The sequence below is a fragment of the Coturnix japonica genome, unplaced genomic scaffold, assembly GCF_054131305.1.
Source record: "Coturnix japonica strain WE unplaced genomic scaffold, WE-NBRP24 Scf040, whole genome shotgun sequence".
Lineage (NCBI taxonomy): Eukaryota > Metazoa > Chordata > Aves > Galliformes > Phasianidae > Coturnix > Coturnix japonica.
In genome coordinates, this window is record NW_028188943.1 from 2,364,279 (window position 1) to 2,435,607 (window position 71,329).

The following is a 71,329-nucleotide window of genomic DNA, read 5'->3' on the forward strand; positions in this document are numbered from 1 at the left end:
TGCCCCAGTGGCGCAGTGGTAGGAATGCCACGTTGTAACACCGGAGGCCCGGGTTCGAATCTCCTGTGGTGCAAGTGGTAGATGTGCCGCTCTGCTACACAGGGGGCTCAGATCCCGGGGGTTGGACTCGATGATCTCTCAGGTCCCTTCCAACTCGCACGAGACTATGATACTATGATCCCAGTGGCTGCAAAATGTTTGCTTTTACCTGGAGAGGAGTTCAGTATACCTGGAACCGTTTTCCCCAAGGGTGGAAGCACAGCCCAACCATTTGCCATGGGTTGATCCAAGCTGTTTTGTAACAGGGTAATGCTCCCGAACACTTGCAGTATATTGATGATATTGTCGTGTGGGGCCATACAGCAGCAGAGGTTTTCAAGAAAGGAAAACAGATAATCCAAATTCTTTTGCAAGCTGGTTTTGCCATTAAGCGCAGCTAAGTGAAGGGGCCTGCCCAAGAAATTCAGTTCTTAGGTATAAAGTGGCAGGATAGACGTCGTCACATCCCAGCAGATGTGACTGACAAAATCACTGCTATGTCTCCGCCCACCAACAAGACAGAGACCCAATCTTTTCTGGGAGTAGTGGGCTTTTGGAGAATGCATGTCCCAAACTACAGCCACATAGTGAGCCCCCTCTATCAGGTGACACAGAAGAAGAACAATTTCTCATGGGGGCCTGAGCAGCAGCAGGCTTTTGAGCAGATAAAACAAGAAATAGCCCGTGCCGTGGCCTTGGGGCCAGTATGGACGGGACAGGATGAGAAGAACATCCTCTACACTGCTGCTGGAGAGAAAGGTCCCACTTGGATTTTGTGGCAAAGAGCCTCAGGAGAGACCCGAGGCTGACCGCTGGCATTTTGGAGTCGAGCATATAAAGGGTCTGAGGAGCACTACACTCCAACTGAGAAGGAGATCTTAGCCGTGTATGAGGGGGTTCAGGCTGCTTCTGAAGTAGTTGGGACAGAGGTTCAGCTTCTTCTAGCACCTCGCTTGCCAGAAATAAACCGGATGTTTAAAGGACAGGTTCCTTCCACCCATCATGCTACTGATGCCACTTCATTAATTACACAACGAGCTCGAATGGGAAAACTCAGCCGTCCTGGAATCCTAGAAGTGATCATGGACTGGCTTGAGGGTAAAAAAATTGAAACATCACCTACAGAAGAGGTATCACGTGCTAAAGAGGCACCACCATACAATGAGCTACCAGAAAATGAAAAGAAATTTGCCCTATTCACAGACGGATCGTGTCGTATTGTAGGGAAACATTGCAGATAGAAAGCTGCTGTATGGAGCCCCACAGGACAAGTTGCAGAGGCCACTGAAGGTAAAGGAGAATCAAGCCAATTCGCAGAGGTAAAGGCTGTTCAGCTGGCTTTAGATGTAGCTGAACGGGAGAGGTGGCCAATGCTTCATCTTTATACTGATTCATTGATGGCGGCAAATGCCTTATGGGGATGGTTGCAGCAGTGGGAAGATGACAACTGGCAATGAAGGGGTAAACCTATTTGGGCTGCTGAACTATGGAAAGACATTGCTGCTTGAATAAGGAACATTGTTGTAAAGGTGCACCATGTAGATGCTCATGTGCCTAAAAGTAAGGCTACTGAAGAACATAAAAATAACCATCAGGTTGATTGAGCTGCCAAAATTGAGGTAGCTCAAATAGACTTGGACTGGCAGAACAAGGGTGAATTATTCCTAGCTCGGTGGGCCCATGAGACTTCAGGTCAACAAGAAAGGAATGCAACATATAAGTGGGTCAGAGACCGAAGGGTAGACTTAACTATGGAAGCTATTGCTCAGGTTATTTATGACTGTGAAACATGCGTCATAATTAAACAAGCCAAGAGGATGAAACCTTTTTGGGGGGAAGGGCAATGGCAAAAGTATAAATATGGAGAGGCATGGCAGATTGATTATATCACCTTGCCACGATCTCACAATGGTAAGTGTTACGTACTCACCATGGTGGAGGCAACCACTGGGTGGCTCGAAACATACTCAGTACCCCATGCTACCGCCCAAAACACCACATTAGGGTTGGAGAAGCAAATCCTGTGGCGGCATGGCACTCCAGAAAGAATTGAATCTTATAATGGGACTCATTTCAAAAATTCTCTTGTAATCACTTGGGCCAAAAATCATGGCATTGAGTGGATTTACCATATTCCCTATCATGCACCAGCTTCTGGTAAGATTGAACGATTCAATGGGTTGTTGAAAACTATGTTGAAAGCAATGGGTGGTGGAACGTACAAAAACTGGGAGAACCATTTAGCAGAAGCCACCTGGTTGGTCAACACTCGAGGATCTAGTAATCGTAATGGTCCTAACCAATCCAGCTCCCTACGTACCATGGAGGGAGATAAGGTTCCTGTAGTACACATAAAGAGTGTGTTGGGGAAAACAGTTTGGGTCCTTCCAGCGTCTGGAAAGGGCAAACCTCTCCGGGGTACTGTCTTTGCCCAGGGACCTGGGTGCACATGGTGGGTGATGGACAAAAATGGAAATGTCCAATGTGTACCACAAGGGAATTTGATGTTGGGGGAGTGCAGCCAATGATTTCTTGTAGATATATAGGTAGAGTCTCAGAAAATATTTGACGAATGTCCAATTAGGTACAGGGCTTAAGATAGAGTGGATTAATGTTAAGGAAACACTTTTTTTTTTCTATATGCCTTAATTAGGCATTCTGTAAGCAAGTTTTCCATCTGGACTATATCGTGCACTGGCCATGCATGTGTAGAGTACACATGGAAAGAAGTATAAGTCAAAAGGAAATCTGCTGTGGTGGATGGGAAAGGATGAGTGCACCTTGATGTGGGGGACGCCCTACTAGAGCTACCTTTCTCCTCTACCGCTGACATGTCTTCCTTTTTTCTGGCAGTTTTGCCATTTTTTTCTCAAAAATTAATAAATAGTAAGTTAGGTTACAGAGTTTTGTTCCCAACTTAGGGATTAGTATGGAATAAATATAAATTGTTGAGACAATAAGGTTGCTGATTATTCACAACTGTATGTATGAGTGTGTATGTATGTATAAACATAATGTAATGATGTAGAATAAGGGGTGGAATGTCATGGTTTAATAATTTTGTAAATTTGCTATCAGTATTCCACATCATAACATCATATAAAGCATGAATAATTTTACTGAATCTGCTACTTACAGAAGAAGACTACATCTCCCAGAGAACAACACGATAGGTCACAGGACCTGGACTCTATATTAACTCGGTTGCAGACTAGACTGACTCTCTTTCGAGTTCTGGCGTTCAGGGGAGTGTGTGGGAGCCTTCACCGTCTCGCCTAAATTTCACAGTAGGCCTCTCGGTTATGGGACTCATTCTCTCTCCTATTTTGTCTGATTCGTTAGCTCTATTTTCAATTATATTATATTATATTTTATTATCCTGTATTTCGATATAGTATTTAGTAAATAAGTGTGCCTCCTTAGATCGTTGCCGCTGTTTTCTTTTCCTAATTAACTTTTTTCCTTTTGGCCTAGGGCTCCCGCGGGGCCCACGGCCCCCTGTCACGGGTGCAAGTGGATTTTTCGTTCAAACCGTGACATGATGCTTTGACCCCAGAAAGTTGATTTTTCCGTGACTTACATCCTTCAAAAGTAAAATTCTATGTGTAGACTAAATATGTATCAACTAAATATGGGATTTTTGTGTGCTTTTTGTAGCCTACACAATTTCTAAATATGGCATGTCCATGTGTGTCTTGGGAATGGCGGAAGAATTTAAAGGAGAAGTTGCTGTCAATGCTTTATGGCCTAAAACAGGTGATTATTTTGAATTTTTGTGTTTTGTCCTATACAGGTGGTCTTATTTAGGACTGATTCAGAACACCGAGCACTTCTGTGTATTTTTTTGTGATCAAAGATGTTGTGTGGGTATTGGCTTTCTTTCCTAGTTCTCACTGTTGCCTTCCTATTTTCACTTAAACTTGCCTTCAGCCTGAGCACATTCTGCTTTTTCTCCTGTCTTGTCACTGCTCCTTTCAACATGACTCAAACTTTGGTTTGCACACCATCCCTGAGTAGCATTGGACATTTATGTTAATATTTAGAATCCCCAGCTAGTTAGATTGCCAGGAAATAGATGAAGCTGACAAGATATGTACCTCTGTAGATGTAAAAAAAAAAAAAGTTTGGGCTGAGTGGGAAATCAATTGCTTTTTCACACAACCATCCAACACTTCTTGCAAGTCACAGCACACTGAAGGGCTGCATAGCAGAAAAATAACTTGGTGTGCCCATCTTATACTAGCTCCAGTTTATTGTCCATGGGTCAGTGAGGACCAGGGCTGCTGTTGAAGGTTTGGTAGCTGCTGAACAAAGAGACCAGTGTCTTGAAAGCATTAGAAGCAGTAAGTGAGCTTTCAAAATTTGTATGTATCAGTGTTTCCTTGATGAAAACTGTTCATGTTCTGAAGTATAAAAGTTTGTAATGTTCAGTCTAGGAAGAAAAATGTTGTTTTGAAAGGTTTATCTGCCAAAACAAAAGTTAACTACTTTAGAGAGTGAGAGAGGTGACTTCTGTAGTATCTACATTACAATTACAAAGTTTTTAATTTAAAGAACATCATATATATGTGATCAGCTTCAATGCTGGAGATTGACACTGTGCTAGTATGGTTCTATTGGTTCATCCAGCTCCTTGAAACAAGAAAATATGCTGATAGTGAGATGTTACGAGCTCTCGATTTAACTAAAAGTGAAAGAGGTAGCCTGCCAAAAGGATGTAAGAGTGTGAATGAGTAGTAGAGGTACTGCAGGGTCAAAGTGGAAGATATTGTATGTATGAATTAATGGAAAACCAGCAGCACTTTGTATGAAATAGATGGAAGGATGTGCAGATTGCAGGACAGTAGATGGTTTTTCATATCAGTCTTTGCCCATAGTTTTGCTATATTTAGAACAATAATAATTGGCTGTAATGTGAAAGTAGAGGAGCATAAGCCAGGAAAAGTTTGAGTTTGTGCTATTGGGTTTCTCATCTTTAACTTAGAGTCACTTTGTTATCTCACAAGTTATTGTGGGGCTAAAATTGAGATTTTCAGTATGGTAATGGCTGCAGAAAATGTTAATTGCTGATGCACGTTCACTTTGAGAAAGATAGTTGTCCTGTTAGTTTTTCATGTCCTGAATAAAGCCAGAGGAAGTCTTTGTGTGGAAAGTATTGATAGAAGCATTGAATAATATGAATATTACAAGGAGTTCTTCCCTTTATTCCTCTTTTGGTTCCTTTAATACTTTTCAAGTAAGGGAATCTTTACACTTTGAGGATTGTTTGCTGGTTGACCATTCTTCGCTGGTTGATGGTATTTCACAGTTTAGTCTTCTCATGATTTACTTTCATGTGAGAGGAGAATAAAGTTTATGCATTTGCCAAAGAGATGAGTATGTGATGTCATTAGTGTTAAACTTGTAATTTTCTGTCCTCTGAATTTTCCAGCCATACATACAGCTGCTATGGATATGCTGGGAGGATCCGGAATAGAGAAGCAGTGCAGAAAAACTGACATAATTGCAGATGCTGCATATTGCATTTTAACAAAGCCGAAAACTTTCACTGGAAACTTCATTATTGATGAAGTTCTACTGAGAGAAGAAGGCGTTAAGGATTTTGATGTCTATGCAATTGCACCAGGTAAAAGAGATCTTTAAAATGAGAAGTTTGCGAAGGAAGGAAGGCCATATGGGGAATATGGATATATTCCTTTGACTCAGTCAAAAGATGCTTTGCCTCACGTTTGAGAATGTGGATTCTGGGAAAGCACATAATAGTCCACTGAGGCTCTAATAATCAATGCCTATATAAATATATATATATATGTATATTTTAAACCCATTAGCAAAAAGAAAATAGACCTGCACCACAAGCGCATTTACCAAATAGTGAGATAGTGTTTCTTCATCTTCAGATGTTTCTGACTGAATTTGTAAGAGGCTTCTGGGTCTGATTTTAAATGTACCAGAACCTAAACATGTCACCTTGTCTTCTTTCAACCTGTAATTCATTTACTGGTAAATTGAGGTGCTGTTGCCTTCAGAATGGATTCCTGTTTGTGCTGTTCACCCTTACTTGGGCTTACTGTTATTGTTCAACTCCCCTTTAGGTCACCCCCTGATGCCTGACTTCTTCTTGGATGCTGAAACTGACATGACAGCCACATAATCAGAAGGCCGTGGAAGGGCAACCTCTGCATGTACATGTCAATTATTTGTGATGATAATGAATGCCTCCTCTATTTCAAGTTACTTTTGGACTACATTCAAGCTATGTGGCAAAATCTCTTGTATTTGGGCTGTTTGATTTATGGAAGTGACTTTAGTGTCTGCAACTTTCACAGTTCATAATCAGCACCTTGTTTTGAACAACCTTTTTGCTTTTTACCACCAGAGTTAAGTGGTATGAAGATTATGAGTAAATATTGCTGTAAAAAAATCACAAGCAATCAGCATATTTTGCAGGAGTGTTACATCTTTCTTGCAGTGTGAGAACTTGAGAAGCTTCTATTCCTACATGAAGTTCTCACAGTCGTACATGATGTGAATGTCTACAAGATGAAATAGAGAAGTTGTTTTTTTACAAAAGCATCAGGTTCACTTTTTCAGAATAGTGATGTTTCTATTGGAGGGCAAATAGGAATACTGGATATGTTTTATAGGAGTGCCAAAACAAATATAGGAAAGAAAGAGGCTAAGTTTGAAAAGAGCCCAGTTCCCTTGAAAATACTATTTGTGAGTGCGCACTTAGACTTTTCTGCCAGGAACTGATACTGCCAACTGCCCAGATCTCCAACACAGTAGCAATTCACTGAGTAGAATAATTATTTCCTGATACACTGACCTTCTGCATGGCTTTTAGGGGCTGCTAAGCATTACATGCCTTATAAATTGCAAATGCTCTTTCTTAATGTTAAATGAGCACATTCACTGCAGTGTAGAAAGTTGCTGATTAAAGTAGTGAATTGATTCACACCTTAGAAGCTTTTGCAGAAGAACTGCTGAAAACATATATATTCTTAGAAAGATAAGTGAGATAGAGCGTTCCAGCATTTTACAGAGAATCCATCTATTTCTTTTAGGTGCTTCACAGGCATCAGGTGGAGCCAAGCTTAATAAAGAATCAGCTTCAGCGGGGCCTGTTGCAGAAACATTCAGAGTTATTCAGGGAGAACTCAATAAAGAAACAGTGAAATCCACGCAGGGCGTCTTTCAGTTTGAATTGTCAGGTAAGACCATCACTTGTAAAATTCTCAAATGCTCACTTTTCTAGCAAGAGTCAGTCTGTATTTTCACATGTAAATACTTGTCTTTTATAACTGGTCTAGGAACAGGGACATCTTTGGGTGTGCTCTGTAAGATGCTGCCTTTCAGAGCCAACTTCAGCACATGTGGGATTTACCCTGCTGCTGTTGTCACAGGGAGATGCTTTCTGCATCAGCAGCATGTGCTGCTCTTTTGGGGACTGTGGTGTGTTTTCCTGGTGTTTCATTTCTGCTGTGTCACCCTGCTGGCCGTGCTGCACAGGGTCAGCATGGTAGTTCTGTTCCAAACCCCTGCTGCCTCCAGCTCCACCAGCAGCCACTGCCTTGTCCCCTGACACTGTGGCACTGTGGGGCATCTGCTGGGGCTGACCTTGTCTGCACAGAGAGCGCGGGGCAGCTTCTGGCACAGCACCTCCAGCACGTCTAGCACGAAGATGGGAGAGAAAAGCAGGCGGGGGTAGCAAAGGGCAGGGCACATCAGTCCTTGTGGTGCTGCCACAGGTTCTCCCTGTTCCACTCAGGTGATGAAGGAGGCACTTGGTACCTTGACCTGAAAACCAGCAGTGGGAGTGCTGGGTTTGGGAAGCCTCCTGCAGCAGCTGATGTTGTGATGAGCATGTCGAGTGGCGACTTTGTGAAGATGTTCACTGGTGAGTAACAAACGGGTTTGGCAGAACTGAGGCAGCTACTGGTGGCAGGAAACAGCTTGTTGATGGATGAGCTGACAGGCTCACCTCTCTTTGTGGTCTTGGAATTGGATGAGCTGTAGCTGGAAGTGCATGGCCTTTAAATTCCCTTCCAACGTAAGTCACTCTGTGAGTCCATGATTTTATAATAAAAATATCTACTGCTTTGTTCAGTAGCTATTGAACTTTTCAGAGTGTAGCTTCAGAAAGCATCCAGTCAATCTGTTGAACCTCTTTTCTGATGCTTTTACAGTAGAACTTGGTAGCAAAGTAACTACTATATGATATCACAATCTCCAGTTCCTTTCCTTTTCCTGATGATTCTGTGTCTTCTTTTTAGGTAAACTAAAGCCAACCATGGCCTTCATGTCAGGAAAATTAAGGATTAAAGGTAGCATTGAAGCTAGAGAAGATGCTGCCACAGTTTAATGCTAAACTGTGAGGGAGAAGCTGTACCAGCAGAACATCCAGCCTTTCTTTTATAATAGCAGTGCTACATTTTAAAACAATAATCTACTTTTTTCTCTTTTTTTGTGTGTATAACAACTGTGGATAAAATTCTGATCTGTTAGAGAAGATCTAATTTAGTTTTATTAAGACTTAAAGTTGTTTGTGATTAAACAATTCCTTCTTGAGAATACTTCTATTATGTAACTGGTGTTTTCCTTTCTTACACTCCTTTGGAGCAATGCAACACACCTGAAGTGGGTTTTCTTTTACATATTTGCTTGCATGCGTGCATGTCCCATAAGAAGTCTGGGAGGAGCAAATATCACCTTGCAGATCTTCACACAAACACACCCCCAGCCCAGACTGCCACAAACAAGGTAATCCCTCCCACAGCACCTGCGTGCAGCACCAGAAGGTTTAAACTACAACATGTTTACAGGCACATCACCTTCCCTCTTTAGCATGGAAAGAATGGAAACTCATGAGAAAAAGCACAAATGCTCTCTAAGGGGACAAGAGCACAGATCCTCCTCCTGGTTCAAGAGCACGTGCAAAGCCAGAGGTAGCAACCTCACAGTGTTGCCAACAGAACTGCTCAAAATGTAGGGCATTTTACTCCTAAGTATGTAGAGAATATTTCAAGACTTAGAATTTATTTTCTAACTCGTGCAATGGTCAAATAGTTTATAGTCTTCAAATCCTGTGCTCAAACAAAATTATTTGTGCTGTAAAGGTTCCATCCCTGTTGAATTCTGGTAATAATACAGAGAATGTTGAATTCACTTATGCACTCTGCAGTCCCAGTGCCATGAAAAACATGAAGGAACTTTCCTTTTGAGGTGACAGCTTGCCTGTGGCTGTGTGGTTGTTCCCACACTTGGCTACATTATGCAATACTGTATGTGTAATGCTGGTTGCAGCAGTGCAATCAGAAAGTATGCCTTAGGATTGCCAGGGCTGTTACATCTGGAAGGAGATGTAAGCAGATGTGGCTTGTTCTCATCTAGATAAGATGAAGAGTATTGAGGGGATAGTGCAAGAAAAAGAATCTTTCAAAAGCAGTCAAACAAGTGCTTTGCTGCATGACCTGAAAGGGTGATGGTACCAGATTGTCTTGGTGTGAGCACATGGTAAGATTTTTGTGTTAATAACTAAAGACCGTTAGATACGCTGCTGTTCTCTGAGCTGAATAAACATCAGCTGGCGGTACCTCATGTATGAGCAGAGGATGGGTGAGAAGGTGGTGTGTTTGGAAACTGGGGGTGGCTGGGATCTAGAAGATGCAGAGTGAGCTGACAAAAGGTAAAGGTTGAAAACAAAATGGGAAAAGAGTTTTGCCAGTTCCTCAGCCGGTGACCCTCCTGAGAACTGAGAGTGGGGAAAAATTAATCAGATGAAATTTCAGCTCCCTCCCTTGAAGACTGACAAAGATTTTAGAGGCACATGTTCATGTTGGACTACACCTCTTTTCCCCTATGAATAAAAAACCTTGCTGCTTCAAAAAACAGGGCACCTTACCCTTCTTTGATCCAGTCTTGCTCAGATCTGGAGGAGCTGGAGAGAGCTGCAGCATAAGTATTCACATATAGTAGTACTTTTAAGCACAACCTGTAGGTGACAGCAGGGCAGCAGCACCTCCAGTGCTGTGGGCTGCTCATGGGTGTGTTGCTCAATTCTATGCAGCTGGGAGCTGCTTGCAAAATGCTGAATGTGCTGTGACCAGCACAGTGCAGAGCTTTTACTCTATCTCACTTTCTGCCTTCCCTCGGAATAATGCACCTACTCTATCACAATTGCATTTGTGTAAAAATGAATATTTGAAACCCGGTTCTTTTGGTTACTCAGCTGATCTCCATTCCCTTTTTAGTAGTCCTGTGTTTTTTTATGGCTTGCACCATCATTAGTCATCTGCCTGTGCTATAAGATTCTCCTTTATCTCTCGTTTGCCTACGCCATATTCAAGCATTTCCAGGAAAAGCTCAGGGTATTGAAATATCCTTGAGTGGTCTAAGTATTCTTTCAGAATATAGGAGGAAGGAATGTGCTTTAAGCACCCGCATCTAAGTAGCTTCTGCTACACTCATAAATTAGATCTAATCCAACACCTGTGAATAACAGCTCCCCTCTGCTTTATAGTTTAGCTGTTCTTTTGGAAACCTTAATAAAACCGCTGTTTTATCCCATTCCCCTTTTCCCCCTCCTTTCCGGGCCCCGGGGGGGCGGGGGGGGCCCACATGGTGGCTTCCCCTGTCACAGGCATAGGTAAATCTAAGTAACCCGTGACACCATCCAAAGCCAATCTTCCCTCTTTCTGCCTGAAACTGTTTCCCCTCCTCCTATCCCAAGTGACCCTGCTAACAGCTTTAGAAAGCCTTCATGCAGCATGAAAACGTGCCTGTGAGCAAACAAGCAGAGAGAGCAGCAAGGATTGCTGTTGCACTGCGTCACGCCGCTCACTGCCCTCTCCTCCCTTACAGGTTTCAAATGGAATTGGTCCCCAAACTGCCGCCCCTGATACACCGCAAGTCCTCCGGGAGCTTCTCTGGGGCATGGAAGCCAAAAAAAGATGAGACTTTGCCACCTCTTTCCAAGGGCAGGAAAGGTAAAGTGGCTTCCAGCTCCTTTCCACGGCACAGGCAACCAACTGGAGGTGGGCAGTCTCTTGCTGACCATCATCCCAGGGCTCTCACTTGTTTCAAACCTTCCTGCCGGCTCAGCATGGCTTCTTCCCCTTAGATAATGGTTGGCCTGTCCAAAAGGGAAGTGCTGGGTGTGACGTACCCCCATCCCTGGCTATGGCAGGAGGATGTGGGGATCTCAGGCCCTGCCCTCCCCCAGTGGAAGGGCAGGGACCCCAAAAGACATTCTGCTGCCTTCTTGTCACCAGCCAGGTCCTCTTTCCCATAGCCAACGTCCCTCCTGCAGCCCCAAAACAGAGCTGAGCTGCAGAAAGGAGGAGTGGGGACAGAGATGGTTTCAGGGCTGGCTCTGGGAACAGGCCTGAGTGCTGCTAGTGAGCGAGCCAAAGGCTTGATGGCGAATCTCCTCTTCCTTCCCAACTGCAGTGAGATTTGACATGACTCCAACCTACACCAGAAGCCTGAGCACTGCAAGTGTTGACAGCGGGCAGTTGCGAAGGAGACGGAGCTCTCTGCAGAGGGAGAGCATTGCCTACAGGTGAGGCTGGAGGCTGTGGGCTGGGATGTGCATGGGGGTGACCCAACGAGAGCCCATTCCCTAACGCCAAAGGGTCGCTGCTTGTTTGTGGCTGCCCGAGAGAGGGATGGGGAGGCCAGGAGCCCCCCAGTTCACAGGGCTGGTCCCTCTCCACGTCTCCAGAGAGCCATGGGACAGCCCATCAGCTGTCTGTGGGGAAGGCTGCATTACTGCCCAGGCTCCTGGCTCAGGCTGGCGGGATGCGGCCCCAAAGCCATCAGCCACTCAGGCAGACCCCTCCCGCTCTGTCCTTTCAGTCTTCTGCCACCCATCGGGGCTGTGCTTGAAGCCCCACGCCCCTTCCCCTTCAACCCAATTTGGTTCCAAAGAGACCCCCCCGCCTCCCCCCGTTGAACTGGGGTCTTAGAGTGCCCCCACTGACTCCAAATACCTCCCCCAACCCACCCTATAGACCTCAAACCCACCCCACTGCACCCTAATCCCACCCCACAGCCCCCAAACACCCCCCCAAGCCCACCTTAAAACCCCCAAAGGCCACCCCATAACCCCCAGATACCCCCCAAACCCACCCTATGGACCCCAAATCCACCCCTCAGCCCCCAAATACACCCAAAACCCACCCTATGGACGCCAAATCCACCCCTTAGCCCCAAAATACACCCTTAAACCATGCTGGGGCCTTGGGGGCGGCTGTTGGCGGCCCTCAGCCCACAAACCTCTTCCGCTCCCTCTGCCGTTCTCCCCCCTCCGCCTCACGCAACCAGGTCAGGCCTCTCCGGTCTCCACTCCCCCTTCCCCCCATTATCCCCAATGGGTCCGTGCCGTAACCCGCTCCCCCGGAGGGAACGCGTGCTCTGCGGAAATGAGTCCCCTGGGAAACGCGATCCGCTTCACTGGCGTTCCGCCCTCGCTTTGGTTCCTATGGCCTACAGAGCCGGAGGAAGGCGATCCCGGGGACGGGGGGGGGTGTCCTCAGAGGGGTGGGGACGTGTCAGCTGTGTCTCCACGGAGGGCTGTGTGTCCCCCCCCTACAGGTGGAGCTGCTGCTGCTGCTGCTCGTGTACCCCCGTGGGCGCCCCCCCCCCACCACCCAAAACGAAGGGGGGCTGCGGGGATACCTGAGAGTATTGGCTCGGGCGCCCGGCCCCCCCCGGCCCAAAGCGTGCAGCCGCTACCTGCGGCGTTTGGCCGCCCGGAGCCTGGGGGGGTTACGGGAGGGCTTTGGCACGATGGGGAGCCCCGGAGGGGGGTTACGGCTTTGCCTCCGTTTGGAGCCCTACGACGCGACCCCCCCTCATCGCCTCCACATCCTGGCGCTGCTGCTGCAGATGGGGGGGGGGCTCAGGGCTGATCGGTGCGGTTGGAGTCGGGGGGAGCAGAATTAAGGCTCACCCTGCGCCCCTCCCGCTTTCCCCCCCCCCCACTCCTCCCGGTCAATGCCCTATTCAGCTCCTAAGGCCCCTGGCGATGGGGGGTGTCTCCAACTCCTCTTTGCCCCCCCTTCCTTTACCCGTAGCGGCTCAATTGCGACCCTCCCCCCCCCTTGGGACGCCTCCAGGCGACGCCGCATGTTCGACACCATGTGGGAAACGCTGGGGGTGGGACCCGAAAGCCAGTTGGTGTGAGAAGGGGCTCGGCCCCCCGCCGTCATCACCCCCTTCATGTTGGATGAAGGGGACGGAGATGGGGGGTGGGTGGCGGCCGCCTCGTTGCCCCCCCGCGGTCTCGCCATAGGAAATAATTCATCTCGATGGTTTTCTTATGGATTCATTTGCTTCCTCGAGGTTGTCCTAACATTTGGCAATTTCCTTCAGTAGTGTTTCGAGCCTTTTCACTTCTGCATCCTTCTGCTGTAGAAATATCACATTCCAAACAGGACAAACCAGATCATTTTAGAAACAATTACAAGCCAAGTTGCATTTTGGTGTTAAAAACAGCCATAGACTCATAGAATAGCTTTGGTTGAAAAGGACCACAGTGTGCAGGGTCTCCAACCAGCAGACCAGGCTGCCCAGAGCCACATCCAGCCTGGCCTGAAATGTGTCCAGGGATGGAGCATCCACAACCTCCCTGGGCAACCTGTTCCAGTGTGTCACCACCCTCTGTGTGAAAAACATCAACCTAATATCCAACCTAAACGTCCCCATATCACTTTAAAACCATTCCCCTTGTCCTATCACTATCCACCCTTGTAAACAGCCATTCCCCTGCCTGTTTATATGCTCCTTTCAAATACTAGAAGGCCAAAGTGAGGTTTCCCTGGAGCCTTCTCTTTTCCAAGCACAACAAGCCCAGTTCCCTCAACCTGTCCTCACAGGAAAGGTGCTCCAGCCCTCTGATCATCTTACTGGCCCCCCTTAGCATTATTTGCAATTCTCTTTTGCCTTCCTGCAAGCACACCTGCTTCAGGGCACATTTCATCCCACTGTTAGGCCTTGTAAGAAGCACTATGGCAAGTCCATATGCAGAAAACACTAGCATTCCATTCACTAACAGAGAAACTATTCTGCCCTTGCTCCTGACTCTTGTCCCTGCCTCCTCCTGCACTGGGCAGTGTTTGTGGGCAATGAAAGAAATACCCACATTCTGGAAAATACAGACAAAAAAGAAACAGGCAGAAAAGCGGCACTAATACTTTGTCACTGGTGGGAATCTCCACAGAAAGTGCTGTGCTAAAGGTGTGAGGTTAAGGGATCATCACTGTCACGATAAAAGTGATAGCATGGAAGATTTAGCGATGGCGTGCTGACTAGAAGGAAAAAACAACACCTTGGAGCTTGTTCATTTTCTCTCCTATCATCGGATATCTTATCATCATCTACGTAGCTCTGAGGTTGGCCAAAGCCTGTTGCCATGAGCTTTGCTAAACGCAACAGTGCTGTGGCTCAGAGGTATTACACCGGCACATAGCATAGGAGAACTCCATAACCCAAGTGTCGAGGGAAGAAGGAAGGGGAACTGTTACAATTAATTACGTTCACTAAATTGATAATTGTAGGCTTCTTGTCACACACTACTGCCTACAGCAAAACAGCACAGATGTTGACAACTGTGATTTCTGCATACAAGCAACCACTCGAGGCTGAGCACACTCTCCTGTCTCTTTGCCATGCCTAGGAAGACCCAGAAGAGCTCAGTGTTCTCTTGCTGTTAGTTTACATCCTCCAAGCACTTCCAAAGGCACGCTGCTCTGTAGAAAAAGCTGAGCTGCCCAGAACGTTTGTGCAGGAAGAAGGCAGCAGTATCAGTGCACATCATCCTGGGGGATCTGAAAGCATTTGTGAAGAGAACAGGGAAAGAAGAGGGAAGAGAGCAAAACCAACAGGCACTAGCACTGCTGCCCACAGGGGGCGGGGCTTGAGGCAGGGCCTGTGCCAGAGGGGGGCCTGGCACAGTTAGGGCCAGCTCAGGGCCCAGAGCAGAGGGGGAGCAGGCAGAGGCAGGGCCTTGGGGCCCAGGATGGAGGAGGACCAGGCACAGCTGGGGCCAGCTCAGGGCCCAGAGCAGAGGGGGACCAGGCACAGCTGAGGCCACTGCAGGGCCCAGGTGAGAGGGGAACCCAGCACAGTCGGGGCTGCTTTGGGGCCTGGGCCGGAAGGGGGCCGGGCACAGCCAGGGCCTATCCCCCTTTTTTGCACATATGAAATGCTCCCAGCTGTGCTGCACAGCAGAACATCTTTCAATGGAGATGAAAGCCTGTGAAATGAGAGAATCCTTTCTTATTTCTTTCACATTTGTGTTTGTTGACTGCAGTTCCAACCAGGTGGAATCGCAGTGTCTTGCAAGTGACACCTGGAAGCAGGTACAGACTGGAGACACAGCACCCTCAATGTCCAGGTGAGTAACAGCAGCCAAGGAGGCCTTTGGGCTCTGCAGGGTCCAAGTGTGGAGCATTACACACAGGAACAGCTGAGTATAAAGACAGTGGCAGAGCTGCAGAGCTTGCCATAGTAGGGAGGCACAGTGGCTCAGCTCATTTCCCACAGTAACACAGGAAATAAGAGCCATGAGGGAAATGCAGATGCCTTCTGCCCCCATCAGAGGGGAGGAATGAGCTGCACTTCCACAGAGACATTCCTCTCACAGCCACTCACACCTCAGGTGTGGAGGGATGAGCTGGGGCTGCTGGTGGCAGCTGTGGAACACTGCCATCTGTGGTGCTCCATCCTACCTTGGAGGTGGGCATGTAGAGCTGAGGACCTTTGTCACTGCACAAATGACTGCAAGCAGAGATGTAGCAGAGGGAACATAAAGCATTTAATAACTTATACAAAGCAATGAGTAATAGAAATGACAATATTTCCAACCAAATATCCCCCATCCTAGCAGTCATATCTGATCTCTACAATCCCACCCAAACAATTTCCCAGCCCCCTCCAATTCCTCCTCACTATCCCACCCCTGAATTTCCTTCCCCCAATTCCCACACAGTAATTGCCCACACTAATTACCAGCATGCAGGGCATAGAGAACACCTGTTCCTTGTGTGCAGACACCTGAAAAAAAGAAGTGGCAGGGAACTGGAGGTCTGTAGCAGGTTCTGGAGGCTCTGCATAGAATGTAACCCCAGACCACAACCCCATCAGCTGCTGGGGCAGCATCATCCCTGTCATTGGGGGATGTTGCCAGTGGTGGACAGGGACACAGGGAGAAGCCACACCTTGGTGTAGCTCTGATCTGCTCATGTCCAGTCCAATCCTCTATAGCACTTTCCATCTTCTGTCCTTTGTTCTTAACCGTATCCTTCCTTCTCTTCTGCTCTTTTCCTTTCTTTTAGGTGTCTTACCTGTATCTGCTTTTCCCCTCTTCTGTTCTTTTACTGCTCTGGTCAGCATCCAGTGTCTGCACCACAACTCTAGGTTTTGGGATGGAGAAAGGTACACGGGGCATAGATTTGTACAAGAAAAGCTCTCTTGCTATGCCCAACAGGTGACAAAAAGGGGCCCTCAGGACCACAAAGGCAGCTTGTTTCTCCAAAAATAAATAAACTTAATTCTTTTCTTTATAAGAAGCATTAGAATCTTACAGAGGAGATGAAAATCATCTTCACTATGCTTTTAGACTGTACATAGACTAGACCAAGATGTGTGGTGTTGCTTTGATACCTTATGAGGAGCACCGGTATCAGTGGATGAAGCTAACATTGTCTCAGAAGCACAATAATGGAGTACTTTTGTTCATAGTTGGCCTGAATGCAGTACAGGAGTGTGTTGCAGTAGTACTTGTTCTGAAATTCTAGGCTCTGACTAAGAAGTTTAGCAGGGTCCAAAGCACTTGTGAAAACAGTAAAATATTATTACTTCCTGTGTTAACAAATGAGTCTGTTACAATAGGATGATGAAAATAATACTGCTTTAATGTGCTAATCATCAAACAGAGGATCTAGTCAGATTTCTAACTTCCAGCTCTTTAATTTTAGAGGTCTAGTTTGGAGCCTAGGGGACGCATACAAGTTTGCCTGCGTATTAAACCCTTTACGGCACGGGAGAGAGCAAATGGATCGCAGGTAAGGCATTTATTTAATCATAAACAAAAAAACAACCCTTAAAGTATATATGTTTTCTTTCCTGTAAGATGACCTTTTAAAACTTTTTTCATGCCTGCATTACTTGTGCTTCCTTGTAATAGGGATGTGTTTCACTTGAGGACTCAACAAGCATCATACTGAAGTCCCCTAAGAGCTCATTGGGAAGAATGAGCAATAAAACTTTAGGACAGACAACACAGAAGTTCACCTTTTCACGGGTAAATTAATTGTCTTTAAATGATATTAAGTTATTTGTGGAAAAAGTTGCTTGTCTTCTGTTACTTCATATAAAGCAAACAAGTTTTTCTTAACTGTCTTTAGAATTATCAACGTGTATCTGACTCCTTACAAGTACCTAAATATTGCTTAAACAAAATAAAGAGATTAACCAGCTTCTTGGTAACATTCAGGTGTTTGGACCTGAAGCAACTCAAGAAGAATTCTTTGAAGGTACTGTGAAGCAACCAGTGAAAGAGTTCTTAGAAGGATGTAATTGCCTTGTTTTTAAGTATGGCGTTACAAATGCTGGGAAAACTTACACATTCCAAGGTATGAGCAGAAATGCTTTTTCCTTGAATTAATTTCTTAAAGTGAGAACTACTTCTAGAAGAGAGAGATGTTATGACTTCTTACCTAGTTACTCAACAGGCCTTGTACGTTGCCTTCTTTTGAATACTAGTAGCCTTGAAAAGTCGTCTTCTTCCATAACAAATATTACTAAATTTACAAGTGTGTAAGACAGCATACACTACAATAACTTTGGTTTTTGTTCCTACTATAAATGCGTGCATCTTAAATGCTGTTCTTTATTTGAAGGCAAAGTATGTCTGAGTTTGTTTGATTTATTGTAGGCAGAAATTAAACATTCTGAAACATTTGATCAAGGTATTTCAATCTTTTTTCAAATTTCTGATTTTAGTAATAACAGCAGCATAGAAGATTGTGTTCCCTGAGCTTTAGTAGTACAGAAATAATACATCAATCTCCTTTCTGGCTGGGAGCAGTTGTTTTTTATGTTTAATATTGTCATAACAAATGAAACGATTGGGTTCACAGGAAACAAATTCCCCTTATTTCTGTTATTTAGTGTTCTGTTACTATGTATTTCCAATAGTTTTATATGCGTGGAGCTGAAGACTTTCCCATAGTAATACCTTTTTAGGACTTAAATATTAAGAATCAACAGGGTAGTATGTTCAAAAATTATCTTTCTATGCACCTTCCATACAGCACTATAGAAATTCTTCTGCGTATTGTCCTCTCTTGTGTTCATGACTGACTTTAAAACACTGAAGCTTGCTTGGTATTTAGTGACAGTGGAAAAACTAAGGCGTGAAGTAGGCAAGATGTGGAGGTAGTTGTGTGCTCCAAGAAAAGGCAATGGGAAAGGAGCTGAGTTACTTTAACAGTTTTTATGAGACTTGTAGATATTTCTAAATAGGGTTTGTGGGACGAACGGGATGTTGTAGCAGAGACATCACTCTGGTTGTTATTTCAGGGTTGTTTCAGAGCGGGAAGGGAGCCTGGTAAACAGTTGAAAATCTGCACGTCTGTTAAATGTGGGAGTTTGCTGTGGGTTATTTTTTCTTCTTAAGGCTAAGCTTATGCAGAATATTCTGGCTGTTTTAAAGTGATGCCCTGTAATGTCTAAGGAATGGGATGTAAGCTGTTGCTTAAAGCCAGTATTTTTCAGGGAACAGTCTAGTAACACTGCAAACATTGCTTCAGACTGTAACTGGCCTCTAAATTCTTTGTGTATACTTTGAGATTAGAATCAGTTATCTTTGTCTTCATTTATGTTTATATGTTGCTTACAATAGTAACCTGGCCCTTCTTTTGTGTATTGCTTACAGGGACAGAAGATGATGTTGGTATTTTGCCAAGGACGATGGATATGTTGTTTAAAACTGTTGGAGGAAGGCTATACACAAAAATGGATCTGAAACCTATTCGGTGGAGAGATTACGTAAAACTGACTAATGACAAAGTGAGAGAAGAAATTGCTCTTAAAAATTTGTTGCTTCATCTGACAAAAGAGGTAGGAAACTACTTTATAAAGAAATGATGAGTACATGCATCTTGTGATAGTTCAGTGTTATCCTTTCCATTCTGTAATGAAAGAGGGTTCTGTATTTACACACAGTTTTCTATTTGTCTTTCTGTTCTTGCTGAAAAAGAATGAAGCATCTTATTAGTGGTGTGCTACACCACACTGGGGTATTTTAGTTGTGGAGTATGTTAACTTGATCTTACTGATGAGGTGGTTAAGTGTGGACTTCACAGTGTGAAAGGCAGGTGGCAGTAAAATTCCTTCTGAATTATTTCAAGAGCACAGCTGAGTATGAAGTCTGGCTCCAATGATCTTTAAGTATTTCGGGGAAAAACAACACCTGTCTTCTACATGAACCAAAGATGTGTAAAACTGTTCTAGGTTTAGTGAGTATGTGGAAAGAAAATGCAGTGGACAGCTATATGCTGATCTCATCCTACTCCATTAGAGAGTTAAGATGTGGTCGTGCGATATAGGTGCCTCCTCTAGTTTCAAGACCCGTGTTCCTAGGTAAAATACTTGACCTTATAAGCTAAGTAGGTACAAGCTTTGCTGACTATACAAAGCCAGATCTGGGTGAGTGTCATGTAGATGAAAACTTCTATGTTAAAAGTTTTACTTCTAAGCATACTGTATCTGGTAGGTGAGATTCCTCCTCTTCAGTAGATGAGAATTTCTTTCTACTTTTGTGCTCTATAAAAAAGCAACACAACCTGAAGCCTGGGAACTGAGTATACATCTATGAACATCATGAGATCTACATGTTGGGAGCTATTCTGTATTTTCTATGACCAAACTACTTAAAAATATTATATTTACAAAATTTAGTCATAACTTCATTTGTGTAACACTTTGATAGCCTGAGTTAAGAAATAATAAGCTGCTTATCTACATTAAGTGATCAAGTATTCTACCTTAACTTCCTTTTCTGAGAGTTGACCTAATAAGCCATAGGATATGGAAGTCCTGAATTAAGAAAATCCCAATAAGAAAAATATTTCAGGAGTCCAAGATTCATGAAGGGTAAAATGCAGATTATAAATGGGCTATTGAAAATCATCTTATTAAATAACTCCTTTTCCTGTTGGGGATTCTCTCCCTATTTGTTCTTTTTCTTTCTGAATCAGGAAGCTGAAATGCATCAGATCTTATAGTAAAGGAATTGTCAGAAATGAGTAGTAAGGTGAAACCAGTCAAAATGTGTAGCCAGGATTTTTGTGTTGGCACCTTGGAACTATACTGTATTGTTTTCTGGTAGAGCAATACAGCTGCTTTTAAAATAAATAAATAAATAAATAAATAAAAGCAACCAGTGGTGTATTGGTGCTGTACATCAATAATAAATCCTAAAGTCTCTGTTTTCTTTCGTAGGTAGACCATCACAACAGCACTAATGACAAATCCCCATCTGATTCTAAGGGTATGTTTTATATTAAACAGTAGCAATTAGAAAAGCTTCTGTAAGGTCAACGACTGGCTTTTTTGGCTAATGCTGATAATTAAAGGATTATTTAGCTTTTATTTGTAACAGAACGGAATAATGGGCAGGACATCTGGGCAGAAAACAGAAGGAATAAAATGGCTAGGAGACTACTGGGACATCTATCATAACCTGGTTTTATGAGGTGAAAGTAAAACAAAGAAAAAGAGTATGATTTGTGATAAGATCCCTAGTGGTTTTCCGACAGGCCTTTAGGGCACTTAAGAACTCACTAAATACTTTTTTTTCCCTAAAAAGTCAGAACGAAGTGTCCTTACTAGTTCAGTTCTCTATATTGTAAAGACTGAAGAGTTCTGAATATTTCTAACCCAACTATAGATGTTAGATTGGGTTTTGGAAGTGAAAAAGCAAGCTTTATAGCAGGCGTGTCTTTGCAAATGTGTAGGGCACGCGTCTTGACTTCCAGATACTTGGTGTTTGTATGAGAGGTGGGGATTCTCTGTGTTTATGTTCTGGGAAAAGTTTTAAGCTGTAAGCTTAACTATTACTTATTTTTAAATGCAGCTAGTTTTACTGTCTCTACATTGACTTGTAATATTTTCTACTTTGCAGGTGCAGAAAATCTCTCAGAAGGATCAGACCAACTTAGCAGATTATCTATAGATGATTTTGTGAAGTTCTCTGGGTTTCATTTTTTAAGATTTACAATGAATGTTTTTATGATTTACTGGCTCCTTTATCAAATGACAGAAAAAAAAGGACACTTCGCCTTGTTCAAGACATCAAGGGATATTCTTACGTAAAAGGTAACTAGAATACTTTGCAAACTGCCAAGCTTGTCATGGAATAGTGTAACATGTTTCTTCTGAGATAGAAAACTCTTAAATGTGTTCAGTGTAGCTCTAGAAGTGTCTGCTTGAATGTGAAGGCAACAAGCTACATGTACGTATCTGCATCTTCAACAGTATTCTCCTTATTCCTGTACTTTGCCCATAAAGCCTGTGTGAACTCCACTGCCTTCATCATCCTTGAAAATGAGAGCCATACAGTCGTTATAATGCAGACAGAATCCAGATAACCCATCCCCAATAAAAACTACAAGCTAAAACAAAAAACTTCTCAGATTGACTTCTGCACCAATGAATACAAACTTTCGGCTTCTGTAGTTTAAGAACTTAGCTTTTGTACTTTCAGTACTAAGGCTGCTTGCTTAATTTGGATGGAACATACTTTAGTATACTGGTAGGATAAACTGTTGTGCTATACTATACCTTGCCCTTTTCTGTGGGAGGAAGAATCTTAGTCTTATCTGCCATCAGCTTGTCGTATGTTTGAGGCAGAGTTAATGAAGTATTTTATTGTCTTAACTAAATGTTCTTAGTTTGTATACCTTATTTCTTGTTCACTTTCTCTTTTGCTAGCAAAGCTTGCAAAAATCACTTTTCCTTCTTTTGAAAGGTTTGCAGTGGGTTCAGATTTCTGATTCTAAAGAAGCTTTCAGACTTTTTAAACTGGGACAGAAACACCAGAGTTTTGCAAGCACAAAGCTAAATACTTGCTCCAGCTGAAGGTGGGAAACTTTCACTAACATTGGGTGTAACATAGTGTGGGGAAGAGGGATGAATGAAAATATTGTTTATGGCTTTTTTTCGGGGAAGAGGCTTTAAAAAGGCTTGATATCTAGTGTTCCATGTGATATTTTGTGACAGTTTGTGATTCTAGTGCTTTGAACTAGAAGGATTAGTCCTTCAAGCAGATAAGTGCATACAAAAGCTAAGTGTTTTATCAAAAACTCTCAACAAAACAACTAAGCCTTCTTCCATGTAAGTAATGGTGGTTCATGAGGGGGAAGAAAAGCAAAATAAACCAAGACGGAATGTCTCTTTAAAAGGTTTAATGCATCTAGTAGAATTATTGTTAATTGAATCTGGAATAAATCCAGCAGTGTTTTGAACAGATGTTACAGATTTTAGAAAATGTGTGTATTTCTGGCTATTGACCTTGCTTCATTTCTCCTTTTAGCCACAGTATATTTACAATTAAGGTACTAAGAATTGAAGACCTTGAAATGCCACGAGTGACACGAGTCAATGAGTAAGTTCAGAGCAGAGTTCCCTTCTTCTTTTAGGATGAAATTGTCAGTTACTTTCAGTATTGATGTATTGATATTGGGCTACGGACACTAGGTTCCCTGATACAGCCTCCTGTATGAGTGGTGGTTCCCCATTTCCTGTCATTATGCAGTACTAAACCATCAAGTTGTAATGCTGTTCTATATCTTGTGCCCACTGTTCCACACAGTGTTCCTTTATCCTTCTCACTCAACTTCTGAACTAAATCCTCAAAAGGAAGAATATGGCAGAAAAATGGAAGCTGTGTTGGAAAAGAGTTTGGCAGGAAGTAGTGTGCAACTTCACTAGGAAAGCAACATTAAAAAGCATGAAAGGGTTCAAGAAATTGTTCCTCTAGGAGGAGTGGTTGTGTTGGAAATGATAAATAATCAATGTACATTCAAAGGCAAGAAAACTTAATTTTCCTATCTGCCTTCAGATTATCACTGTGTGATCTTGCTGGTTCAGAAAGGAATACCAAGACGTGCAATGAAGGTGACAGACTGAAAGAGAGTGGAAATATCAATGCATCTCTCCTAACTCTAAGCAAGTGTATTAGTGCACTCAAGATCAGTCAGCAGTCAAAGTAAGTCCTTGTACAAACTGTAAACTAGTTGTAGATTTCAGATATCATGTACAATGTTTAAACTATTGTTTAAAATGCAGAGTACGAAACTATGTTATGAGTGAAAACTATCTGTAGGCTTCTGCAGATGTGTGAAGACTTAATGATCTAAGAAAGTGATCTATAAACTTGCCTTCTTTTTGTTGTTGTTTTTTGTTTGTTTGTTTGTTTTTTCAAATAAAACCATTCTAGTTCTAAATTTCTGAATGTGTTATCATAGACTTAAGCAAATTAGCGTTGTGGTTTTTTTTTTTTTTTTTTTTCTGGCCTTGCCTTCTCAAACAAGTCCTGGGGGAGATTATAAAATTTGTTTTCACTATTTTCACTTTAAATGTGTGAAGTGTTAGACCTTTTCCTCCTTTGTTAGTTAGTTGCATTTATCATTTAGTTCTGCTGTAACAGTTTTCCTCAGGGATATTGCTGTGCTTTGTCCTAGCCAAGAGACATGGTCAGAATATATATATATTATATATATAATTTGGAAAAGAAAAATTATATATAGATATATATAATTACATATATACATATAGATATATATAATTACATATATACATATATATATATTTTTTTCCAGACCTTGATGCAACTTCATCATTCTTTCTGATCTAGCTAACCAAATTCAGAGAGAAGAAAGCCTGCTTGCTACTTCTGTCTGAGGTTGTGCTCTAAATGAGTGCAGACAGAGCTTTCTGTATTTTAAACAATGTAGTATTTATTTACAGTCACAGCTGGATATAATTGCAGAATTCTCTGCTGATTCTCATTTGAAGGTGTCTTTCTGTCCCAAAGATTAGGTGAGCTCTGTGTTCATGAAATGCCACACTGTGCCTGGTAGCCTATTCAAATTCTGTTATGCTTAAAAGTAGATGAAAATAGGCCTTGCTACTGGATTAGTCTCTTGTCTGTCTGTCCTTTCTAGGGAAGAAGGATTCCTTAAAATTAGCTGCTGCTTAAAGTGCTTTGATTTATTCAGAACTGTTTTATTTGTTGGTCCTGATCACTTGAAATTTTAACAATATGGGGGAAATGTAGTGATGACTTTGATAGTAATTTTCTTTAAAATAAGAACTCATTTACCACTCCTGCACTAAAGCTACTTATGGGTCACGTGTGTTGTGACAGGAGCGTAGCTATGTGAAGCTTTTAGCTCTGTTTGCAGAATTCAGTAGCTGTAAAGAGTCCAGCAGGTAACCTCACTAGAGAACAGTGTGTTTAGTCATGCTTTAGGAGTTCTCTCCTAATTTTCTGTACATCACCAGCTGTTTGATTCAGTGGCTTAACCTTGGTTTAGGAAACACCAGAGATGTTGTGATAAGTATATGCTTCTTTATTTCCAAAGTATTTACTATTGTCCTTTCCTAGAGACAATATACTGAGAGAGTGGTTATCTCTGATTTTGTTGGGTACTGTTTTCTTAGAAGTAGATAGGTCAGTTTGCCAGATGTGGTAAGGGAAAGAGAAAGGTGAGAGAGAATTTAAGCTAACGTGAGGCTGTATGACCTATCTTAGGCTGGATGTTGAATGTACTTTTTGTTTTAAATGTTCTCGTGGGTTGTCTAAGAAGATAATGGCTGCATAGTAGCTGGAACAATCATACAACCTGACTGCAAACTAGCAAAAAGATTAAATTCAAAACAACCCACAACTCAAAATGATTTAAAGACTAGTGCAGTTATTAATGTGTTGTCTTCCACTTGGATAGCTCTCACATTGAAATGAAGCTGTTAACTTCTGCTAATGGGATTTGTTGTGGTTTTTGTCTTCAAAGGGTGCAGCAGTACATACCGTTTAGTGAAAGTAAGTTAACACACTTTCTTCAGGGATTCTTCAGTGGAAAAGGGAAGATACACATGTTAGCAAACATCAGCCAGTGTGCTTCAACCTATGAAGAAACACTCAATGTGCTAAGATTCTCAGCTATTGCACAAAAAGTGAGTATGTTGTAGTCTATTTTGTTGATCAGTGCTTATGATTTGCATTTAAAGAAAAAATTCTGTTCTTCTAAGAATATGAATCTATTTGTGTAGTATCTGTAGTGAATCTGGGTGTTTGTCTCCATACAGCAGTCAGGTTTTTTAATTTAGTGTTTTAGTTGAGCTTAATTTTCCTACAGAGTTTTCTAAAAATCTCTACTGGGGTCTTTGTGTTTCTTTGGGGTGTGAGGGCATAAGCATCTTCTGAAAATCTCATTCCTAAAAAGTATTCAACCTAACAAGAAGCAACTTGTTACATCTGGAGGAGATTTTATGCTATTTACTTAATTTTTCTCTCTTCTCAAAATATGATCCCATGTAGGAAAGCAAATCCAGCTACCCCATATGTTGCTGCTGTTGTAATTTTGAATATTGTCCAGTTCAAGTGTTGACAAAAGAAGTGGAGCAGTAAAGAGTTTGAAAAGCTGTGTTATGGCCATCAGATGCTTCAGTGGGAAAGTGGGGGTTAAGCGGAATGGGTAGGAGTGAGTGCTATGATATAACACTGAAGAAGTTAAGCTGTCAGATCAGTGCTACAGTCTTGATGGAAAACTTTGAAGTGCTGAGAGTTTGTGTTTGAAGCACAATTGATGGATGTGTGCCCTTGGATTGTGGCCTTATCTGAAAGAGGTTAAGTGTGAAAGTAGAGGGAGCAGCCTATGAGGGTGATGTGGCGCTGCAAGACAAAGAACTGAAAAGATGATGATCAGTTGCACTGAATGCAACTGGAAAGTCAAAACATAAAAAAAGCAGAAATCTATGGCTGCATGAAGTGGCAGTTCTTGTACATTGTTGGCCTAGTGAAACTCTTGAGGTTAAAAGCAGGATTGGAGTCTGCAATAACTCTTTTGTACTTTCTTGAAAACTGGTTTAAGTAGTGACCAAACATCAAATACTATAAAATATATTAGCTGTTACTAGAATGCCACTTATCTTCCCCCCATATGAATCACTGTCATGTTGTATGTGAATTTGTGAGGTGGGTTTTGAAGCTGAAATTAAAAACTTCTTGTATGGCTGTCTTCATAGTGGCTATCCAGACTATCTGTAGAAATAACAGCTATTATGTAGTCAGCTATTCACCAGTTTTAACTGATTATAAATTACGTTTCAGGGTGGAGAACATAGCATAGTGCCTGACACCTGTGTTGATCCTGAGGGCATTCTTGATTCTGTGCATTATGATGTCATGGATATTAAAGAGCAAGCTGAGGCAGCACATAGTTCCATTGTATCCCTGGGGGACCCAAAGGAAGATATTGGCTGGTTTGAAAAGCAGCTGGAGAAAACTAACTTTGAACTGATGGAGACCAAAGAAGAGCTAACAGAGAAAAACACCAAACTACTTAAAACTGAAGAAGAGCTGATGCAGAAGAGCAAAGGTGAGTTATGCGATGTGAAAGGTAGAAGACAGAAATAGTTCATTAATCTAAAATAGAAATAACCAGTTTGAGTAGGAATTAGAGGAGATGTTCTACCTTTGGAACCATAGCCTGTAGATAAATGATAGTTTATTCCTTGTGTATATTCAGGTTCAGCAATTCCACGGTTTTTGGTTATTTCTTTTCTTTTTTCCCCCTCTCCTTTAAACTGCAACTAGCAGCTTTACGCTTTCGTAAGTATGGGGTTAAATGTCTAAATCTTGATTTTTACTTTTATATTGTAATCTCTACTCTTCTTTATGTCTTGTTGATGCAATGTTTTCATTCCAAGAAATATAGAAAACTTTTGAATCACTCCCAATAAGTGAAGACCACATGCAAATTAATTAATCTGTTCAAAAGCTACCTAAACATTAGAATATCTGGAAAAATTGATTACTTAATAAACTATCTATTGGCTACTTATGTAATACAACCTTTTCTGTGTGTTACAGACTTTGAAATGCAGATGATTAAATTAGATGAGTCTGTTGAGCAACTTAAAGAAGCAACTGAGGTAACTTTATCAAGATGTTGTGTAAAATTGTTTTAATTAATTAATTAATTAATAGCAACTTGTGGTAGCTTAAAATGCTATTCCAGTAGGCTCAATTAATAGATTTCTTACCGAGCTTAGCTTAACTGAATTTGCCTTTAATGCATTGTGTAATTCAGCTACTTAACACTACATTAGAAACTGATGACTGAATTTTTTTTATTTTTTATTTCCAATCTCAATCAAGGTGCAGAAAGATGACATTATTACAGAGCTACAAGACTTAAAATCTCATTTAGAAGAAAAAGTAAAAGATTATGTGAGTTTTACACATCTCCGTATCCTTATACAAAAAAAGAAAAACACTAATTCTATGCTTGTAATCAACACATTTTTGGAAAACTGATTTTCTGTATGTAGCTGGTACTCGCTTGAAATTGTAAACAATTCAAATTTATCTGAAGGTAGTTGTTGTTAACACAAACAACAAAAATATCAGTGTGTTCCACTAACTCCTGCCTCACACTCCTACATCAGAGGAAGAGCAACAGTAAAAGTATGTTGAGTAGAGTTGGAAGTACAAGTATGAATGGTCAGGATATCTCCACGTTCTATGCAGTCCATAAAACTTTATCCTGACTAATGTACTGCGAGCTACTGAATATGTGAAGACTAGCTTGATTAAGTATGTGTGCATACCACTTCTGGTGGTTTTTGTTCATTTTTTGATGTTTGGTAGCCTGAAGTAGCTCTGAAAACATTTATAGTTAATTCTGTCACTCAGATCTCTAACCTTGTAAGCTTAGCAACTTGACCCTTCTAAATCTTTGACTGTCTGCATCACTGCAACTTAGTATTTCCATGGTATTAAAGCTGACTGTGATGAGTAGTCATGTCCTCACCTATTACTTCTTCCAAGAACAAGGCTCCAACTCTATCTGTGAGATTGTGTGGCCTGAACACTTCTGAGGCTTTTCTTTTCATAAGCTACTAAAGATGAATAATCAGTCCTTGGCAGTGCCAGCATGGCTTAACAATCGTCATCTTGTAAGTAAGGAAGCTTCACTTGTGGTCAAGGACACAATCTAAAATATGCGTGACAGAGCTGACTAAGCTTTAAGGTTGGATTATATCTGTCACGATGAAAGTGATTTTAGCAGCTTAGCAGAAGTGTGATGTGATGAACTTGTATGAGAGCTGACCATTTGCTCTTTGACCATGTTTGTAATTTTGTTGACTTCTTGGAAACAGGAAATTCTTTGATAAACTGGTAAACTCTTGATTGTGTGCAAGTCTTTTACTTTGTAACCTGCTAGGCTCTTGCTTTCCCTTGTATACTCTACCGAGTATTGCACTTGTCATTATCTGAAGGTGTACTTGTTCTGTCTGCTATTGAGATTTGTAACTGATGTCTATAGAGTCACCGGGTAAATATTTTAGCTGTATGGTTTTGTGTAAATATTTGCCTACAGAAGATTACTGAGACTTAAGTGCTCCTTTTGTTAAGCTTCAATGTAACTGATCTTATATCAATACAGGAAAAGACTACCTACCATTTAACTACCATTAAAGCAGAACCGGCAGAAGAGAACACTAATAAAGGAACTGAAAGCAGCCAATTTTCAGTGCTTTCAGTTAAAGCACTGAAACAAGAGAAAACTGAGTTGGAAGTGGGAAGAAAGCACAGTACTGACGAGGATAAGCCTACTGTGGAAGAGCCACCTCCAAAGAAAGGTACAGTTTCTTCCATCGTTGAACAGGGTGTCTTCCAAAACAATAAATTGCTTCCTATTCCGGATAGGAAGCAAAAGGCTGTGAAGCGCGTACCTTATGGTATAAGGAGAAAAGCCACTGTGTTAAACTGTAAATAGAAGTAACTGTTATGTAAATATCCCTTTTTCAGAAGGTCCTATGCTGTTCATTTTTGAATGCTTAGGAATAAAAGTTTTTTGCACTATTTTTTTCCTTTTTGCTGCTTTTTCCTCATCTGTTGATGCACTTGCAGATTTCATAGTTTCATAGTTTCGTGCGGGTTGGAAGGGACCTTAGAGATCATCGAGTCCAGCCCCCGGGATTCGAGCCTCTGTGTAGCAGAGCGGCACTTCTACCACTTGCGCCACAGGGGGGATTCGAACCCAGGGCCTCCAGTGTTGCAATGCGGCATTCCTACCACTTGCGCCACCGGGGAACACATTTGTCCCTGCTGCCTTTATTTGGCATAAATATTGAATCCTAATGTGACCACTGAATGGCATCACATATAAGCATCTTACCAGAGACTGAGGGAGGGATGTGGACTCCTCCATACTCCAAATAGTAGTGGGTTTGTTCTAATCATATGACCAAAGCTCTCATTTAAAAATTAATGACAGCAATGCTCCACATAGGAATTAAAATGGGTAGCTGATAGTCACAATGTCAGCATGAAGTTTTCTGTTAAGATGTACTGAGTATTCAATCATGTTAAAATTTTCTTCTATTTGTGAGTATTAATAGCGTCCAATTTCAAAAACCGCTTAATATATATTCTTTAGCTATGTTAAATATACACAGTAGAACAATGAGCACAGGTATGTTGTGCTGGTTCTTTTGTAGAATTAGTTATATAAGTAGCACGAGCAAAAGTGTTTTAGGAGATGCTAGGTTATCTCAGCTTCAAGTTCAGGGTATTTACACCATTCTCTGAGCTTTTATGTCTTGTTTCCTATGCTCTGTAATAATGCTTTTTCCCTACTTCCTGTGTAAGGAGCTTCTAGACTGAACATTACACATCTTCTCCCTAGTCTTATTTATCTTGCTTTAGTGCTTGCTTGTTGTTTTCAGCATAAAGTGTTTAGATTACTTATAAATCATTTTCCCCTCACTAGTGTTGCTGGGAGCAGCAGTCAAAACCAAAACCTGGTTTGGGGTGGAATACGCCACTGCTGTTTCTTCAGTATGACTTTTAAATCAGTTGAGGGCTGTATATAAAACTCCTTAGATGAGTTAAGAGGCTGTTTCCATGCAGTACATGTGAATCTGTATGTAATGCAGGCTGAACGTGGGCACTATAAAATTCTGCATTTCTGTAGTTGTAGTAATAAAAGCACTGTACAAGAATCACCATGGAATATATTGTTGTGGTGACCCAATCCCTAGTAAGTCTTGACTTATATTTATTTTAATACTTAAAGTATGCATATTATGGAATGGACGTAACTGGATTCTAAAGCAATGATGAAATACAGCAGAAGTCGCTTTTGATAGAAAGAAAATGCGTGTGATTTTAGCTAATTGCTCACCAGTTAAAGAAAAAAACAGCCCCAAGCTAATGGAATATTTATGGAAACTTGAATCTGCAAATTTGTACAACTTTATGAGTGAACTTTATATGCAAAAGAGTAAGTGTGGACAGAAGTAGGAATCCTCATATTTTGTTTAGGGATCAACTGATTAAGAGAGACAGATATCAACACTTAAGTGATCAACTTGTCCAGGGTTTTATCTTTCTTTTGAAAGTAAGAGGACTGTGAGTTGGAATGAAATTTCTTAGAGAACTGTTTATCTACCATTTAGATGTAGATGGAGTGATTCCTGGCTGCCTTATAGGGATTGCTGAAGCACGGAAGATAGAAAGAATATAGCTGTGAATTATCTATCTCGTTCCCATGTTTCTTAAATCTAATTAGATTTTCTACTGGTGTGGAGTGGAAGGTTTGAGTAGTGCCATGGTAAAAGTGTTCTTCCAGACTGAAAACCTTTTGCTGTTAATTCTGTATAGAAATCTGAGGCACCTGATTACGTGTTCAGAGGACTTGAATTCCTTCACTAGTATCAAATACTATGTGATGTGAGGGCATGGCTTGCATATTACGACAGTTTTTCACTTAGAAGTTGCTACTTGGTGTTGTGAACTGCTGTGTAATAATGATTTTAATCAATCTGAGCTACATTCCTTTTCCCTTTTTTGTTTGTTTGTTTGTTTGTTTTACAGTAGTTGTAAATGAGAGAAAGAAAAAGAACACTGTAGAGCAAAAGAAAATTGAACACATGAAACAAAAGTGCTCCACGTACCGAAAGGAAGTACTAGCACTGAGGGAAAGAACTGAAATCTTGGAACGTCATTTAGCTGTGCTTGAAGAACAATGCAGAAGAGAAAAAAATAAAAAAGAAGATTTCAGTAAGCAGGTAACAAGCCTGCGTATTGAGCTTTCTTTTTCTGAAGAAACAGCTGATGCCCTCCGTGAACAAATTCTGCAGGGTCAAGCTGACTATCGGGGAATTGCTTCTAAACTGGATGAACAGAAATCTATAAATATGACACTTGAAAACAAAAATGCCCAACTAACTAACAACATAGAAGTTGCCAAAGAATATATAATTGATAAAGTGTCACAAGTAAAAAAAATGCGGACCAAATTAGATGAATTATACAAATGTCACTTAGAGTTTCACGCCATCGGTACTGACTTTGTCAGTGTAAAGGATTCCTCAGACTCAGAAAAAGATGAGCCAGGGACATCTCAAATTAGTTCTGCATGCATTCAGTCACAGACTTCTTCCATCTCAGATCTTGTGCAGGACCTCTCCTTTAACTATAGTCTTGAAAGGATTTGGGAAGTATGCAGAAATATTGTTGATGTTTCCTCACAAAAAAGTCAGCACATCAAAGCACTGCTTCAAGACAATGAAAACCTAAAGGCGGGACTGAATAATGCTGAAAATCATAATCGTCAACTTGTAATGAAGCTATGTGAGATTACAACTCACACTAGTCAGGAAGATGATCTTGTGAATCAGTTACATGAGCAAATAGAAAAGAAAACTCAGGACTTTGAAGAAAAGACTGCAGAAGATCAGAGAGTGATTGCACAATTTCAGGAGGAAGTTGCCAACTGTGAGGTAAAAATAAGAGAGCTTGAATATCGCCTGGAGGCTTCCAAGACAATGGAAGACAATGTGTCAAAACTCAATGAATTACTTAAAGAAAAAGAATCTATTATTGTTAATCTAGAGACAGTTACAGCAACTCTGCAGGAGATGTCTGCTAATGCAGACAAAAAGGTTGAAGAGTTAAGTATCAATGAAGCAAATCTGATTCAAGAAGTTATGCAGCTGAAAAACAGCTTGGAGCAGATGAAACATTCTCTTCGGGAAAAGGAAAAGAGTGAAATGGAGAAAGTGCAACGTATAGAATCGTAAGTAACCACTGAGTTAACTTAGAGCCCTTTGAGAATGAACTAGAGTTAAAAATAGTTAATGGGAACATCCCTTCGACTTAATGCATTTGCATGCTTATCAATGGCCAAACTACTACTTTAGGATGCTTTGGTATGCTACTTGAGTTCCAAGGGAAAACAGGAGTGTGCAAGGAAATAAAGAATAATATGGGGATTTCTGGTGGTTTTGTTGTATATCCCTCAGAATAGCATCTGAATAATTTATTGCTTCAGCATCTGATTATGAGAAGCAAGCTGAAATTCAAAAGTAATTGTTTAAATCTTGTCACTGGTCTAGATAGATTTAAGAGTCTATTTACAAATAGAAACCAACAGGCAGGGCATGGATTAAGCTGTAATTGCTGTTTCCATGAGATGTGTAACAGTAATGTTCTTTGTCTCTTTATTTTTATCATAAGGCTAGAAAATATTCTTTCTGAGAGTTCTGCCCTTGTACTGAATTTGAAAAAAGATTTGCAGAGGAAAGAAGAAGAGTATGCAGATCTAAAAGACAAACATTCTGATGCCGAGAAACAAATTCAGCAAGTACAAAGCGAGGTTTGTAGTCAACTGAGATATTTTTTTCTGTAAGATTATGCTTGGTTTTCTGCTGTTAAAACTTCTCAAACTTTAACTATGAAGCTGGAAATTTCACACTAGTGTGACTAGCAGCAAATCTTAGGTAAAGTTGCCATTGAAGCTCTAGAGGGGACCACAAGTTAAAACATGGTTTCGCATAGATAATGAACAGAGGAAAGTAAAGTTGGTTGGTAGTCTGGAATAAGGTTTGTGAAGAGAATAGCTAATCTGCCTCTGGAGGGGACTTGTTATTATCTCTACGTTACTGGTGACTTGCCATTGGTATCCGTGGTAACTCCAAAGCCTAAAACCTAAGTCTTGTGAAAAAACGCTGATAACTGGGAAGAAGAATGCTATTTACTTGAAGAGAAATAGACTAATTTCCAGAGGCTCTTTAATATAAGCATGTATATTTTTTTCTTCAATTTCAGCTTCAGTGATGCTAATAGTTAAAATTTAATTATTAAACAAGAAGATATATTAAAACCCATTTTGCAGGATCTTAGTCTGAAAGTTTATTGGGTGTGCTTGGGGTGGAAAATTGAAGCTTAAAAATGAATTCATGTCTTCCTTGGTAACCTTGCACTTGCTGTCGTTTTCCTACTCAGCACTTGTTTGTGAATTCCTCTTTATTTAACAAAGAAATATTTGGCCAGGTTGGATTACAGAAGTCTTTTAATGAACCGTGAGCTGTGCTTACATTACAGGTGTCCACGATGCGTTCTGTGGAGGAATCCCTCAGGAACAGGATGGATGAACTTGAAAGGATTAATAACCAGTTTAAGGATGAGCTGGATTATAAAGACTATACTATCCAACAACTTAAAAAGGTATTTTTCTTGCTCTTATTTTTTATTAAATGAATGATGCAGGTTTTCCAAGCAACAGGAAAAAGGTGAAAAAAAAAATTGGAGCAAAATGAAAGTGGCCAACTGAAATTAGTGGTAGACCATGAAAGATATTCAAATAATTAGTCACTACAGAGCACTGGCATATTGCTTTAAATACAATAATCTGCATAGTAAATACATATGTAATACATGCATGTAACCTGATCTTGTTGAGTGACATCACGATATGTTAATTGAAATGTCTTACCATAAACTCTTTTTATCAGCTTGAGTCCTTATTTATGCTATATGAAAAACTTATTAATTCTAGGCTGTCTTAAAAATTCTGCTTGTTTCTACTGTGTATGCTTTTCTTTCAACATGAAATATAGGAGCTGGAGGAAAAGGACCATAATCTTCAAAAGTGGCGTGAGGAGAGAGATCAGTTTGTTGAAGCTTTGGAAGAACAGCTCAAAACTTTGGCTTCTAATGCCATACAAAAAGAGACAGAAATAGCAGAACTGAGACAATCTGCTTTAAAGGATTCAAGCAAGGTCAGCTCTCCTTTCCTCCTACCTGATTAGCTACCCATAAATTCTGTAAAACTCCTGTACCTGCTCTTTGTATTCTGGGTGTGCTTCTGTTCTTGAACACTGTCGTATTGACATCATGTGCAACTAACCAAAAAAAGCACCAGCTTTTATTTTTGTTCTTCAGAAACAGAATTTCTGTTAATTACTAAAATTTCAATTTTTTCAGTAGTTCAGATAAGCAGATGTCAGTTTGATGCTTATGATCCTACAGTCAGACTGGACATCTGTAGCTTTTTCCGATAATTCACAGCATTTCCGGATCCCAAGCTAGGCTCAATACTCAGACAGTAGTTCTGTCTCAGGTTTCTTACTTTCTTTGCTTTCTCTGAGGTAGTATCTACAATGGCATGAAAAGACAGAAGGGGACGTGGAGAGAGATTAAGGGAAGAATCAAAAAGCAGAGGGGGGATGATCTCTGGAAGTTGCATTTCTTATTTCAACATCCAGCTTTTAATCAGGATAGCCAATCTAAGCCGTAGCATAGAATTTCAGAAGCTAAACAGAAGACTAAATGAGTTGTGCTCTTTTGAGAATGTTTGGATTCACTTTCTCTGAGAAGAAAGATGTTCTCATAGCAAAACTTCCCCTACAACTGCCGACTTTCTCACAGTACCGAGGATTTGGGAACAAATAAAAGCTCGGGTTATTATATCTTAAGAGAGATGAAGGCTGAAGCACATAAGTAAAATAGAAGAATCAAAATATATTGTATTACAACTTCCCAGGCAATTCTGTGACTACTGCACTTGTAACAGTGACCGTACAAATCCGTGAAATGTTACTGTTCTTGAATAGTTAAGTGTTCTAGCCTGCAATTCTAAAACTGATGCTACTAAGTAATTGCAATACTGCTTGTGTGTGTTAATTCCTTTTGCCAATCCCACAACTCAGCAGTTTTTACTGTTTATTAGGATAATGCAACTGTGATAGAAGAGTTAAGAAAAGAACTGGCTGACAAAGATGACTTTATAAAGGAATTAAAACAACGCATTAACCACAGTAGCCCTCAGTGTTTGCCAGAAATACCTTTACTTGAAGAAAGACAAAGTAGAAGGAATGACTCTGTAAATGAAAAAGTATGATTATATTTATAGAAAGTAAGTACTTAACATCTTGTTAACCCCTTTTTGTTCTTCTGTTTTCCTAGGAGATACTGGAGCTGGAATCATTTTTCTTAGCATATAGTCCTTTAACTACATATTCAGTGATGAGTACTTGTTGGTTCTTTTTGTCTTCCACTCAAACATGAGCTCTCATCTTCTCAAAAATATTTTATTTACTAGAACACCATCTCTCTGTGTACATTATGGAACTTTTCCATGCAGTTTTCCATGTATTCATATGTGGATGCTGAAGATTAGGCAGAGGTTTAGCCTTTGGTGTTCTAACATAGCAGCTGTGAGCGTGCAGAGTATGGGGGGTATGGATGACAAAACGACCAGCGTTACAGATTTTGTCCCTAAATAATGTCTCGCTTTCTCTCTTTTGGAGGCAGAATACTGCCTGAGACTGTTAGTGAGACCCAGTAGGGTGTATCTGAAGATCACACAATGAATAGATGTTACTACCTTCCCACACTTGTGCTGTGTTTCAGCTTACGTGTTCATGTGGCGTCTGAGCTTGAGGTTTTACACTGTAACTTTAGAAAACTCGAGATATTTTGGAGGTCTAATGCATAGCCTAATCTTTACTCCTTTTAAATATTTACAGCCTAGGAAACAACAAAGCAAAACTAAAACTGGAGAAACTATTCCATTAAGATGCAAAGCTGAAGACAATTATTTGTCACGTCGATGTACTAGGAGCCTCACTTCATTAAATGAATCTGAGGTTAGTATGAAACTTCAGATCTGAAAATGTTGTGATTGTATTGCTTTTGATAAGGAATGAGTAGGAAAAGATCTCATGTTCTCTAAACAATTCCCAAGTTTTCATTGATTTATCCCTTTCAAGGTGATCAGATCACCTGTTTTTATAGCCTTTGATAGGAATAAAAGCTGTTGAAACAATTGTGTGATGAATTTTTGTCAGGTGCTGTTGAAAACTCTCCTCATGTTAATGCTTATGAAGTGGCTCATGATTAGATAAGTTACTTGGAAAAAATTCATGGAGCCACTGAAACGGGCACAGCAAATTGAACTTATTTTCTTCCTCTGCAGGATTTCTGGATATTGTTTTGTTAGCAGTTGATGTTAATCATTCCTATATAAGTTTTTAATTGCTAACTTTGATAAAATAGCAGTTACATATATTTTAAAAACAAAGTATTTATTAACCAACTTAATTCTTGGAAATACAGTGGGTGGTGATACTCCATTCAGATTCTTAGCAGAGCCTGATAAAGTGGCTCTGACTACTTTTTGTCTTTCTACAATCTTTGGTAACTTTTTGAGAGGAAGAAGACTCCCCTCAGGGGGTCGGAACAGTGTAAGTAGTAAAAGCTGCTAGTCTGTGTTTGGGACACTGGAGTTTGCTAGTTACTAGCAGCAGTAGAAGCAGCCATCTACCATTTTCTGATGCCCCCAGCAGCCTGTCTTCTATGTGTTCAACCAGCATCTGAACTCATTTTTGATATGCTAGCTGAATTCCTGCCATAGAGAAGGAGGAGTCCAGGTGATCTCAGTTCTGACTTTGTTGTTCCTGTTGAGAAAAACAGGATTGGGTGGATTGTGGACAGTAAGTGCTGCTGGGGAAATGCATACTGACATTTCCCTGTCACTTGGCTGTGCATTTGCTGCCATTTGACCATGAGCAGGTACATGATAGCCTTCAGCTTAAGTACGGTGTCATTGCTTGAATGCCTGTATTCTCTCCAGGGAAAAGATAGCAATGGAGTTCTTTAATGACTTGTACTGGGCTTGCACCTTGCCAGCTGGACCTTACTTATGTAAATAACATCTCTAGTGTAGAAGAGGAAGGGCAAATTCCCTAAGATTAAGCTGGAAGTTAATTGAACACTTGAATCAAATGCTCCTTTTCCTGCCCAGTTCTGACGCAGCAGAGTTGAGATGAAGAAAATCGTGTCAGTTCTACCACCATTCTCTATTAAAAAAAAAGTGTAGTTGTCTGTGCCCTTGAGAAAAAATGACTTGTAAAGTATCAGGCTTAGTTTAACATGGAGAACTTTTTTTGTGATCATAGATTGGAAATAATTTTAAATGTAACAAGTTCTAGGAAAGAGGGGTAAAACTCTGCTGTAACTGAAATAGACTCCTTCTGTTACAAGTGTTCTTACAGCAGGAAAATCGAATGCTTACATATCCTTTTCCAGATGCTTTATAACTTTTTAATCTCATGGCTACCTTAACACTTGCACTTAAAATTCTTCTGTGCTATCAGGAGCATTTGGAAACTGTCCTCGACTCTTCTGGAGTGTCCGCAGAAAATGGCAAAACTAGTCGGTTCCCAAAACCGGAGCTGGAAATCCCACTGACACCTCTGCAACCTGATAAGATGGAGATAAAGCAGCACGGCAGCATGATACCTTTAGGAGTGAAAATGCCTAAGGCAAAAAAGAAAAGAAGTGATGACATGGATGAGGTATGACCTAGACCCAACAGAAAACAAAATATCTGATGCCTTTTTACCATTCTCATTTAAGCATTAAAAAAATGCTATTTCTACCTCAGTAAAGTAGTTGAAGAATTTAATCAATGAACTGCTTTAATGAACAAAACTAATAGCCAAGCTCAGTGATAATGGTTTAAGAGAAGGGAATTTCTCTTAACTCCATTGTGTATTTTCTTTGAAACCTGTAGACATAAATCAGCTTTTTAGACATTGTGAGATGTCTAATACTGATATCTTAATGTCCTGTTTTTATAATTGAATGCTTATTTATTATTTGATTTACAGTGGAATAGTTACCACTAGCAGATACTTCCCTACTATTAGCAAAAGTGTTTAAAGTGTTCACTTTTGTGACATCAGTTGTTCTTTCCAAAAGAATCATGGCTGAAACTTGTCTTATTTTCCCAGGATTTTGTGAAAAATGAGAACACGAAAAATACAAAATCTGTCATGGCTTTTAATTCACCCTCTGCAAGTGACGAGAAAATGGTTGTTTTTTGTTCTAGTTTTGAAGCTAGCTTGGGACTTCCTGTAATTGTGTGGTCACACGAAAGAAGCAGTGTCTTATCCTTATGTGTATACCTGAATGGGAATCTTACATGCTTATGAGCTCTTCCTATTAAATTCCATAAGCTAACCAAAGGGCAAGTCAGTCTGTCCCCAGAGCGTGTAATGGCTGTACTGTGTAATGATTTGGAGGGAAGGATATTGCACACTGGATAGTTGGGAAGAGAAGCTTGAGTGTATTATCGTGTGCTTTTGTAAGTGAAGCCCTTGTATTAAACTAAGGTTCATATCATTAATATGCATGGCAGTTATTAAAAACAGGTGTTCACATGTGATAGCAGTATCCTTGGCATGGTCAGAGTATGAGTAGTAGATTTTTCCCATCTGTTGTCTTCTGTTTTGTATGTTTGTTTATTTTATGTAATTAGAACAGCTTATGTAAGAAACAACTCCACAGCTTGGGAGCTACTTTTAAAGAAACTACTGCCTTATTAAGAAACTGTAAGAAACGTATGCCTTGAAATAGCTGAGATTTTGACAACTCCCTAAAGGGTATAAAATTGTCTACATTACTTGCCGTTGTGGTATCATCAGCATAATGAACAGAGGTGTCAGTAGTAAAGCTCAAAATGTCAACTTAAAATAACGTTGAACTAAAATGAAGTTTAAACAATGCTCTTGTTTCACATGTTCACATCTCTGTTGAACAGAAATCCGGAAAAGACTACTTCCTGAGAAAGCGAGTACATGCTTCAAGACTGACTAAAAAGAAGGATGAAACACTGCAAAAAGTTGGAGATTTTATTCAAAGCTCTCCTTCTATTATACACTCTAAAGGTTGGTGTAGAATAAGTTTTATTCCATGTTTTCTAGACATTGTAGAATGGCTTGTTTCTGCTGTAGGCTATTAATGTATGTGTTCTTAGACTTGTCTGCCATGTTAAGTTGTCCTTTGATTTATGAAGTAAATGCATTTATTCGTCTCTTCAGAGATTCATTATTACATTTGTGAAAACCTACAAGTATACAGAGAAAGTTGGTTCTGTCTTGTGCTTCTGTCAGCACGAAAGTTAGGCCTGTTGTTTAACTCCTGCTGAAGTTTCTGACTTCCAGCGACTTCTGAGCCATGATTGTCTTTCATACTCCATTTTAATGCGTGCTTTAAGCTGCCGTACCTGAAGCTATAAACTGTTTCAGCTATAGAAGCAATAAAGAACCTCGATGAACAAATACAATTTCTGAGTATTTTCACTTAAATTTTACGTGTCATTTATAAACCAAGTTTGTTACGAAGCTTTTTTTGCATTCAGTGATTTAAAGACTCACAAAACCAGTAAGTTGATTGGTTTATGTATCAAAACAAATTTCTTCTAGCCAAGAAGCTGATGTCAGCAGTAAGTTCTCCTAAATCAAACGAACCTGAAAGTCTCGAAGAAGGAGAGACCAAGCCAAAACGATGCAAAAGGAAGCTGTATTCCACTGTCGTTTCTGGCCCTCTAGATATACCTGCTTCTTCGGTAAGCGATTATACTGTAGTCTTGGCTTAAAATAAACTACTAAGGAGTCCAAACAGACTGGAGGTTTCATCTATTTGCAGGAGGAGGTTGAAAGTACTGAGGTATTTCTTTATTCTACCAAGTCATTCTTGTTGGTCTTCCTGCTGTTCTGTTTTATTTTGTCCTCAAAGATCTCTGTGTTTGGCTGGCTTACAGTTTACTAAGTAGGTGATGTAGCAATCACGGAGATGTCTTCTAATTTGGAATCATAGATAATTTCAGTGTGTCGGAGTGGGATTATTCTACTACACGCTTTTCTAGAGCACAACTTAGACAGCTTTTTAGGTATGCTTAAACTATGATCTCCTGTCTAAGCCAACTTGCAAAGGATCTGATGTGCCAGTTTCATGACTCTGTCGGCAGCTATTGTGCTAAGAACATTCTTGCTCTGTTGGAACTGCATCTTTTAATTATATTAGAGTCTTTTTTCTGTTCAGCATAGTGATCATTTGCCCATACTGTAATATCCCTCTGAATTTTTTGATGATTTGACGAATGATAGGGGCAGAAACCAAAATGTTATATTTTTTTTGTTAGAGGATGAAGAAGATGAGACAATTTCTTCTCTCACTGTAGTTCTGAGAACATGAAACTGAACCGAGAACTGAAATTCTGGGCAAGTCATAGCTACAGGGAATGAGGCTAAAAATGTTTTCTGAACGCTTCATGTTTCACAAAACAAGTATTATAATACTCTTTTGAAAACAAGTATTTCAAAATGAAAGCTGCCTTCAGGCTTTCCTCAGATGTGTGTGCTTTTTTAAGATAAACAGGATTTTGTACATTCTCCATATTTGTTCCTTGTGATTAAGCTGCATTAAAATGATCTCGGTATCCCATAGTTTTCTGAATAAAATATAATAAGCAAATGCCATTCTGAAATCCATTTAGGGGAAGAAATATGTTTGCGTGGGTCAAGAAGGGCTTGTCAGTCTTGTGTGAAAAGATGAGTAACTTTTGAAATGTTTTCTTCAGGAATCTGAGGAACAAAAGAAGGAAAGTGATCATCTGATCATCAAGCGACGGCTGAGATCCAGAACAGCTAAAAAACCTTGAAGAAGCGTGTTTGTTCCCCTTTCTCAGGACATACTTTTATCGTATTATTAAAACTGGTTGTTAATAAACAGTAACAGTTACTCCGTTGTGTTCTTAAATTTGTATATAGGTGTACAGTGTCTCTCTGACAGTTTCAAACTGACTCCATTGAGGCTGAAATAAATACAAGCTTTCTTAAACTGTGTTTGGATTTTATTGTGGTTAAGGGTTTATTTATTTTTGTCTTGCCTCCCCTGTATAGGAACAGTATCTCTAGGACTGATTGCTATTTACCCATTGTGCAGTAATAACTGTACTTGTTCAGGATGGCCTGGCTTGCTTTTTTCACGTGACTGGTGTACTTAGCAGAACTCTGGCAGAGAGAAGAGCATGAATACACATTAATATTTATGTATACTTAATTTTTGGGCCTTTTTAAAGAATTTTCTTTGGAGAGAAGATAGTGCCAATTCCTCAGTGTGGAAGAAAGGTGCTTTCCCTCACTTGTGCAAATTCAGCTTTAACTTAATAAACTTAGAAAAATAAACCCAATACATTTGGGGGGAATTCTAATATCCCAAATACTGTTCTCCCCCTCAGTGAGCTTCGAACCTTTAGATGCTGTTGGATGAATTAGCTGAAAGGTTCTCAGCTGGCAGTATGTCCTTGTGCTGTCTCCAAGTCCAATAGTTCCTATAGATTCAGTTGCTCAGGAGGTAAAAACATGGATGAAAGCTGACTTGGGTGAATATTTGAGAGTTTGATGGGAGTGAATTGCCTTAAAAGCAGCTGGTGATAGAACAATATACTGATTGTATTTAAAAAAACCCACAATCGTACCATTTGTTGCTGTGCCGATAAGCTTTCTCCTTGCTTGTAGGCTTGTGAGATCCAGGTTTGCAGAAAACAATCTGTGAAAAATCATGGGAATCATGTGGTTTTATGCTCAGCAATCTCATTAAAAACTTGAACTGACTTTTAGAAGCTTTTCTCCATGGTGTTAGCTGGACAGATCTGCATGTGGATGTCAACATGGAGGCTTTTATTGACCTGGAGTAGAAAACAGCATTCGTACCTACCAGGTGAGATGGGCAGCTACTGCACAGGTACACAGAAGAAACTGATGGAAGCATAAGTACTTGAAATCACCCTCCCTCCTATTGATTGACCTATGTATGTGAATGCCGTGCATGAATGCCTCATAGCCAGATGTCAAAATGGAACAATGCTGCCTGAAGTGGTTGGTGACAATATGGAAGACGGTTCTGATTAGCTGCAGTTTGCAAATTACTTGCAAATATTTCATATCCAGAAGACTGCAATTTATCAGCCATGCGATATTGGAGGCAAAGTCATTGCAGGGGATGGGAGTGATCTACTTGTTCCAGAAGCTGTTAACAGAGCTCTCGTTGCTACTGGGTACATCATGATATACACTTAATTACACTACTTTTCAAATGGTATTTTTATTATGAGAACAGCCTCATTGCTGCCTGCTGCTGCATGGGAAAAGTAGTTGCACACTTGGTATAATTATATGTGGTTCTCTGCTGCAAAACTGACCTTTTACAAAACGTCACATGTGGTGTTTGGTGAGTCTCAGGCTTGCCTAATTTCTGTGCATTTTCGTAAGGCACAGCAAGTGCAGAAAACAGGTTGCTTTGTTTAGGGAAAAGAAAAACCAACCACAAACGTTTAGCTGACTTGCGGAATCAAACTCTATAATCCAGAGATGGGTTGTAAAGCAGGTATGTTTATTCCAGCGTTGCGCAGCGCCGGGTGCAAGGGGGATAGCTCCTCCAAACCTGCACACCGACTTGTAAAGCCGTGATACAGAAAGCAGGCAGAAGAAACATCCTTCAAATCCAGAAGGTAAACTCCACCTATTCATTCCTTAACTGGGTTAATAAAGTGCATGGATTTGCCACCACTGAGTGTATGCATTCAACAATTCTATTACTTGCCTTCAAGTGTTGTACCAAACTACAGCACTTGCTATCAAAAATTTTTGCAAAATTGGAGTCCAAACTCCAGAAAGTCTTCTATCCTTCTACAGTTATGTATCCTTATAGGGTACCACTTTACCTTGACTGGGCAATCTCTTGCTTTTAACTTCTATTCAGGGCTTCATGTTTGGCCCTGATGCCCACAGCCCTAAGTGCATCATGTTTGATATTGCTGTGACTCCTGGGGTACAACATTGTTTTTCCCCATTTGTGCTAATGTCAGACTTACAGTTTTTAAACAGTCAATATTGTTGGACCCTTAGCTCCAGTTTTATTAAATTTCTTGCCAGAGCAACCTGGCAGGTACAAGAATTTCTGTATTCCTACTTAGTTTATATTTAATTAATCCAAAAAAAACCGTAAACCTTTTCTTGTTGGGCAGTAGCTTCTATTACTGTTACAAAACCATCTATGAGTAGTAAGAAGCACCCATATCCACCAGAAAATAAATCTCTTTATCCTGCTTCCCTAGATGCAATTTCCCGTTGCAGTTTGCACATTGCTTTCCTTTCAGTGGGGCGGAGCCCTCCCTGGGCACTTCAAGCCCCCACTCCCCCCACCTCTCCCTGAGGGGATCTCTGGGTCCTACGGCCCTATTCTGGCACCACAACAGTAACAGCTGTTATTATCACCAATTCCCTTACTATCTGTGTGTCAATCAGTTTTGTTTTGTTTTCATATCGTTCACCTCTTTTCAGTCCTGACATCCCTGTTATACCTTGCCAGTCCTTACTCCTCCAGCCTGTGTCTGTCCCAAACTTTCTCACTTTCCAAACTCTCATCATTACAAAAACTACTAACATCCTATTTCAGTTTCACCTCCTTCTCTCCAGGTGTCCAGTGCTAACACTGGGATTTCAGGTTTCCTACATCTCTGCACATGAAGGCTATTCTCACTTCCATTGCCCCCTCCTCCCCACCTCCCCCCTTTGCTGCTTACAGCAACAGTCTCTGTACCCGGCTCTCTCTCACTCCAAGAGTTCTTGCAAGGGGGGGGGGGGGGAAACAATACAGGGGTTGCTCTCATACCAGCACACATAAACTCACTTTCTCTTTAACCCTTTTTCCTTTGTACACAATTTCACTATTTGTACCTTCAGTTACACTTTGACACACCCTCAATTATACTTTCTGTATACCAATAGCAATTACACTTTCTTATACCATCAAAGCAGTTTGTCCCATTCCCTTCAAAACCCACAGATCAAACAGTACAATTTTTCAGTTTCCACAAACACCCTTAATACCATATAACTTTCCCTTAGCAATCCATATCATTCAGTTCCTTGGGCTGTTCCACCCTTATCTTTATGGCCTTATTTCATGTTTTTCTTGATTCCCAATTTCATCTTTATCCCCTACTTTTAATACAGTATTCTCAAAAAGTGGTACTTTCATCCCAGTTCTCTCTACCCCTGTTATCTTTAAGGCCTCATTTGTTAATTTGAGTCCTGACACCTTACGGGCCAGTGATGAACGAGCTGTCCCAGTATCAACTAAAACCACAACTTCTTCCCCCTCAGGTCCCACTTTTATATTTACCAGGGGGTCCTGATGGGACCAAAGTTTTGAAAGCCCCAGAAATTGATCTAATTGTTCTGCTACTCTTATAGAATCTTCAATTAAAGATTTCATTTCCTTCTTAAAATTTCTAATTTCTCCACTAGTGAGTGGGGAGTTTACATAGCATATTTGTCCTTGTCCCAATGGGACCTCCCATAAGGGGTACACTGAGGTGCTGGTACAGCTAGTGTCTGGGAAAGGAGAAATTTTTATGTCCCTTTTACATTGTTTTAATTCTCTCCTGAGCCCAGCATGCCCCTCTTTTCTGTGAAATGTCCCTGTGTGCTTTACCATTTCCTCTTACTGGGGCAGCACCTGTCTCCCTTTGTGCTACATTGGGGTTATATGGGGGGGAGATTCTCAGGAGGGTCCCATTGATTAGTTCCTTTTTCTAATTCCTCTCCTTCCTGGTCCGGGCCTTTTTCTTTTTACTAATAACAGGCTGATTTCTTGTATCCAACAGGCAGCATATTCTGATTCCTCCTTTGAAAAGGGGTTTTGTTCTTTACATATAAATTCGAGATCTGACAAACCCAACCCTCATCAGATCCATATTTTGGCCAAATATTTATTTTCCCTGTGGTGGATCTCTAGGCCATATCTAACACAATATTTAAACATCTTTTCCCTATCCTTTTTCCTGGTTTTGGGATCATTTTAACCCGTCCTCCAACTTATATACTAACCACCAATGATTACATTATTTGATGAGGGTGTTCTTGCTTAGAGTCCCTCCCGGTTCCCCAGCAATATCCTTCTGATATGCCAATATACATCCTAAGAGATTTTCTTAGGTATCTCTTTCCCTTATGTTCCTACACACATGAGGAGGGGGAGCAATGGTTCAAAAACAAATTTCGTAAAGTTATCATGTTAAAGCGGAGGTAACACAACCCTATTGTTTCTCTAATCTGGATCATTATCACATTTAAACCGCTGTATTTTCTACAACAAAAGCAACAGGGTCTCGGTACTAATTGTGGTTTGCCTTTTGTGGACTTTTACCCCGCAGGGTCATCTGCTTCTGTCTTCAGTGAAAGGACTCTCCCTCAGCAATCCCAGACCCTGGAGGTTGATGAGAGAGTCCGGGGAATGGGAGATTTCCCTTTAGTCGGGGAAGAGGTGGTCTGTGAGTGCCTAGGAAACATTAAGGTCCATAAATCCATGGGACCTGATGGGGTGCATCCGCGGGTGCTGAGAGAGCTGGCGGAGGTCGTTGCTGAGCCGCTCTCTGTAATCTATCAGAGGTCTTGGAGAACTGGGGAGGTGCCTGAAGACTGGAGGACGGCCAGTGTCAGTCCAGTCTTCAAAAAGGGCAAGAAGGAAGACCCGGGTAATTATAGGCCAGTCAGTCTCACCTCTGTCCCAGGGAAGGTGATTGAACAGCTTGTTCTGGATGCCATCTCCAGACAACTGGGTGATAAGGAGGTTATCAGCAGTCCTCAGCATGGGTTCACCAAGGGGAGGTCATGCTCGACCAACCTGGTGGCCTTTTATGAAGATGTCACTAGCTGGGTGGACAGGGGGCGGGGCGGTAGATGTAGTCTACCTTGATTTCAGTAAGGCTTTTGATACTGTCCCCCATGACATCCTTATAACAAAGCTGAGGAAGTATGGGATAGATGAGTGGACGGTGAAGTGGGTCGAGAATTGGCTGACTGGCAGAGTGCAGAGGGTTGTCGTTGGCGGTGCGGTGTCTGGCTTGAGGCCTGTAACTAGCGGCATCCCCCAGGGGTCTGTACTGGGTCCAGTCTTGTTCAACATCTTCATCAACGACCTTGATGAGGGGATAGTGACCACCCTCAGCAAGTTTGCTGATGACACGAAGTTGGGAGGATTGGCTGATACACCTGAAGGCTGTGATGCCATTCAGCGAGACCTGGACAGGCTGGAGAGCTGGGCAGTAAGAAACCGGATGAGGTTTAACAAAAGCAAGTGTAGAGTCTTGCACCTGGGTAGAAATAATTGCATATACCAGTACAGGCTGGGGGAAGAGCTGCTGGAGAGGAGCTCTGCAGAGAGGGACCTGGGCGTCCTGGTGGACGACAGATTGACCATGAGCCAGCAGTGTGCCCTTGTAGCCAAAAAAGCCAATGGCATCCTGGGGTGCATTAAAAAGAGCGTGTCCAGCAGGTCAAAGGAGGTGATCCTCCCCCTCTACTCTGCCCTGGTGAGGCCACATCTGGAATATTGTGTCCAGTTCTGGGCTCCCCAGTACAAAAAAGACAGGGATCTCTTGGAAAGAGTCCGGCGGAGGGCCACTAAGATGGTGAAGGGCCTGGAGCATCTCCCCTATGAGGAGAGACTTAGGGTACTGGGTCTGTTTAGCCTTGAGAAAAGAAGGCTGAGAGGGGACTTGATCCAGGTCTATAAATATTTGAGGTGTGGGAGCCATAGTGGTGAGGCTGGTCTCTTTTCAGTAGTGCATGGGGATAGGACTAGGGGTAATGGGATGAAAGTACAGCATAGGAAGTTCCACACGAATGTGTACAAGAACTTCTTTACAGTGAGGGTGACGGAGCACAGGAACAGGCTGCCCAGGGAGGTGGTGGAGTCTCCTTCTCTGGAGATATTTAAGACCCGCCTGGATGCCGAGCTGTGCAACGTGGTGTAGGGAGCCTGCTTTGGCAGGGGGGTTGGACTCGATGATCTCTAGAGGTCCCTTCCAACCCCTACAATTCTGTGATTCTGTGATTCTGTGATTCTGTGAAGTCACCTCACCACCCAGGCAGGACCGCTGAAATCAGTGGGGTGCACCTCTCCTGTCCAGGAACCCGAAAGAGGCGATAATAATCCCAGGCTAGCAATTGTAGTATTGATATGATGATTTTTTTCAAAGTCTTTGTTAAACAAAGAGGGAAGAAAGGGAGGGGTGCGCTGGGGGGGGGAATGGGAGGGGTGGAGGAGGGTTGATGTCAGACTGTGAAATCAATTTTTTTAATCTTAATTCTGCTTCAGAAACAACATCTGATTCCCATGCTCTCTGCTTGGTATTTTGTCTTTTGATGCAAACACATAAGCCCCATTGGTGCCTGGTTCAGCAGTTCAGCTTCCTTTGTGCCCTTTGCCTGGTTGTAGGGAAGGTGGCAGGCTCTGATTCAATGAGGGTGTTGTATAGACACAGTATTTATCGCCATGTATCCAAAGGTGCAACAGTTTCTGGAAACCCAGGTGGGATCCTATAGGTGATGGTTCTCTCGCCACCAAGCATCCAGTTGCCAGCAGTGGGTGAGTTCACTGGGACTTTGGGGATGGGAGGTGCCAACTAGCAAGCCTTCAATATCTGCTACTAAAATCAGACTTGGAAGCACGTTACACGTGGGAAATACACTTGGTGCAGGAAAGGGGATTTCCTTAGCCATCAAAAAAAGATGAAACTGCAGATCTATCAACAAAAATGTAAGCACGTGACACTTGACTTGACGGGTCTGTGGGAAGGTCAGCTTCTCCGTGTTTGTATTTCAGCCATCATCCTCCACACTGGAGAGGATTTATCCGCTTGGCTTGCTTAATTGCAGCACGTTTCACACGCGTGGATAACCTGTGCATATTGCGTCACTACCCCTGTGGCCTGAGGTGGTGCACCAGGCTGGAAATAATGCCTTCTTGGGGTTGTTGAAGCTCTGCAAAAGTTTGCCAAGCAAAGTTGTGGATGCTCCATCCCTGGAGGTGTTCAAGGCCAGGCTGGATGGAGCTCTGGGCAGCAAGACTCTGTGGGTGGCATCTCTGCCCGAGGCAGTGGGGCTGGGGTTCTGAGTTCTTCACTGTCCCTTGCAAGCCAAGCCATTCTATGATTCTGCATTTCTATGATGTAAGCACCAGCCCCACACAGCCCTGGTGCAGTGCATCACAAGAGCAGCAGCCTGCGGGGAGCCACCACCCGGAATCACAGAGATGTGAGGTCACAATGCCCCATCCTATGACTGTGCTGAGCTGCGTCATGAGCTCACAAGGCCTGGCCGCAGTCTTGGCTCAGTGCGACACTCACTGTGGCTGCAGCGGTGGTGTTGGAAGCGTGGTGCAAGTGTGGGGGCGGCCATGGACCCTGCCCGCCTTGTCCTCTTCCTCCTATTGGTGGCCATGACTTTTCAGGAGAGCTGTGCTGCTCCGTGGCGAGCACGGGGAGCAGGTGAGTGGGTAGAGATGGGACCCAAACTGAGCAGCGCTGGGAGCAAGAAGTCAGGCTGTGTCCCCATGGCCCTGTAGTACACTTGCCTGGAGCTTGCCTTCCATGGGGGTGTTGCTGGGTAGGGGGTGATGGGCAGCACTGCAGGAGACGGGCAAGAGCCCGTGGCTGCGTTGCTCCCCAGGGCTGGCTCCAGCCATGCCAGGCTGTGGCTCTGCTAATTGCTGGCTGCAGCACAGCCTTTGTCCTGGGAGATGCCCGGGGAGAGTTCAGAAGAGGCGTGCTGGGCATGCATGAGCATTTCTGCTTCAGGCTCATGGCACTCCCCAGTTTCCAAGCCAGAGCCCCAGTCCACAGCCCAGGGGAAGAGACAGGTGTGCTTTCCTCCAGTGCCTCAGTGTGACCTTGCTGTCCATCAGAGGCCTCCCAGTAAGAAAGCCCTGGGGGGCTGCATCTTCTTCCACGTAATCTGTGAGAGATGTGGCACGTGGCCTGGAGAGAGCACTGCATACGCTGCCAGGTGCAAGCCTACGGGTCATCCCGTCCACCCTGCAACTTTGGAAATCATGACCTGAGTTATTCTCCCATGCCCCACATCCAGTTACTGAGGGAGAAGGAGATCACACCATATAGTGCATATAAGTGGGAACTTATCTCATCTGTTCTTGATTCTAGATGATGAGCTTCGTGCTCCCTTTCCGGATGCTCCTTTGGATCCGGACTTCATGCCTGTGCCTGGGGGACAACCCAGGGGTAAGTTGTGAGTGTCTGTTTCCTTGGAGGCTGAAACGTTCATGCTCTCATGGTTTACCGGGGTGCAATTTTACTGGAGATCCTCTCCAGGTCTTCCAAGCCTGTTTGTGCCCGGAAGGGTTTGCACAGATGAGCCATGAGTATTTTTTCTCTCGGAGAGCTGCAACATTTCAGTGGGAAGGTTACCGCTGCCCCTCTGCAGCTGAGGGAGCCCAGACCTTTGTATTTGGGCTGTGGCATTCCCCAACCACCGCCAGACCCTACAGGTCACTCAGGGAAAAGGAGGCCCCCACATGTGCCGGAAGCTCTCCTCACCTGTGTCTGATCACACTTGTGTCTGCAGGCCCTGTCCCCTGTACGCTCTGCTACTCAGTTGATGCTGTAGTGTGTGACTAAAACTTTTCATGGGTCTTTGGTTGCAGAAGTGCCCCCAGTGTGGGCCTTGCCTGGTCATCGGTTTCCTCCTGTGCTGGAGCCCAGCTGGAATCCCAGCAGTGAGTACTCTGTCTTCACTGACTTGGCTGACTCGCCGCTGATCTTCAGATCTTCATGCACATGATATTTAACTTCATACATTCTGTTAAGGTCCGGAAAGAGAAGAGGATGAATCCAAACAAGGAAAATACTCTCAGGGCTCATCCCGTCTCCTGAAGCGACTGCTGAAGGAAATGGAGAAGGCAGAGCGTGGTGGGTATACTTCAGTCTGTTCACTGTGGGACCTGGGAAGCTGAGGTGTGATATACAGGTGTGGGCAGGCTGTAGCCTGCACAGCAGGAAGGGATGGGTCAGAGCCGTGCTGCAGCCGTGTTCCGTGTATCACCTTGCAGGTGCTGTCAAGCACCAGAGCTGGTCTGCTGCCAGATGGTCTGCATCCAGCCAAGACCCAGAGGCAGCTGCTCCCCCAGCACAACCATTACTTGTCAGAGCTGCTTTGTGCAGTCGTTGGCACCCAGATGGCAGCAAGTGGCAAAGTGGCAAGTGCTGTGCTTCTGTTCATCCAAAGCCCTCCGTGCAGCTGAGCAAGTTCAAGGCAGGAGGAGCATCCCGAGCAGGGTTGGCTGCCTTTGCTAATGCAGGAAATGAGGTGGAGATGCTAATTCTGAAGGTTTGGACTGTGTGTTAGAGCTTGGATTTTAGCTTGCAGCTACCTGGCTGTGACGGGCTGGTGACAGCACAGAATGTGAGGGCCTTGCACAGGAGCTGATTCCTCAAGAGGTGTGAGGGAGTCAGCATTGTCCAATAGCTGGGAGGGCCCAAATGCCCTTGGGTAACAGAGGGGCTCACAGTGTACTTGGGGGGGGGCCTGGACTTTACCTGAGCTTGGGATTGGAGAAGCTCAGTTTTTGATGAGGGCACGTGACATCCCGATCCTACTGCCCTGCTTTCTTTCTAAAGGAACGGACCAACAAAGTGAGCGGGATGCACTCCAGGAAGGTGGATATCCCACACTGCCAGTCCCGGATGCGCTGCAGGAAGGCGGATATCCCATACTGCCCGTCCCGGACAGAGGAATGCAGGCAGCACCAACCGGCATGCCAGGTAATTTCTGTCCCATGATCATACGGTGTCACGAACCAGAGTCACTGCGTGCCTGCAGGCTCTTGCTGCCAGCTCTTGCACACCAGGTCAGCAGCCAGACCTGAGCGTGTGAGCGTGTGAGCACATGTAAAAGAAGCAGGAGTGTTTCTCCCCTGGGCTGGCTCTGGCTGTGCCCTGTGCTGGCTGAAGCCTGACCTTCAGCCTGGGGGGCGTCTCACAGGGGGAGCTCAGGGCACGCATGCCGGGAAAAGCGTGAGGGATTCTGCTCTGTAGCTCTCCCCACGGACCAAGCCCAGACCCCAGAGTACAGCCACAGCTCTCGGCCCAGAGGAGGACACGGGTAGTGCCTGTGCAGCCTCTCCATACCCAACGAGAGGTGGAAGCAATCCTTCTTGTCCTCCGGTGCTTCGGCACCAGAGACGGAGGCACCCACTGACAAAATGACCTCTTGGGTCCATGAAGCACACTGAGAGATTATCTGTAGCGCAGCTGAAGGTAGCGTGGGATATTGTCTCATTTCTTCCAGGGATGAACACAGGCAAAAGCACAGAGGCTGCTGCTCACACATCTGTGCGGAAGCGCCACATTCCGGTGGCAGTCTCAGCGATGCTGCTGCCTGCGCTGGTGCTGGCCGTTGGTGTTGTGATATGGGTGCTCAAAGACTACCTGTGAGTTGGCCTTTCCCCAGAACACCTTATTGCTGCATTTGGCAATGAAGCATTTGTGGTGCCAGGATCCTGGACGGCCAAATCAGCCGCTGGCAGTACACTGCCAGGACTTAGGTTGCAAAGGCTTTCAAGTTTCCCCTTATTTCCTGTCAGTGAGTAGTGCTTTCTGAAACTCATTCTCACAGAGCGCGCAAGAGGGAAAAGAGAGCAGCAGAAGCAGCAGATGGAGCTGGGGAAGGCAACGAGACAGACTCTGACCCAGTCAAACAAGAGTCTCCGTAATAGCTCCAGTCCGTTCCATTCTGCCATTGAAGAGGCCCGAAGTCTTCAAGGTCATCTGGAAGACCAGGAGCTTGAACTGAAAGCCATGAAAGAGATCCTTGGGAACAGTCCTGAGTGCTGCCTTCTGTCAGAGGATGGCCCTGAATGTGAGAGCAGAGCTTTTGTCCTTCATCCTGCATACTCCAGGACAGGTATCACCAGCAGTTTGAAGGTTCTTAGCTCGACACAGCTACATTCCTGTTGAGGGTCCTAATGAGGACCCAGAAAATGAGCTTCCTCTGACTGCCGGACAATGCGTAATGTCTTTGGAGATGTGGGTGAGAATGGCTGGTTTCAGGGAGAGCTGACAGATGGCACAAGAGAACTGGTCCCTTCCAATTTGGTTGCGGAGCTTTCAGTTGATGAACTGGATACACCTGGAGATCCTTTCAGAATTCCTGCACTGCTCCATCTGCAAGACTACCATTGCTCCACTCAATGGAACAACTCGATGTTGAGCAGAATGTGGTTGAGCTCCTTCGGGAACTCTCTGAGGCGACTGACAGCGGAACTGCAGAGCTTTATTGCATATTAAAAATAACCAAACAACTGTCCCCTCCCTCTCCCTTCCCCTTGCACCCTCCACCCCTCCCCCCCTCCCCCCGCCAAAAAAAAAAAAAAGACAAAAAAACCAAAAATAAACCCTAAAAAACCAACAAAAAACAACCCACCCCCAATAAAACAAAAAACCAAAACCAATTAAAATCTCAACGCTGTTCTTTTTCTGGGATACACTGAGGTGACGCTTCTTCTAGCTTAGACTTTGCAATGAGTTTGTGTCACGGAGTTCTCTCTAGAGCTCACTCGGTGACAGTGGGAACAAACCCAGGGAGAAAAGGAACAAAGAACCTCCCCTCTCTAACAGCGCGGTGCGGCGCGACCGAGAGGGGAAGGGAAGTAAGATTGCGAGTGGGTCTAGGAGGGAAAAAATGAAAAAAACCCAACGATCTGAGAATGAACAGCAGTTTAACGAACCCAGTGACACTAAACAACAAAGATGTTGCAGAACGGCGGGAGAAAAGCAGACGACCACACCTGTCATTGACATGATCAGCGAATCTCGTTTATTCCTTGGCTGCGTGTACATTTATAATACGGATAATTAGCTCATACATATTGCAAAAGTGGAGCTCATCATTGGTTCCCAATTACATACTATCCCCGAGTATCTTAACACCTTGTTGTTATCATCCTGAAAGCTACTCCCTTGCTGAGTTCCCAGAACCATGGCTAGTTTCTAACCATCACAGGGCATCCTGATGTTCTCACTATCCTTGCAGGTGTTATGGCTGCTTGATTAACCGCACCGTGTTTACGACCCTTCTCAGCTAACTAGCTGTAAAAAACACTCTCTACAGGACCCCACAGATTACCTTCAGAATTCAACAGTTAGTTCTGTTTCCTTTCTGAGTGCATAACAACCTGAGCAAATGAATTGAATGACGTGGCTTGTTAGTCTGGTACAAACTCTGCTGTACACTGGAACTTGGTCCATTTGTAAGCAGGACTTTGTCCATCTCTGCAGGACAGCAGAAAACCCTTTGTGCTAATCATGATGCCAAGAAGCAGAATGTGGCAAATGGCAGATGATCCAACTGCTTCAGGTGTTCATTTCCTTAAAACTGCGAATAATTTTGGACTGAGAGTTTGTAAGCAGAACGGAGCTCTTAAAGCTGTCAGAGATTATTTCTGCACTGTTCAATTCTATCTGCATAACATACATAGGATCTCAGAACTGCATTGCTTGAACTGGTGGAACTTGTTGAAGTGAACTGGGATGAGCAAGTTTTAGAACTTAGTCAGAGTGCTGTAAAAAATGGATAATCTCATGAGTATTAAGGTACAGGCTTGCTATTTCTGCACTGAATTTGTTTTTATTTTACATGGCTGTGATCTGAAAGTTGCTTGAAACGCAGGCACCTAGGCACTGTTGTGTAACTGAATTTCACACATGATAGGTCCTGAAAGATCCTGGAATCTAAAACTCTGACTTGTTTTAAGTCTGCTGCTTGAGTATAATCAGGGTCATAGTGTCTGTGTGCAGTGTTTCTTTCCCTGTAATGCTCCACATCATTTCATTTTGGGAATATTGAAGGAAATGGACTATGTGCCATAACTGTTGTTAGAACAAACTATGCCTGGTGTGATCTTATGCATAGGTTCTGTAACTGCTCTTCACAGCTCAGGTGTTTGACCTTCCTTTTGGTGAAGTGATGAAATACTGCTGGTTTCTATTTGTGCTTCTAGGCACCTTGAAGCTCTTAGGAATAGAACAATTGTCTCCAGTTCTTTTCAGTGATATTAGTAACAGCTCGAGTGCTGCTGCCCACTAGGTAGACCCAAAGAAGCGGATTACAGTGAAACAACACACGAGCTGGACCTGCATGAGGATCACTTGCAAGACAGTGGCTCTGTTGCTTGAAGCCTATTTGCTTCTTCCTGACGCCACTCTATTACCAAATATCAACAACCTTTCATGATTCAACTTGCAAATGTTTGACACTAACCCTTGTGTTTCTATGCCTTCCCAGGTGATTCGAGCCCTTGTCAACCCCAAAGATCCAAACCAAGTAGTGATGTGCAGTGTGTTTCCATCAATGGAGAGTTCTTATTAAGCACGAATTGCTGCAATTCGGATGACAGCCTTCCACATGGTAACAGTGATGGACACAAGGGGCTCATCCACGTTCATGCTCTCATATCTCCTGGCTCTGCTGAAGATGCTGACCTGAGCCTGCCAGACACAGCAGTCACCTGCCTGGATTGTGACCCAGCGCCTTTGCAGTGCTGCCCATCCCAAGCACAGCCCGAGTGCCCCAGCAGCAGCACCACCATGCAGGAGCAGGTCAGCATCAGTGAGGTGAAGCTGAGCATCTTAGATGGGGACTTAGAGTCAGGCTGCCAGACCCAGGCACCAGGCAGCAGCACAAGCTCTGAGCCACTCTCATCTTGACAAGAGGAGTCCCATCTTCACCCTTGACCTCTCAAGCCCTCCTGTCTTTTATTGAATAAAGTCACTCTCATGCTCAGTCATCGCCTTCATTTCTGAAAATGAAATGAAGGTGAGTTAGTGGAAAGCACAAGGCCATATTATATTAGGCTCTAGCAAATTTACAAGCAGTCACTGCACGAAGAAGTAGATCTGAGTTGCACATTATATGATTCCCACAAAGATTAAGGAAATCTGAAGCTTTCAATATATTTTTTTTTATTCTTTTTTCATTTCATTTTTAAACAACTGACCCAGACCCCAACCCTCACAGGAGCTGTAAAGATAACAGCATTAACCAGCAATGTAACTCTAATCCTAACCCTTACCCTGATTCTAAAATCGTCTCTAACTCCAAATGTAACAACAAAAATGATGCTAGAAGTTTGTAGCAAAAGGAACCTTAACCCTGATCATAATCCAAAAAACAATCATTAAGGTAACAATAATCTTTACCTTAAAAGTAATATTAATCAGAGCCAAGATGATGCCTGCATCCAATCAGAAGCATGCTTTGTATTATTTAAGAGTTGTATTTTTTCCAATGAACTCTCTCTATTATCACTTTTATAAAGTAACAGAGTCTGTTCTTTTTCTCCTGACACTGTGCCTTACTCCTGACATCCCCTGGAAATGACCCAGATAGGGCACCATCAAAGTAATGCTAATAGTAATGTCAATCCTAAGGGTATCTCTAGCCTCAGTGTTAATGGGACGCTAACAGCAATCCCAACAGCCTTAAACATTCTGGTGGTGTGACAGAGGTGCTGCCTTGCACATGCTGGGCAGTCCCATTGCCTGTTAAATGCAGGCGGCAGCGTAGAAACATGATGCCCGTGGTCAGAATGCCCTGTGGCAGATCCTGGCACCGGAGAACTGACCGGAGAACCATGAGAGAACTGACAACAAATCACTGGACATCAGAACCGACCCAGTGGTTATTTACAAGCCTTGGGTGACCCAGACAGGATCTCAGAGTGGTGAATGTAGGTACAGAAGTTGTTACTACTCTGTTTTCTTCTAAAAGCTGCTCAGCTGCTTTGCGTTTCAGACCATCCCTGGCTTCACTGTGTGCATCTGTCCAATTGATACCAGGTGTTTCTTCATCTCGGAAGTTGAGGGGGGCGGGGGAGAGTGGAAACAGAAATCAATTCAATTACTCATTTATTTATTGACAGACATTCACGTTTGCTACGTTTGGAGAAGTTTTTATTTGTTTGCTGTGGTTTGTTTTTTTCTTTTTTTCTTTTTATTTTTCCCCCCTTCCCTCCTCTTCCATCTTTGTGTTCTTCCCCTATAATCAAAATAGAACGGATCCCCAGGGTCTGTCCCGCAGACGTTCTTTCCGTGGTCTCTGCTGCCACCTGCTGGCCAATACACGGAACTGCCACTGTTGGGCGTTTGGTGCCGCAGGAAGCACAACGCAGATCTGAGTTCTGACCGGTCTACGCAGCAAATCCGCCAATCTTTATTGTGATAAGCCCTCCACATGGCATTGCGCATGCACTCGAACACGCAGCAGGCATAGATTTCTCCTAACTCCTTGAGGAGCAGGCAAGCAGAACAACTGAGCGCACCACTGCTTGTGATTGGGCCACCCCCATCATAGAGATGTGTGTTAGATCTTTTACCCACCCCTGGACTGGCCTTGTTGTTTAACGATAACCTCTGAAATCTGAGTTACTGGTTCTACCACCTGCAGTGTAGAATAGGTAGCCAATAAATGCTTTTCAACTGTGATGTATCTTTATTCTGCTCCATGCCAAACCTGTGACCAAAACCTCATAGGGGTTCACAAAGAACTCTGGCTCTGCCAGAGCCCCCAACCAGACCCTTCTTGAGTTACATTCATATCTAGTTTGGCTGAAAAGGTTGGACTATAAATACTCAGTGCTTGGGCCTGTTTAACAGATATTTTTTCCTGATTATGCTGTCCATTGTTCTTTTTAAACTGAACTCCTGCTCTAATCTGGTCTTTAAACATTTGTTGTCTCAAGACCCTAATGGGTCCAGACTGGATTACCTTAGGGGCTGGACGCCTAAGTCATGGCAGCAGATGGTTCTCTGACCTTTCCACCACCATTCAGAGCCTGCATCTGGCCGTAGGCACTCTTGTCTCCCCATCAATTGGGCAGCCTGTTGTATTACAGCACCTGAGGGCCACTGGGGGGTTCAGTATGGATAACATAGACCCATCCTGATGTAAAGGTGATGGCTGTAGGATGAGATCCCTCGTTCCTGATGAAAAATTTATTGACTGGGCTCTCAAAATCATCTTCATAGATTGCCTCTTTCATGCCTAATTCTCTAATATAATTTTGTTAGTCCTCCATAGAGGACCACAGGCTCATATTTAATGGTATGTCATTCTTATTTGGCCATGTTATATGACACACAGCCATAAATCATTCACTGATCAAATGGCTATCCTCATTATGTTGGACAGAGCATACAGTCTTTGCCTGAGGGCAGGGTGAGTAGTAATGGATGTCAGTTTTGAAATTTCCAGTCCGTTCACCACAGCGCTTTCTGCCTCCATGTCCCATAACCAGAGCAGCTATGCTGGCATGCTCTCTTGGTTTCTGTCTAAACCACTGTACTATATCCATCAGTTCAGCTGCTGTATTATGGGCAGCAGGGTTTGGGGGGTTGGACACTGGTCAGGGCACTCCCACCAGCCTATCCTGCATTTTTTTTTCATTTTTGGGTTACAATCAGTCAGATCTCAAATAGATCTAGTCCAAATGGAACCTCAAAATCTGACCTTTTAGTGCCTTCATTTACAGAGTCCATTTTATACAGATTCCCTTGTACAGGGTCCCCATGGTCTTCCAGAGAGATGTTACTGATCTTCCATAGGAGAACGATTGAATTAGGTTTTTTCCCCATCAAAACTGCCACCTGTCTTTCCAGTTTTTCAACACTATCATTCAATAGCTGATTTGCATCAGCCTGAGCCTCTTCAGTTATGTTCAGACAGTTCAAGGCCATCAGCAGTGGCCATGCCACCATGAACGCAGCTAACTGTCATTCTCAAGTTGTACGTATGTCTTTGCTAAGACCATGGAAATACTCAGTCAGGTGGGCCAGGGACTCATGGACCCTCCTTCCGTCCCACACAGGGCCCCATTTTTCAGTGACAGAAGCAATGCTGCATTTTGAGGATCCTAGGAATCCCAGGACATGCCCTGACAAAAGGTCATTCAAAGGGGTAGTCTTTCCCCATCCAAACCACCCCATGATATTCACAGAATCACAGAATTGTAGGGGTTGGAAGGGACCTCCAGAGACCATTGAGTCCAGTCCCCCTGCCAAAGTAGGTTCCCTACACCACGTCGCACAGCTCGGCATCCAGGCAGGTCTTGAATATCTCCAGAGAAGGAGATTCCACAACCACCCTGGGCAGCCTGTTCCAGTGCTCCGTCACTCTCACCATAAAGAAGTTATTGCACACATTAGTGCAGAACTTCCTATGGTCCAGTTTCTGTCTGTTTCCCCTTGTCCCGTCTCCACACACTGCTGAAAAGAGTCTGGTCTCACCACTTTACCCCCCACACCTCAAATATTTATAGACCTGGATCCAGTCCCCTCTCAGCCTTCTTTTCTCAAGGCTAAACAGACCCAGTTCCCTAAGTCTCTCCTCATAGGGGAGATGCTCCAGGCCCTTCACCATCTTTGTGGCCCTCCGCTGGACTCTTTTCAAGAGATCCCTGTCTTTTTTGTACTGGGGAGCCCAGAACTGGACACAATATTCCAGATGAGGCCTCACCAGGGCAGAGTAGAGGGGGAGGATCAACTCCTTCAGCCTGCTGGACACGCTCTTTTTAATGCACCCCAGGATGCCATTGGCTTTTTTGGCTACAAGGGCACACTGCTGGCTCATGGTCAATCTGTCGTCCACCAGGACGCCCAGGTCCCTCTCAGCAGAGCTCCTCTCCAGCAGCTCTTCCCCCAGCCTATACCAGTGCATGCAATTATTCCTCCCTAGGTGCAAGACTCTACACTTGCTTTTGTTAAACCTCATCCGGTTTCTTACTGCCCAGCTCTCCAGTCTGTCCAGGTCTCGCTGAATGGCAGCACAGCCTTCAGGTGTGTCAGCCAATCCTCCCAACTTCGTGTCATCAGCAAACTTGCTGAGGGTGGTCATTGATGAAGATGTTGAACAAGACCGGACCCAGCACAGACCCCTGGGGGATGCCGCTAGTTACAGGCCTCCAGCCAGACACTGCACCGCCAACGACAACCCTCTGCACTCTGCCAGTCAGCCAATTCTCGACCCACTTCACCGTCCACTCACCTATCCCATACTTCCTCAACTTTGGTATAAGTATGTCATGGGAGACTGTATCAGTTATAGAGGTTATAGAGTTCAATTCCTGTAGTCAATTTGGCGGCCCAGGTGGGACCAGCTCTGTTCGCTGCAGGACCAGCTGAGAGGGAGACACTTTTGGCGCACCCTGAGATTTCTCTGAAGGACTCCCTTCCTCACCTGATCACTGCAGGGACAGACAAGGACCACCCATAGGTGGACCAGGTATGTGTATGGTAAGTGGAGCCCATATGTCTTGAGGAGACATCCTACACAGTTTACAGCCATACGTGCTGCTCCCAGGGAGGTGAGCTCATGGCTTTGGTTGCCAGCTGGGGTAGGAAGACTCCTTGGGTGAGTTCCTATGAAAGGGAACTGTATGTCATATGAATGGAAACAAGAACAAATACTCTCTCCCAGGTGGCAATAGGAGGGACCTAGGTTGGTGTCTCCTACAGGTATGGGATATAGTGGATAGCCTGTCAAATGGTAGCCTGGGTTCTCCAAGTTGTAATCATGGGGCTTATAGGTTGTATGTTCAATATTATCATCTGCTTTAAGTGTTTGGTACCGTGTGTCAAGCTGACTCTGCGAAAAACATTAACGTTTGCAACTGGTCGACCAGAGTATGAGTGTTATTAAGATTCCAGCTAGAAAACGTTGTCAGCATTGTGTAGTATGAATAAACCATGGTTTTTGATCTAAATGTCAGAGTGAGTGTGGTGTGAGTGAGACACAGAACAGCTGCAGGGTGAGTGCCGAGTCCCGATCCATGTTTCCTTCCTCCTGTGAGGGAAATGGCCGGACACGGACAAAGTGAAAGACTGTGTTGTCTGTCCACTCATAAGTACTTTCTGCTTGTATGTAAGAAGATGGGAGTTTGTACTCTGTAGATTAGTAAGATTGTCCTGAGGAGAGGTGTACATTCCACCACCAATGAGTGTCAACCCATTTATGTAATACTATGTACTGCTTGCGAGGAAGTGTGTGAGGGAGGTGGTTCAATCAGTGCTGGTTCTGTGGCACAGTGTTTATAACTGAAGAATACAGACTGTATTAAGGGAGTTTATGTGAACTGAAGAACTGTACTGTTTGACAAACTGTTTTGATGGTATAAGAAAGTGTAATTGTTAATGATATATGGAAGTGTACTTGAGGGAATGTGGAAGTGTATCTGAGCATACAAATAGAGGAAGCATTTACAGAGGAAAAAGGGTTAAAGCGAGTTTACCTGCACTGACATGAGAGCAACACCTTGCACCGCTGCCCTGTGAGCTGAGCAGAGCAGAGCAGAGACACAGTCCCCATGTATCAGGTAGTGTTATTCTGCTTACCAAATGAATGAGTTCACTACAGAAGAGGCAAATCTTCCCCTCTGCTCCATCTGTGGCATACTCTGGAGTTCAAGGCATTGCAAAGCTATGGCACATCTACTTTCTTTCAATGATGACACCTTAGTGTGCTCTGGGCTCTCATTTCAATTGCATCTATAGAAGTCTAGGGTCATGCCAGCTGACAGGAAGCTGGAAAATGTTGTCTCATTGTAAGGAAGAGCAAGAAAGATGACATGGGCAATTATGGACCTGTCAGTCCAGAGCCTGGTAAAATTATGGAGAAAATGATGGTGGGAATTATGGAAAAACAGCTGAAGGACAATTCTGTCATTGGTCGCAGCCAACACAAGTTTGTGAGGCGAAGGTCCTGTTTAATTTAAGCTCATTCTGTGACACAGTTATCCGTTTAGTTGACCAAGGGAAGCCAGTTGATGTAATCCTTGAGGATTTCAGTGGAGATTTTGACACTGTTTCTCACAACCTTCTGGACAGTGACTTGCGGAATCAAACTCTATAATCCAGAGATGGGTTATAAAGCAGGTATGTTTATTCCAGCGTTGCGCAGCGCCGGGTGCAAGGGGGATAGCTCCTCCAAACTTGCACACCGTAAAGAGAAAAGTGTGTTACAGATATAGGTTAAGCTAATACATAATCAATAATCTCCTCCTCAGTTTGATTACATATTCATTACATTCCCTATGGCCCTGTTCCCCGCAACCCCATTCCCTCATTCCCCCTGACCCCATTCCCCGCGACCCTTGCCGTTGTTTTGGGGTGAAATTCTTCTTCTGTTTTCTTCTTGGTGTTATCTGCTGGTACCATTCTCCCACGTAAGCATCGTCTTGCCCGGGGGTATCTAATCCTTCTTCTTGTCAGAGGTCTCTGGACAGTTTCTTCTTATCTTTATTGCCCTCTTCTCTGGTTTTCTTTTGACTAAGTGTCTGTAATTCCCCCTTTCCCTGCACTTTTAAATGTACAGTTACCCTTTGTCTTGGTTTCTGTGAAGTTCCCCTTTCCCTTTCTATAGCAAAGTGTAACCTTACCACCATTTTGAGGCTTTGCTCACTCTTCAATTCCCCCCTTTTCATTAATCTAGCAGGCTTTTACCTGCTAGATTCGTAATGGGTCTCAAAATAGGCTCCACTCTCTACCTATTGTCTCAGCTCATGTCTCTTCCAAACCCCATATTCCCTTCTGGTATCCTGGCACAGACACAAAAAGCACCTTATAACAACACAAGTAAAACACACCAAGAGTAGCAAGGTGATGCAGACTAAGAAAAACTGTTTTAGTCATCCTAAATTTGGCAACTAGTAAGTTTATCCCATGATCCAGAGAAAACTATTCCCCAATCGGTGTTATCCCTGCCTACTCCATGTTGCAATGCATCTTTGGATAAACAGGATACCTCCTTTTGGATTGTCCATCAAGCATCTGCAGCAGCATCCTCAATTGTTTCTAAGGTTACAGAAATTTTCATACAGTGGTACCCCCCTTTTCTTGGGAGTTCTGTGAACTCAGTTTGACACTGTTGCCCTGGAAGGCCCTCTCCTGTGAGGCCCACTTGTGCCCTGTTCCTGGTACTGGGACTGTACTTTGTAGTGTTGGTTTGCTCAATATATTCTCTTACCTTCCCTTATAACCAATTTCCATAAAATACTAAAGGGCATAACAATGTGTCCATTTGGGCATGCACCCATCTGTCAGCTTGCTCTCTTCCTTTCTAAATCATTAATTGGACTCCTGTTCTCTTTAGAATATTTTACAGGTTTTGACTTGGCTTCAGAGATTTTAAGTTTACCGTCTGGAATTGAAGCCCTCTTCAACTGCCTGTTCTGCCACCTGATCTATCAGCTTATTTTCTGTTTCCTGTACAGTGTTACATTTCTGATGTCTTTTACAACATATAATAGCCATTGATAGATTTACATCAGGCTGTTTTCCTTGTGTGTGAGCAATCCTTGCTCTTTTCAGATGGTACTATGAGCGTGTGGCACCCAAACGCATATTTAGCATCTGTCCATATGATTAAAGCTCTTGTCAAGGCAGTTATTTCAGCCTTCTGAGGGGAAGTCCCCACAGCTGGTGGTTGTGCTTCGGTCACCTGGTCAGTAGCAGTTACTGCATGTCCTGCCTTACAGTCTCCTTGTCTCATAAAACTGCAGCTGCTGGTAAACCAGGTGTCTTCTGCATCTTCTAAGGGTTCGTCCTTCAGGTTCGACTGACCGGCTGGAATGTGCAGCTTCAGTTGTTTCAAAGCAGTCATGTAATACTGGTTCTCCGGGAGTTCCGCTAAGGAAAGATACTGGGTTGACAATATTAGTCACAATTATTTCTACATCACCCTACTCTACCAGGATGGCCTGGTATTTTAGGAATCTTTGGGGTGAGAGCCAATGAACTAATGTCCCCCTTTTGCCTCCAATACAGTAAACACTGTATGAGATATTAAAACTGGTGTCCTTTGGCCCAGTGTAGATTTATAGGCTTCTTGAATATTGAGCACTAGTGCAGCCACCGCCCTCAGGCACCATCCCTTACTCACTTCAAGCTGTTTGAGGTTTACCATCAGTCCGTAGCTGTGTATCCATGGTCGGCATCTTCCCGTCATTCCTGGGAATGTATGGAGTTCCTTGGCAGTTTGCAGCTCAGGGGCTTAGCAGATGGCTTCTTTCTTGGCAGTCCTTAAGGTTCAAAGTCCAGCTGTAATTTCTGAGTTATTTGTGCTTTCTGTAAACCAAGAAACTCAGCAAACTCTCAGTCTATTGTACACAGTCCTTTTGTTGCTGTGGCATCCACATGCTCCAGTAAAGTTCCACCCTAGGATGGAGGATCCCAGGTCTCAGGCTCACAAGTTGACCGGTTCTCAAAAGTCATTAAGCTGTTCTCACAACCCTGGGTAACACTGTCCAGGTTAACTGAGTCTCTTCTCCCTTTATTAGGGTTTTCCTATTCAAAGGCAAATAACCTTAGGCTTCCTTTAGCCAAACCAAGCAGAAGAGACATCCCTCAAATCCAGAAGGTAAACTCCACCTATTCATTCCTTAACTTGGTTGATAAAGTGCATGGATTTTCCATCACTGAGTGTATCAATTCAACAATTCCATTACTTGTCTTCATGTCTTCTACCAAACTACCGAAAATTTAGCAAATTGGCAAAACTGGAGTTTTGTACTTGGATTCCCATTCAATTAGTAATTCAAACTCAAAAAAATTATCTATTATTTCTTTTATCCTTGTACAGTCACATATCCTCAAAGGGCATCACTTTACCCTGAGTGGGTGAGCTCTTGCTTTTAACTTAATTTTTGGCCCTGATGCCCACACCCTGAAGTGTGTCTTATTTGAGATTGCTGTGGCTCCTGGGGGTATAACATTGTTTTTCCCAGTTTGTGTTAATAGTCAGACTTACAATTCTTAATCAGCCAATATTGTTTGACCTTTAGCTCCAGTTTTATTAAATTTCTTGCCAGGGTAACCTGACAGGTACAAGAATTCCTGTATTCCTACTTGTTTTCTTAGCTTATATTTAATTAATTCCAAAAGTAAGCCTTTTCTTGTTGGGCAGTAGCACCTACTAATGTTACAAAACCATCTATGGGTAGTAAGAAGCTCCCATATCCATCAGAAAATGAACTACTTTATCCTGCTTCCTTAACTGCAGTTTCATCGGTGTATCTGCTAGGGTTAAATTCCCAAGTTCTCATTGTTCAGTTCTGCAATCAGAGACAATTCCTTCTCACTCAGCTTGGTCGGATTTCTCTACCAGTGTCCCACTGCATTTGCACACTGCTTTCATTCCAGTGGGGCAGAGCCCTCCCTGGGCTCTTCAAGCCTCCCTCCCCCCCCTTCCTCGTGGGGGATCCCTGGGTCCTATGGCCCTACTCTAGCACCACAACAGAAACAGCTGTTATTATTCTCAATTCCCTGAACATCTCTGATTCTCAATCAGGTGTTTGTTTTGTTATTTGTTGTTGTTGTTGTTGTTTTTTTGATTGTTTTCTTCTTATTGTACGCCTCTCTTCAGACCTGACATCCCTGTTTTTATCTTTGCCTTCCTCAACCTTTGTCCTTCCCAAACTTTCTCACTTTCCAAACTCTAATCATTACATTTCACCTCCTCTCCAGAGCCATCCAGTGCTGCCCAGATTTCAGATTTCTCAGATCTCTGCACCTGAAGGCTATTCTCACTTCCAGTGCCCTGTCCTCTCCACCTTCCCCTTTGCTGTTTACAGCAGCAGTCTCTGACCCTGGCTCCCTCTCCCACTCTGAGAGTTCTGATTGCAGGGGAATGGTGCGGGGGGGTTGTTCTCATGCCAGCACAGATAAACTCACTTTCTCTTTAACCCTTTTTCCTCTGTACACTATTCCACTATTTGTACCCTCAGTTACACTTCCACGTACTCTCAACTATACTTCTGTATGCCATTAACAAATACACTTTCTTATACCAGCAAAACAGTTTGTCCCATTCCCTTCAAGACCCACAAATCAAACAACACAGTTCTTCAGTTTCCATAAACACCCTTACTACCTTATAACTTTCCCTTAGCAATCCATATCGTTCAGTTATAAACCTCTCACCACAGAGCCAGCACTGACTGACCCACCTCCCTTACACCTCTTCGCAGGCAGAACACAATATCACATAAATGGGTTGATACTCTTTTCACACGGCCATCCTGCTATATGTTCATTGTCCCTATCCTCTAGCTTATACATCAACCACCACTGATTACAATATTTAATCAGGATTTTTCCGGCTCAGGGTTCCTCCTGGTTTCCCAGCAATATCTCACCAATGTGTCAGTATACACCCCAGGGGTGAGCGCGCAAGGACCTCTTTGCTCTGTGATTTCACCATCATAGCTTATTATACACCACCGTATTCTTTTAGAAGTAAAACCACTTCTGACACAACAGCATTGTTATGACTTATGACCACATACTTTACGACAACTGGTAATTAATAATACAAAATAAACACGTATTAAAACAAAGATAAACAAGTATTGGAGACAACTTTCGCTTCGTCCGTCCCCGGCAGTTTCCCTCGTGGGAGGATGGAACCGTGGGTCGGGACTTTGCACTCGCCCCGCAGCTGTGCTGCGTCTCATTCACACCACACTCACATGACAATTCAAACAGAATTACAATATATCATTTGTTAAGCTTAACCAAAGATGTTAAGAACACCGGTGCTAGTGGTTGACTTAGGTCACCTATATAGACAGTGTTGTACGATACCAATTATCCCAAGATTACCCAAATCACCCTGTGCAAGAGAGCAGACAAGCTCTGCCCTATTAGCAATCACCTGAGGGTGAGCAATAGCTCTTTAACCATGCGTACGACTTACTGGTCCCTTTGTAGGCACTCCCTAGGGAGGCCTCCTAACCCAGCCGGCAACCTAACCTAACCCGTGAGCTCACGTCCCTTGGGGGGGAGCACACTGACTCCTCTCTGCCCTGCGTAGGACGTCTCCTCACGGCTTGTGGGTGCCCCATTTCCCAGTCTCACATACCTGGTCCACCGATGTGAGACTCCAAGGGTAGAGATAGCAGCACATCTATCCCACAGGGCTTCGTGGGAGTTGGAGAACTGCTGGCCATGATGCTGATTGTTTCCTTATTTCTGGAGCTTGTTTAGCCTTCATATGATGCAGCACTGCAGAGCTCCTTGCTTGCTGCTTGTTTTCCTTGCTGCATTATTTGTCAACTCAGGATTTTGGATTAGGGTATTTATTTTGCTATACTGTTTGAACTTGGTTTGTATCACGATAAAATTGGCAGTTGACAAAGTGAAGTTTTGTGCACATTCAGCTCTTTGATCATCTTTGTGTTTTGGAAGTAATATTGTTGATATGATTAGAAATTACATATTTTACATTGTCTTCTCTGGGAGCCCAGGGGTATTCAAGGTGTGACTGTTGAGGGACATGGTTTAGTGGGAGCTATTGGTAATAGGTGAACGGTTGGAATGGATGATCTTTTAGGCCTTTTCCAACCTTGGTGATTCTATGAATCTATGATTGAGGTTAAACAATTATTCAGGAATGTCACTGAGAGATCTGCCCCAAGGTGAGAAGGCTCTGCATGGCAGAGGGTGTGGGACAGTCTGGGCAGCTGCCTGGAGCGGTGGGCACCCCCAGGGCTTTGGAACTTCATCTCTGAGCAACTGCAGGGTCCTGAGAAACTGGTAGAATATTGGGGGCAGGTCTGCTGTGGCACTGGTAACCCCCAAGAAACACAAATGACTGCAGTGTGCCAGATCCAGAGAGCTGGAAATGCTGACAGTGCTGCAGCCTCTGCAACTCCTGGCACAGACCCTGCAGTATAACCAAGCTTTGCTACACGTCCTGTGGCTGCTCCATGCTCTGGGACAGATCCCGCTGTCACTCCACCCCTCATAAAAAGCTCTGCAGTCACTCCTGCTACAGGTCCTGTAGCTGTTCCAAGTATTTTGATAAGAAAGTGAAACAAATGCCACCCAAGGGAGGTGCACTGTGCCAGGAGGTTCAGCCCTGCGGTGGCTCCAACCCCTCCAATGAGCCCATTGGCTGCTCCAACATAATCACATGTCCTGTGGTGATTCCAGCTCTGGCAATGAACTCTGAGGTCGCTTCAAGTCCAGCAACAGCCTGAAAGTCAGTACAGCTCCTACAGTGAACCCTGTGGCTGTTAAAACCCCTGCAACTAGTCCTGGACTTGCAAACAGATGCACATAGGGATTAGTTCGTATATGTTTGCAACTGCTTATGTCGTATATGTGTGAAAATATAATAAATATATTATATATGTATATATATATTGTCATAATTATTATCCTTTTCTTTTTATCTCAACCCAAAAACCTTAAACCACAGCACTGCCCCGAGTCTCTTACTGATCTCATTGGGATTATACAATCTGATCTGGTCACACAGTGAAGAGCACCAGAAGATCTCGAGGTTTTCTCAGGGAGCAGCTCCTGAGGTATATTCCTTACACCAGCTTTGGAAGAGGCCTCCAGTTCTCTGGTCCTGCTCTGAAGCAGCCCTCTTGTTATGGCAGTGCCAGCAAGGAGACTAGCCCTGACACAGCCATTCATGTTGCCGGTTACTGACTGCAGCCCCAGAGTGCTGCTGTAGAGACAACAGGACTGTTGTGACACACACAAGTTCTTGAGCCTGCACAAATGAGAGGAGTTGAGAGCACTGTGGCAGTGTAAAGAGAGCAGGATTGAAAAGAGAACGTTGTGCAGCTGTCTGTTACTGTCCCCCCGACCCAGACCCGAACAAGGTAGGAAGAGGGAAGAGATAAAGAAAAGTCAATTTTGAAAACTTTTTATTTATCTCATAACCTAATCAGGAAATCTGGTTCAGTGTTTACTTGAGCTCTTGGAGTGAGAAAATGGAAAGTAGGCCGGAAAGAAGAGAAATAATTTGCAACATTTTTCTCCAGATTTCTGTATCATACATAATCAAAAAAGTATATATGCATAAAATATAAAGAACCATCACTGGGAATCCTGTGAGGAAGATGTGCATTTTATGGAAGCTGGAATAGTGCGTATTGCAAAACCTTCCTGAGAGCATGCTTTATCTCCCTGTTCCTCACGCTGTAGATAACAGGGTTCAGTGTTGGAGGAACCACTGCGTACAGAAGTGCCATTGTGAGATCCAGGAGTGGGGAGGAAGTGGACGGGGGCTTCAGGTAGGCAAAAATGGCAGTGCTGAGAAACAGGGAGACCACGGCCAGGTGAGGGAGGCACGTGGAGAAGGCTTTGTGCCGTCCCTGCTCAGAGGGCATCCTCAGCACAGCAAGGAAGATGTGCACATAGGACACAACTATGAAAACAAAGCAACCAAAGACTAAACTGGCATTAAAAATGAGAAACACAAATTCCCTGAGGTTGGAGCCAGAGCAGGAGAGCTTGAGGATCTGGGGGATTTCACAGAAAAATTGGTTCACAATGTTTCCTTGGCAGAGAGGCAGTGAAAACGTACTGGCAGTGTGCAGCAGGGAATTGAGAACCCCAGTGCCCCAGGCAGCTGCTGCCATGGTGGCACAAGCTCTGCTGTCCATCAAGGTCCCGTAGTGCAGGGGCTTGCAGATGGCAACGTAGCGGTCATAGGACATGATGGTGAGAAGGGAATACTCTGCTGAGAGTAAGAGGACAAAGAAAAAGAGCTGTGCAGCACATCCTGTGTAGGAGATGGCCCTGGTGTCACAGAGGGCGTTGGCCATGGCTTTGGGGAGAGTGGTGGAGATGCAGCCCAGGTCGAGGAGGGCCAGGTTAAGGAGGTAGAAGTACATGGGGGTGTGCAGGCGGCGGTCGCAGGCTACGGCTGTGCTGATGAGGCCGTTGCCCAGGAGGGCAGCCAGGTAGATGCCCAGGAAGAGCCAGAAGTGCAGGAGCTGCAGCTGCCACGTGTCTGCCAACGGCAGCAGGAGGAACTCGCTGATGGAGCTGCTGTTGGGCATCTGCTGTTGTTGTGCTTGGAGTCCTGCTCAGAGTGCAGAAGATAATGACAAGTCCAGACCATTTTCAGACACACTCCTCCTGCTATAATATGAAATGTTTTCATTCTCCTACAACAGTGTACATTTAGCACCATTACTTGCATTTAATTTCATGTATTTCAGCATTCCTTAAGCAGAAGCAGCATATGGAGCTCTGACCTTCCTCTTATTTTCTTATGCCTTCTCCCTGGATATTTTCATCTGTTTCATGTCTCATATGTTTACCCCAACTGCTCTTAAAGCCCCCTACCCAAGCTTCTGTGGCATTCAGTTTCAGTTAGAAAATGCTGCCTGTTTGTAGGATAAGTGAATTATTCATGCCTACAGAAAATGATGATAATTCCATCCTTCGAGAAAGGGGAGACTGAAAGCACATCATGTGTGACTGTTCACAAAACAAGCAATTGGTTGACGAAAAATTCTCAGAACTCTTATTGCCCCTTTTAGATTTCTGTTTCCAATCCTCTTTGCCTCGGAACAGGAAATGGAAACCCCCTGCCTTGGCTCTCCTCTTCCAAAGTGCCCTCAGAAACATTCAGTTGTGCAGTGGAGCTGTGATCCCCCTGCCCCAAGCAGCAGCAGCACAAGCCCTGCCGGGGGTCTCTTTTCCCCCACCCGTCTCCCCGCAGCGCCCTGGGCAGCTCCCCGGGCAGGCTGAGTGCTGAGCCTGGCAGGCGGCAGAGTCCCATACCCGGCACACAGCCCCTGGGGCACAGCAGGGACCCTGCTCTGCAGGACAGCCCTGGGCACCCGCCTGCAGCCCCGGCTGCACAGCCTGCAGCCGTGCTGGGACACGCAGCCCTCAGGGCTGTGGTCTGATACTGCAGCACAGAAGCCCTCAGTTGGAGCAGAAGGCTTTTAACATAGTAAAGAATCATGTGGTGCCTGCAGCCAGATCAGCTATGGGGTGTCCCAGATTGGTGATCCCTCCAGGACAAGTAGCTCCATTGCCTACTGCTAGACACTTACCATGCTGTGGTCTGTTATCAATGCTCCAGCAGTCAGCTCACAGCAGGCTCACACTGTGTGAACTCTGTACGCTCTCTCTCCCTTCTCTTCTATCCTCATGTCAACTGCTGATGAAGCCCCAGCCTTGCTGTGCTGCGCACAAGAGATGCACCTTGGCACATCTAAAACATTGCCCACATTTATGAGCTCCCTGTATCTCAGGAGCCCAGTGCATATCAGTAACAGATGATGTCATTTTTTATCCTTCCCACTCATCTCCCCTGTGGTGTCCCAGGGTCCTCATGGCCAACCGCTACTGAAAGACAACAGCATCATGACAGTACATTAAAATCTGTTGAATTAAACACCAGATTTCAAGTGGTCAGTGACTAATTCCAGACATGTGCTGAGTCCTCCCAGAGAGTGTTTGCTCAAAGAAGGCACTCATACAAGGACAGGATATCATAGAATCATAGAATCAACAAGGTTGGAAAAGACCTAAAAGATCATCCACTCCAGCTGGTCACCTATCACGAATAGCTCCCACTAATCCATGTTCCTCAACACAACAACCAGTCATTCCTTGAACTCCTCCAGGGTCAGTGAATCCACCACCCCCACACTGGGAAGTCCATTCCAGGTCCCAAAGTTCAGGACGTGGCACTTGGTCTTGGTGAACCTCATCCCATTAGCTTCAGCCCAGCTCTCCAGCCTGTCCAGATTCCTAAGCAAGGCCTTGCTAACTTCAGGCACATCCACACTCCCAGCAGAGCAGAGGCCCCATGTATCATGTAGTGTTATTCTGCTAACCAACAGAAGAGGCCAGTCTTTCTCTATGCTCCATCTGTTTCATACTCTAGAGTTCAAGGCACTGCAAAGCTCTGGCACATCTATGTCCTTACAATGATGACACCTTAGTATGCTCTGGGCTCGCATTTCAATGGCATGTAAATAAATCTAGGGTCATACCAGTTGACGGGAAGCTGGCAAATGTTGTCTCATTGTAAGGAAGAGCAACAAAGATGACAGGGGCAATTATGAACCAGTCAGTCTCACTCCAGTGCCTGGTAAAATTATGGAGAAAGTGATGGTGGGAGTGATTGAAAATCACCTGAAGGACAATTGTGTCATTGGTCACAGCCAACACAAGTTCCC

General features: G+C 43.3%; 1 protein-coding gene, 1 long non-coding RNA gene and 1 pseudogene across 3 annotated transcripts; all 3 read left to right on the top strand.

Annotated features, from left to right (window-relative positions):
• The first annotated feature begins 3,572 nt into the window (after nucleotides 1–3,572).
• On the top strand, nucleotides 3,573–8,625 carry LOC146752976 (hydroxysteroid dehydrogenase-like protein 2). Its single transcript, XM_085531114.1, has 6 exons — nucleotides 3,573–3,795; nucleotides 5,471–5,665; nucleotides 6,135–6,224; nucleotides 7,107–7,253; nucleotides 7,811–7,939; nucleotides 8,316–8,625. The coding sequence occupies exons 1-3, from the start codon at nucleotides 3,720–3,722 to the stop codon at nucleotides 6,191–6,193; spliced, it is 330 nt and encodes a 109-aa protein (XP_085387240.1). The 5' UTR covers nucleotides 3,573–3,719; the 3' UTR covers nucleotides 6,194–6,224; nucleotides 7,107–7,253; nucleotides 7,811–7,939; nucleotides 8,316–8,625.
• Nucleotides 8,626–12,464: 3,839 nt separating this feature from the next.
• LOC146752977 (kinesin-like protein KIF20B) lies at nucleotides 12,465–41,314 on the top strand (annotated as a pseudogene). Its single transcript, XR_014940267.1, has 28 exons — nucleotides 12,465–12,582; nucleotides 12,704–12,961; nucleotides 13,119–13,292; nucleotides 15,405–15,439; nucleotides 17,022–17,108; nucleotides 17,231–17,347; nucleotides 17,540–17,678; nucleotides 18,983–19,167; nucleotides 20,551–20,599; nucleotides 21,233–21,426; nucleotides 22,079–22,190; nucleotides 22,643–22,714; nucleotides 23,171–23,317; nucleotides 25,125–25,287; nucleotides 26,444–26,711; nucleotides 27,206–27,267; nucleotides 28,785–28,980; nucleotides 31,220–32,423; nucleotides 32,864–33,002; nucleotides 33,731–33,853; nucleotides 34,246–34,407; nucleotides 35,358–35,522; nucleotides 36,157–36,276; nucleotides 37,786–37,986; nucleotides 38,425–38,505; nucleotides 39,234–39,360; nucleotides 39,898–40,040; nucleotides 41,055–41,314. The product of XR_014940267.1 is annotated as a kinesin-like protein KIF20B (transcript).
• Nucleotides 41,315–51,057: 9,743 nt separating this feature from the next.
• LOC146752978 (uncharacterized) lies at nucleotides 51,058–52,603 on the top strand. Its single transcript, XR_014940287.1, has 3 exons — nucleotides 51,058–51,101; nucleotides 51,628–51,769; nucleotides 51,955–52,603. It is a non-coding gene; the product is annotated as an uncharacterized LOC146752978 (long non-coding RNA).
• The last annotated feature ends 18,726 nt before the right edge of the window (nucleotides 52,604–71,329 follow it).

Bases quoted from the DNA above. Each gene is read 5' to 3' on its own strand.
- LOC146752976 (XM_085531114.1), top strand. From the start codon at position 3,720: ATGTCCATGTGTGTCTTGGGAATGGCGGAAGAATTTAAAGGAGAAGTT. The intron at 3,796-5,470 runs GTGATTATTTTG...TGAATTTTCCAG, and splicing joins TGCTTTATGGCCTAAAACAG to CCATACATACAGCTGCTATG. The intron at 5,666-6,134 runs GTAAAAGAGATC...ACTCCCCTTTAG, and splicing joins TGTCTATGCAATTGCACCAG to GTCACCCCCTGATGCCTGAC.